Here is a 72089-nt window from a genome sequence, read left to right on the forward strand (position 1 = left end):
ATTGATGATGACGACCCTGTGACCTATAATGAGGCTATGAGTAGTGTTGACTCAGAGAAATGGCATAGTGCCATGAAATCCGAAATGGAATCTATGTATACCAACCAAGTATGGACTCTGGTTGAGGCGCCTGAAGGTGTTAAGCCTATTGGGTGTAAGTGGGTATACAAAAGAAAGATTGGAGCAGATGGCCAGGGGGAGACCTATAAGGCCAGGCTCGTGGAAAAAGGATTCAAACAAAGGCAAGGGATTGACTTTGATGAAACTTTTTCGCCTGTAGCCCTGTTAAAATCAATTCGGATTTTGCTTGCGATTACTGCTTACTACGACCATGAGATCAGGCAAATGGACGTGAAAATGGCCTTCCTCAATGGGGAACTTGAGGAGGAAGTGTATATGACACAGCCAGAGGGTTTTCTTTCCAAGGGAAATGAACACCTAGTGTGTAAGCTGCTGCGAACCATATATGGTTTAAGGCAAACTTCTCGTAGATGGAACATCCGTTTTGATGAGACAATCAAAGAGTTTGGTTTTATCAAAAACATAGATGAACCATGTGTCTACAAGAAGGTTAGTGGGAGCGTGATAACATTTCTTGTATTGTATGTGGATGACATACTTCTTATAGGAAATGATATACCGATGCTGCAATCAGTCAAAGTATGGCTATTGAAGAACTTCACCATGAAGGACTTGGGAGAAGCATCCTACATACTCGGTATGAAGATCTATAGAGATAGATCTAGAAGAATGATAGGTCTTACCCAGGGTACATACATCCAGAAAGTGCTTAAAAGGTTTAGCATGGAAAACTCCAAGAGGTCTCATACCGATGAGCCATGGAGCGTCCCTTTCCGGAAAGATGTCTCCTAAGACACCTGAGGAAAGAGAGCGTATGAGTAAGATTCCTTATGCTTCAGCAATAGGATCTATCATGTATGCGATGTTATGTACTAGGCCTGATGTTGCTTATTCAATTAGTGTGACGAGCAGATATTAGTCCAATCCAGGTGAAGACCACTGGAAAGCAGTGAAGAACATCCTTAAGTACTTGCGAAGGACTAAAGACATTTTTTCTTGTTTTTGGTGGTGAATCTGAGTTGAAAATAGAGGGTTATATTGACTCTAGTTTTCAATCAAAAAGTGATGATAGCAAATCCATGTCAGGGTACGTGTTTACTCTGAATGGTGGTGCGATTAGTTGGAAGAGTTCCAAACAGTCTACAACGGCTGACTCCACAGCGGAAGCAGAATATATAGCTGCAAGTGAGGCTGCAAAAGAAGCCGTTTGGATGAGGAAATTTATTTCTGAGTTGGGAGTTGTTCCTAGCGTTGAAGAGCCTATTGTGTTGCATTGTGATAACAACGCAGCAATAGCACAAGCCAAGGAACCTAGGTCTCATAAAAATTCCAAACATGTCCTGCGGCGCTTTCATCTGATTAGGGAGATTGTTGAAAGAGGAGATGTCAACGTCGAGAGAGTTGACACACATAACAACATAGCAGACCCTTTAACAAAGCCACATCCTCAAAGTCACTTTGATCTTTATAAAGACAAGATGGGTATTAGATACCAGAATGATTGGCTTTAGTACAAGTGAGAGATTAAAAGAGATGTGTCCTAAGTCCAATCATGTATGAGGATTTAGGAATAACTTTTATGTAATCTGTTTTGATTTCATTGATATTAATAAAAGACTTATTTTGTTTTTATTACGGGCTCTATCTATTTTAAGTGTTTAAATAAGATATACCACAGTTTAGAGTAAAACTTTTTATGGATTGTGATGAGATTATAATAATGAGACCTAAAAGATGATAACTCCAAACTTAAATAGTTCCTGGTCGTAGGATTACTAACTGGTAATTAATAATCCACAAAGATCGGTACATATTATGCTTGCTTCATTATGAAGGATGTCTGTTCTCATAGACATATGTGTGGTGACACTAAAGCTAGTATGTAGGTGCTTATTATAGAATAAGTTCATTGAACATGACTCACACAGCTGAACAACTAATGGAGTTCACTCACGTGTCAGTAGTTGTTCACATAGTGATAGTTATACAAGTATCCTTAGACTTGAGGTCATCGTAGTCATCTTGTGTACACTGAACTATGCTTTGGTTTAGTTCTTAGTCTCTAGGGACAATTATAAGGGCTCTACTGGGTATAGGAATTTGTACACGAAGATAGTGTATGATCAATAAAGGATCTACCCCTTCCAGTGAAGGAAGAGAATGTTCAATGTTGATCCACTTATGCTAGTTCGGGAATCTCTGGCCAGAGTGAATGAAATTAGAAAGGAGATTCTAATTTACAATAAATAGAACTAAGCATAGTGAGTGGGAAAGCAAATGATTAAATAAGATAGGCTTGACATGAGTTCCATGCCTTATATTTAATCATGACATTGCAGGGTAGAAGGAATTAATTATACGGTAACTATTCACTGAATGGGTTCTTGGTATTCTAAGCAGTGAATTCATATTATCCGGATAGTCGCGATATACTGAAAAGTATCCCTCACAATGTAGAATAAATATGATTAATTAATTAATCATATTTAATGAATTAGAGAATTTATATAAATAATGATAAAATAGTTTTATTATTATTTATTTCTACTACCGGCTTAATATTGAACCTATAGGGTCACGCCATAAAAGAGAATGATTTAATGGTGGAGCAATTAATTAATAATGGCTGATAATTATTTATTTATGAAATAAATAATTAATTGGCAAATTTAATAATTGATTAAATGAGATTTAATTGATTATAAATTAATTAAAAAAAGTTCTTAATATTATTAATTAAGAATTTAATTTTTGGAAATTAAATCAAGTGAGAGAATTATTTCTAAAGTGTTTAGGAAAAGGATTAATAATTAAAAGGTGTTTTAATTATTAATGAGAATAATAAAGGGTTAATAATAATAATATTTTATGGGAAAATTTTCAGCTGAAAATTTTACCTATAAATATACTATTATAAACCCTATTTTTGCCTCAACCTAAAATTTACAAAAACCCTAATTCTCTCCACCTCCTCCTCCTTCATTACATCGATTTCTTGGTGGATACCGGTGGAGTGCTTCACACTTGAGGAGCAGCTGCTAGGGATCTCCGCTCGTTGTTCTTGGATCGCTTTTAAAGGTTAGAAATCGATCTCATATATTTTAATCACGATTTGTATGCTTTTATTTGGATTTTATATGTGTAAAATTATTTTACCATGCTTCCGTGATGATTAAAATCCTACATCTACAACATGTCTCCATATCCTACAAACCTTCAAATCCAATCTCTTCAACAACAAGTCTCAACCTTGCAGTCTTCAAATGACCAGCTCACAGCTCAAGTGCATGCTCTCACTACAATGGTGCAGAGTTAACATGATAATATTCAAGCATTGGTGGACTCTCACAAGCATTTACAGATGCAAAGCTCTGTTGCTTTGGGAGCCATCATGGTAAACTCAATGTACCATTGCCTGCACTTTCTTAAGCAGTGAGGCCTGAAATTCCTACTCCCCTTTTCATGCCTGCCAATAAGACTAAGGGAGAGATAGAGGCTAGGTTGTTAAGATCATCATCTACTCAAACTGTCCAAGCTGCTGAAAAGAGCAAAATTCAAGAAGTTGATATTGGAATGGGGAGGCTTATTAAAGCAGCTGAGAGACCTAGTCTGAGCAGGGAATTTGATGAATTGCTTAAGGCTTTCAGGGCTTCTCTCAATAAAAAAATATTCACCTACAAAAAGGCCTTGGACAGGACAATAAACTCCATAAGGGTGGTCTTAGTGACTCAGGACAATTTTCAGGAGAAAAGAATTGTGATAAACATAAATGACTCAGGGGTAGACAGGTGTATGCCGGTGTCCCTTAATTATCTTAACTCTAAAAGGGCATCTGAGTTGCACATCCTGATAAACAAAGTCAAGAGGGTGATTCTTGAAGACACTCAATTGCTAACTGAATTGAAAAATGCTCAAGTGGTTGCTTTTCCTGAAGCTTATCTGCAACCAAGCAAAGGAGTGGCATACATCTGTCCTACCACCAAACACTGCAAATACTTTCAAATTCCTAAGCAGTGTGCCATGGAAAATAAAAAGCTAATCATGATTCTGGAGACTGAGTTGAAAGCCAAGAAAAACAAGATTGTTGAAGATGAAGAAATGATTAAGTTGTTGAAGAGATATCTAAGAAATCCAGAAGCCAACTTGCCTAAAACTCATATCAATAAGGATAACTTGGATGATGATGAGCAGGAGAAAGATGATCAAAAACATTCTGGCTCAAATCCAAATCAATCCTCTAGAGCAACTGGTAGCAAGGATGAGAAGAAGGATGAGAAGAAGGGTGGTGATAAGAAAAGAGGAGAGGAAAGAAGAAGCAAGAAAGGAAAAAATGGGTCAGAACCTCACAACAAACCCTAAAAATCCAAATTACACAAGCTCAACCTTTTGTGCCAACAACCTCAAACATCAATCCACCTCAAACCTCTAAGCCTAAATTCCTATACAAACAACTTGCCAATATCTTTCTAAAATTACCAATCACCTCAAGCCACAGTTCTCAAGAAAATTACAAACCTAACTCTGTAAAGCCATCACTCAAAACACACTACAAGTCAGTTGGGAGGAAACCTAAGAAAGCTAAGCATACTGAAAAAAGTACAAGTTACCGAGAGGGTCATTTGGAATTGCTTCAACCAAAGTGATTTTCTACCTTTAAATTGGTGCATCTCAGATGAAGATTATTTTCAACAACTAGCTGAGGAAATAGTTAGAGTCTGGGTTGTAACTCTAAAGGAAGTAAGAATCTACTATAAAGATGGGTCCTTCACATTTCTTGGCTGCAGCTTAATGGATAATCTTTCACCCACATAAATCAAGAGAGTGATAAGTTTACTGAAGGATAAGGATACTGCTACAAGAGCATGGAGATTTGTTTTAGCTGAATATTGATAGTAAGGGAGGAAAGGAGAGCAAGGAATAAGGCTGAATATGAGGAGAAGATAAGAAAGTATGAAGAGGAGGTTCAAATATACATTAAAAGATCAAAAGAACTCAAGGCCAAAGAAATGAGCAGAATTTTTAAAAATGGAAAATTTATGAATATCAAAGCTGGTAAATTCACAAGATTTATGATTGATTTGTTAAATGGTTATCCAAAGCAAGACAGACTCAAACTTGTGGAAGCTCTAACAGGGACATCAGTCATAGAGGAACTTGAAATTCTTGTATATCTAAAGGACCTCATTAGAGAAAAGCAGAAACAAAAACAGAATTTGTCTAATACATGTAACTAATTAAACTCTATAAATCACCTAATGTATAAATGTTGTAATTGTGTCAAATTTTGTGTATTAGTATTTTTTTCCATTGTAGCTTGAGGTTAGTCTTGTTAACAGGCATGAATTTGTGATAAAAAATATTCTCACAAATTGGGGGTGATTGTTGTGCAAGACATGCATGTACAATAACAATACTAAGTCAAATTGACAACCCTAAGTAAGTCATTCGAGAACTCCAGAATGACTTATCGAGAAGTCAGGAAAGCTAATAGAGAACTCAGAGATATCGACAAGCCAATTTAAAGACATGAAGAAGGGAGATATCGACAAGTCATTTCTTCACTAGAGAACTCTGAGATATCGAAAAGTCAAAGTATCACTAGAGAACTCTGAGATATCGACAAGTCAAAATATCACTAGAGAACTTGGAGTTATCGATAAGTCAAAGTGAAGACATGAAGATGAAAGATCTCAAAAAGCCAAATTCTCTTATAGAGAACTCAGAGACTTCGATAAGTCAAAACAATTGTAGAGTGATTAGAGATCTCGATAAGCCAATATACTTATCGAGATGTCAAGTTCACTATATACCAGACTGGAGATCTCAAGGTAAAATTCAAAGTACAAAATGCAGACCAGTTCAATATCCAAGATTATCAATCAATAAACAATCTAATCAAGTTGGATTGACAAGTCTACAAAAGCATCTTGAAGAGTACAAGATCAAAGGCCAAGATTAACTGGAAAAGTAAAAGTTACAGGCGTGTAAGATTAGCAAAGATACACTAAGCCAGAAATAGAAAGATTTGATTATCTAAAAATAGGGTTCAGTACATGTTGTTGCATGCTGTGTAATAACCAGTGTTTACTGTTCTATAAAGTAAACACTGGATGCTTTGTTAATAGTAACATTTTAGATCAGAAAAATCTTGTATTCTCTTAAGGAAGAAGCTAAGCTCTTTATCAATAAAGAGCCTAGAAATTTTTGTAGCAAAAAATTCTTAATTTTAATATAAAATTAATTGAGTTTTGAAAAATTTGTATTCACTGTTTTATCTGCATAAATTCAGTACCAATACAACTATCTATAAGATTTTAATTTACTTTGTTCACCATCAAAAATACCTCAAGAAAAGCAGAAAAACACAAACACACATTCACCCCCTCTGTGTGTGATTCATTATCTAACATACACCTGGAGTGTCGAAGATTCTCTCCTCATTATTGTCGATTTTACAACCTTAACACAAGAGCGTGTATCGCAACAAGTAGTATAATATTTCATTCCCACGAGGACTATTAATAAACTATTAAATACCAATTACTATTTTTCTTTTAATTCGAGTCTAATAAAAATTAAGCAAGTGTTTACTAAATTACTAAAGAATTTAACTAACATAAATATTGAACAATAAATTCCGAGAGAATGAAAACTAGGCCTTTAACTTCATCTAATGTTCTTCAATAAACTTCTCTTTTAACCTCTATTCTTGTGATCTAATTGTTAGTCTAAGACAAATATGTATTCAGAAGGACCTTCCGAATCTCAAGTGACTCTAATTTATGAAATAACACCCATATTCTTATGTAAGATTTAAAAGTATAAACAATATTAAGTTTCATCTTAATTGGACTTCTTAGGGTGTTTAGGTATATTCCTATCCTAACCACAAATTAATATGAATATTAATCCTAAGATATATTGATTCGGTCTTAACTTAAGGTTTCTCTTCCAAGTCCACTTAAATTACGAAATCAATCTCAAGGGTGATCAGTCTTTGAGAAGCATTAAACATAAATCAACATAAACAATTAATACGACCATAAAAACAGAGAGAAAAGAATAGAACTTATATATTAACAAGAGAATCCATTAAAAGCTTAGAGAGAAAATTAGTTCATCATCTCAAGAGAAAACAATACACAAGAGTAGGGATGGTAATCGGGTCGGATCGGATCGGGTATTGCAGAATCCATATCCAAATCCGAATATTTTATCCATACCCGAACCCGACCCGAACCCGAAAAATACCTAAAAAATGAATACCAAAACCCGATCCATTAGATTTCGGACCGGATTCGGGTATACCCGAAACCCAAAATTTTTGAATTGGATATTCATACCCGAACCCGAATCTGAAATATGAAAATATATATAATTATTGATATTGCAAGTGCTTGGGATCGAACACGCGACTTGTAGAGAAAGAGTTTTAACGTGTGATCTTCAACCACTATACCATATCATGAATTGTGTTATTATATGTATAACTAATATTTAAAATATCAACTCAATTGATACCCAATTTTTTAGATTTATTACTAAAAGATGTTTTGTTAAGAGCATCTCCAATAGTGTTAGCTATAATTGGTTGGCTAAATTGGACATGTAGGACAATATGTAAAATTTGTTGAACCTGTAAGGTATTGTAATTCGATGGTATTGGCCATATTTGTTAGCTATATTTTAAAAATAGTATGTTATTAAAAGTTTATGTTGTTATAAATAAAATATATTACTTCAATATGGTAATAAATAATTTTTTTTTACCGATTTCTTACAGGTCTGTAGTGGTTCAACAAATATAGCCAACATCAAGATGTTGGTTATATTTATAAACAAGGGGAATGTACCATTGGAGATGAATTTTTTTTACATAATCTCTATAGTTTTTATTTATAGTATGTATTAATGATTTTTAGCTAAGGGTTCTATGTGGTTGGAGATGCTCTTAACCTTATAAACCTTATTACCTATTTAAATGATTGAATAATTATATTTAATTAAACTTTATAATTAGTTATTTTTTAACATAAATATAAAAATATATGTTCTAAAAATTATATAATAATATGTATAATGTATATTATTAATATATATGTATTATAATATTATTATGTGTAATATATAAAATTCTAATAATATATATATAATTAATATATATATATATAATAATTCCTGTTTTTTTCGGATTTCGGGTTCGGATCGGGTTCAGATAGAGTTTCGGATTTCGGATCGGGTTTCGGATCGGTATACCTAATATCCAAATCCAAATCCAAAAATTTTAGGGTTTAAAAATTAAATCCATATCCAAATCCAAAATTTCGGGTTCGGTAAATCCAAAATTTCGGGTTCGGTAAATCCAAAATTTCGGGTTTCGGATCGGGTATCCGTCAGATCGGATTATTTTGCAATCCCTACACAAGGGTATGTAAACATGATGACAAAGTAAAGAGAAAATATGAAATCTGTATATGCAGTAATCTCCTCTTCTTCAAGCTTTTTCCCTCTTGAGCGTAGCCTCCTTTTTCTCCTTTAGGAACTTAATATCTAATAATAATATCTGATGTATTTATATGTATCTAACTAATCTATTGTAAAATTTTAAGGAAAATACAAATAAGTTTCCCAAACTGATTTTGTTTTCTAGGTAAAATTCGTAGTTGACTTTCCTTCGGGAAGTGTGGGCTGTTGAATCGCCTAATTTGGACTTCTGGAACTCAGGAAATGGCCCAAACAATGTAGCATGCGCGTGTAGCACAACAAATCCGAATTTTCTTCTAATAAATCTCCAAAATCAGCTTTTTATTCCCCAATCTTTCCAAGTTTAGGATTCCTTACTTCCTACAATAAAATATTACAATTAATTTAATAAAAATCCAATTAAATGAAAAATATAATAAATATGAGGAATAAAATCTTATAAAAAATATATAAATATGTACTCTATCAAATATCCCCACACTTTACCATTTGCACTTCCTCGGGAAAAGAAAGAAATAAAAATATTCTAGACTAACTAATTCCACTTTCGTAGATGACACGATTGCATTGAGCGAATGCAACAAGCCGTTAAATCCCTAGGCAGCCCTAGTAGGATGAGTTTTGTCTCGTGAGGGTTATAGAAGATATGCCCACAAAATCAAATATTTTCAATCATCACGTCTCTCAAGCATGCAACATATCATAGTACTCCGCACATTGTAAATCTCAATTACATAACAATCTGATAGTGTCTGAAAGTACAAGTACTCTAACTTAAGTATCAATTAACACAAAACAATCCAAGTATGCACAAAATGTCTTGATAGACAAAAAGATCATGAGATATACATCAAAGTCGCAATAAGTAAGGAAGCATGCTATGGATATAAATCACTCATGAATCTCAATTCACACAAGTGTAGAGGTGCAAGTGTTTCACTCAAATCCAATTAATGTACATGTGCTACCATATGCTTAGTTGTCCACCAAATCTCCACTACTTCGTATCATGCACACATGAATCAAAAGGTATTTGTTAAGGTTGTAACGAGGCTTAGGTATATGTAGGATACCAAGAAAATAGAATAACAAGTGGCTAAACTTGATAAACCCATAGATCATAGTGTTCACTTTTAATTAAGACACCAAACATGAAAACTAGATCATGTTAGAGACAAAAAATCTCTCACAAACATTAAACCAAAAAGCACAAATGACCCATGCACTTCCCCATTTTCATATTATAACAAGCAATGAACACAAACTTGATCTTGTTTTTTCTCATTTTTTTTCTTTTTCTTTCTAAGTAATTCTTCAGTAACCAAGGGCAGTGAAAAGTCACCAAGAACTGTGCATAATTTCAGCACATTAATGGATCGTCCCTTTCATATGACATTGAAATTGCCACCCAATGATCTCAAATCTTTCTTTTCTCTTTTTTTCAAGATCAAGTAGCTATTTTATGTTGATTCCCATTGAAATGTATCACCTCAACAAAAGAAATCCCCACACTTTAGATTCACCAATCATCAGCGTCGTATAGCCAAAAAAACCCCCGAGGGATGTTGTAGATATCGTACAGTACTTCGACCCTCGACTTGGGCATCTCTGAGGGGTTATTGGCCGTTGGATACGAAGCTATGGATCCAAAGAGCCTTCGCCTTATTCACTCAAGCTGAGATGTAGAGGTCCCCGCCAAGGTATTTAGCCATCCCCATCAGGGTAGTCATTCGTTCGGTCCATGTCCCTGTATTTGAAAATAAAGAGATTATTAGCCATGTACTCGGACTTCGCAAAGAAAAAGTAAGACAAAGAAGAGTCGAGTACATCTGGCCTGGATCGAACGACTGATTCTTAAGTAGAAGGGAGGAAAAAGGCCAAGGATCAGTTCCGGAAGGATGTTCTAAGGTAAGAATATCCGAAGGAAGTTTTTACCGAAGAACACCTCGCATACCATCTTTAAACCCGAAAGGCCCCCCAGAAAAATAAAAGACAACAACTACAAAACCCACGCAAAGAAAAACCTAGGAAAAGCACAAAATAACCCTCCTATCCCTCCCTATTTGTACACAACAAACGCGAGAATTGACTCTCAAAAGCACATTCTACCAAAGTTCAGAAACGGATAAAAAGAAGAGCATGCAAAAGTTACAAGTTGAAAGAAAGAAAACTTACTGATTTCGAGATGGCGTGCAAGAGAAATGGAATAGTCTGGGAATGTGGAATTAACACTGTTATGCATGATGTGTTGCCGGAAATCAGAGGAGTTTAAGAGTAGTTCTTGCTGGTGTTTTTGTGGTAAAATGAAAGTAAAAAAAACTAGCAATGCTTATATAGGCGCCCAAAAAACGTTTGGGTGCCAAAAATCCGTCCCTGGGCGTTTTAAAAATCAACGGCCCAGATGGAGACAATTGGGATTCAAGGGCCACGATGAGATCATGGATTTCGATACTGGGACAGCTGTTAGTATTGATGGGTCCCCACTTCCCCATGACGCGTCCGCGTGTCCAGCTACATCTGAATCACCGACTGAAGGATGCCCTAGGGTTCACACCCAAAAATGGGCCGCAACATCATGTCTTCCGTCCAGCCGATGGGCCATTCGAAAGACAGGAACATGTTAGGTATAGGCTCATCACATGCCAAGAATCGAAGACCCAACATGTAGAGGCCCGTCTGAACGAAGGCCTATTAGCCATAAGCTCAAGGCAAACATGCTGACGGTTGAAGAATTTGTCCAAAAGGGAAACTCCTCCCCCTTTCTCTTCTAACGTTTGTCCGTAAACGGATGAACAATAAATGTTAAGATTTGAGTGTAAATATCCCAGGAATATAAGAAATTGACAACTCTCTCTGCACACTCAAATGCTCTACCACTTTCTTGTATTCTCAAACCTATTTTACAATCAGATTACTGATTCTCGCGTTGGAGGTGAATCGGGTGGACAATCCTTCGCATTCTCTTTCTTTTCAGGTTCAAACCGAAGAGTGTTCTCGAACGAAGGGTGTTCTTGCATTAACAAACATCTGGGCGTAACAACCTCTTTTGTTAATTGTACTCTTCTTTCATTGTTCGAGTTTGATCTTATTTACTAGGACACAATTTCACTATAATCAATAAAAATTCAACACAAATTTGAACTCTTTGATGAGCTTAGACCTAATTCACTTTCAAGATAACTTAACTCAATTCTTTTAATTAAAAAGTCAAGTTCGATGGATGTAATTTATAAATGATTAAATTATAGAATTTTGGCCATATTTAACACTGATATTTAGAACAATGGCCAAATTTTAAAATTTTCAAAATTGTGATCAATCTTTATTTCTGCAATTTAAAAGACTGATGCCAATTTCAATAAGTATTAACAATTCACTAATATATTTAAATAATAAATTACAAAGTGGTGATTACACTTCATACTTATTTAAAAATTAATGACCAAACTTTCAAATTTGCTAACATACTTTTTCGCCTTTCGAAAAAATGAATTATCAAATCACTATCTATACTCACACCTTTATTACCCCTAAAACCAGACGATATAGTTGATCAAACAGATATGCACATAACTTTAATAATCATCAAAATTTTACTTTCTTCTAATTCAATTAAGTGCTCGACTTTCATTTTTTCTCAACATCTTCCCACAAGAGCACAAATAAAAAATTTAGAATAAATATAGAGAAGAGTATCCATCCACCAAAAAAAATAACCTGAGTGATCATAGAGTGATTTAATCGAAGCCTAGGATTAACATTAATCTTGAAAACTCTCTACATATGTCAATATTTTAAAAATTCAAAAATGTAGACGCTTTATTTTAAAAATTCAAAAAATAAGTCACCATTTTGAAAATAGGTGTGAAGAATAATCATCATTATATAATTTACGCTTTATAAATATTAATTAACAGTGAAGATTTAATGGGAACGACAACTATTTTTCCGAAAAATGAGAAAAAAAGTTGGCCACTATATTAAGAATTTGAAAATTTGACCACTATTTTGAAAATTGGTATAAAATACGATCACCCCTCTATAATTTTTCCTCTAAAAATACACAAACTTCTACTCATTTATTCACTCCGCGCCCTCGAATTGTATCCCTGTTAAGATTACCTTGTACTCGTTTATTTGCTCATCGATACGCGGGTGTAACCCTATTAACATTATTAATCATATTTTGATGTTTGGATTTCATTTTTATTCTCTCTATCAATTTAATTTATTGGTGATATATAAGAATGAAAGATTGAAAGGCTAAGATCCACCCGTGATAACAATATGGAAATTTAGGAAATTATCATCCGATGGTCTTAAATTCGATTTTAAATCGTCATTTGAATTTAAGTAGGTGCATGTAAACAGACCCGTACATCCCATGACAACAAGCCCGTACATCCCATGCCGTGAAAAAATTATGTGCAATAAATTATAAATCCGATATCTCTCTTTCATTCATTTATAATTTGTGGCACCATCGTGAATCATTAAAAAAAGTGTGCTAAGTTTTAGTTGATTGAACAAATTTTGTAAAAAGAAGAATATAATTGTATCCGAGAGAAAAATTACAAACCAAGTTACAAGGCAGCAAGGTGAACAAACCACCGAGGTCCGTGCCCATAAAAAGTGAGAGATGTGAACAAATTTACTTCCCAAATATCCAACCACAACCGACACATCTCAGTGCTAGCTAGGTTTCTTGCTATAACTAACCCTGTCCTCCTGTCAATCCTATAAATCCTTCCCAAATCCCCAAGCCACTCCCAGTAAACTCAATGAAGTCCAACAACAATACTACTACAAATCACACAAACCCTTTCAACAAATACCACTCTAAATTCTCCAAACTCATCATCTTTTTCACCACAACCCTACTCCTCCTCACTCTCATCCCTCTCTACTACCCTCTCCACACCTTCTCCTCAACTAAACCAACTCTCCCGGAAAGCCCTTCACCCGAATCTCCGTTTCCGAAAACTTCACCAGACCATTCCAACATCACCTCCATTGTGATCACTGAGCATGAAGATTGTGATATTTTTACAGGAGAGTGGGTCAGGAGTCATGATGAGCCTTATTACACAAATGAGTCATGTTGGGCTATACATGAACATCAAAATTGTGTCAAGTATGGGAAACCTGATTTGGACTATATCAAGTGGAAATGGAAACCTGATGAGTGTGAGCTTCCCAGATTTAACCCCTATCAGTTTCTTGAACTTGTTAGAGATAAGTCTTTAACTTTTGTCGGTGATTCACTTGGACGGAACCAGTTGCAATCTTTAATCTGCATGTTATCCCCGGTACGATTCACCATCCCTTGCTACATTTTTACGATTTCTCTGTTAGGCAAAAGTTCGATTTAGTAGCCAACAAAAGGTTGTTGTAGTGATTGGGATCTTGTCCACCTCACGGGAGGTCAAGAGTTCAGGTCCTGACGTGTGTTTGTATAATTAATTAGAAAAAAAAATGTTCGAGTTAGTACACTTTAATCTTGTCACGTTCGATATAATCTTAGCCACACACACATTTATATATAGTCCGATGGCCAGAAATTAATTCTCGTGTTTTCGGTTTCAATGGGTAATCCAAGGAACTTTACTCTTTACTTTGTGATCTTTAAAAATGTTTGGTCAAATTAATGTATGAACATAATGTCGGGAGTAGGCCTATCAATAATAATGATTGGTACTAATTAGCGGCGCTAATTATGCCTGAAAACATTAAAGCATGACTTTGGTGAAAAGGATATTAGATGTAGAAGTCATGTAATTATATATTTTGGGTTTAGAGACTAGATTTGATGTTTAAATCAAGAAGAGTTTATAAGGCATTTGATTAAGCGCAAGTGCTGGTAAAGTCATCAAGGAGTAGTTGAGGGAGGGACTTGAGGGAAATTTAGGCGAGATTTAGGTGGAAATATGATAGTGACATTGTTACAATTTTCTGAATGTTACTGTGTGCAAAAGTGCCAGAAGTGTACATGGCACATCACATTTTTTAGTGCCAAACGAACATTTGCACATGAATCTTTGGGACGCGTAAAGAGTTGGCCAAGTCTGAAAACTTGAAAATGAGGCTACTATCATATTCTACTTTATTTTCCTCTATCTATCTCTGTTTTTCCTAGAAAGTGTTCTCTGTATCAATCATATTTTTGAACCCGGTCCGGTCTAATTTATAGGTTCGGCCGGGGAAGTTGTGCACGTCGGTTCGGTACACATTTAAGTAGGGCTGTCAAACGGATAATTCGGATATCGGTCCGTATCCGCATCCACAATCATCGGATTTGAATACGGATAATATCCGCTTTATTTCGGATACGGATAATATCCGTTTTTTTCCGGATACGAATGCGGATATTTCGGACGAATATCGGATTTTTTGAATTTTTTTGTTGCCCCTACCATTTTGACGATGATTATAGAACATTTTCTACGATTAAATACAAATAATATATTTATATATGTATAAAGTATGTTTACAATTATATAAAATTTGTATAAACGTATTATTTAATACATTTACACACACTATAAACTAAAAAAATAAATTTTAAATTATATATAATTATATATTTATATAATTTAAATATCATTTATGTATTTAGTTTCGGATTCGAGTATCCCGAATTCGGATACGGATAATATCCGTTTTTTTCTCGGATACGGATAATATCCGCTTTTTCTCGGATATGAATGCGGATTTTTCGAACGAATATCGGATTTTTCGAATTTTTTTGACGGCCCTACATTTAAGTACACATTTGAGCAGTTGAGACTGAGGATGACATTATTGAAATAATAATAATTGAGGATGATGATATATGAATAAGTCTTCACAACTGAATTGTTTTTCTCGGGCTCTTGTTAGTTTCTTATATCATTTATTGTTTCTTTTTCACCTTCTCCCGGTGCCACTGTCATGAGCAATTGTGTATACTACTGCTATGTTTTTTTTATGTATAAACTATTAATAATATTATTATTTTAATCTTTCGTCATTGTCATGCCAAAAATTTGGTTGATAGAATAAGATTACTTCAACTGTTTATGGCTGTCCAAATGAATATACAAGTACATATACACAAAAAGCTTATCTTCATGGTATCTATTTTTTTGACAAATATGACATATAATCTTATAAATGAGTATATGTTCTAGTAAATTGTTCTCATAAATCCACGGGGTAAGGGGTAAGGGGTAAGGGGTAAGCGAGGATCAAACCCAGACCTGTTAGGTAGCTTATTAATATGGACTGGGTGAGGAGTTTTTTCATTTTTCCGGGACTGAATTCTAGAATTTTTGGTCTTTTAATGACAAATTCCACCCAAGAGAAATGCTGCAGCTGCAGATTGGATTATAATGACTTGATGAGCACTGAAAGAAAGAGATTTTCAATAATGGACACAATATTTTAATATTATACTGTATACATACTGGGTTTAGTAGGTGAAGTTCTTTATCTTCGATGATAGGACAGTAGCTACATGTTTTTGTGAAATACATCAACAATCTGATTTCCTTCACATTATGCAGGTGGAATTTCCTGTCGAGAATTCATACACATCAGATCAAAATTTTATAAGGTGGAAATATGTGAGTTACAATTTTACATTATCCACATTTTCGACACCCTTCTTAGTGAAGACAGAAGAAGCAAATTTTAATGATTCAACTCACGCTGGCCTCTTCAACCTCTACCTTGATGAATTCGATACAAAATGGACATCTCGGATTGAACATTTTGATCACGTGATCATCAATGCTGGTCACTGGTTCAGCCGTCCTGGTATTTACTACGAAAAGGGTCGGATAGTTGGCTGCAGATTTTGTCAGATAGAGAACATAACCGATTATCCAATGACATTCGGATACAAAAAAGCATTCAGAACTGCTTTTAAAGCGATTAATAGCTTAAAAAATTTTAAGGGCGTGACATATTTAAGGACTTACTCGCCAACGCATTTTGAAAACGGGAGCTGGAACGATGGTGGAGATTGTGTACGAACAAAACCGTTCAAGAGCAATGAGGTAAGCATGGACGGGCTAAATTTAGAAATATACATGACACAAATAGAGGAATTTAAGGTTGCAGAACAAGAAGCCAAGAAAACAGGAAAAAGATTCAGGTTATTGGATTTGACACCGGCCATGTTGTTAAGACCAGATGGTCATCCTGGTAGATATGGTCACAAGCCAAATGAAAATACGACATTGTTTAACGATTGTGTACATTGGTGTTTACCGGGACCAATTGATACTTGGAGTGATATATTGCTTCAGGTGATGAAGACAGAAGGCCGGAGAACATATGAAGAGAAGCTACAATCGAAGCAGGACAACATTGGACTAAGTAGATTCAAGTTCCACTGATGATTCTGTTTAAAGGTAGGATGTACAATAGGAGGAAAAGGAAAAAAGGTTTATTCCACTGTTTTGCTTTCAGTTTTGTCTTTCATACATTAACTTGTAGAGCTTTTGAGTGAGGTTATTTGTATTGATTGTTTTTTCCTAAAAGTTCTGAACTTGTTGTAAACATTACATCATAAAATTTTATAAAGAAGTACTAGACGTGATTAGGTAGTGTCTATTTGCAATTCCCACATACTAAAATTCTCAAAGAAACATTTTATAAATTATGACAGTGCAGATGCAGAAACATGAACAAAGAAAGTATTGTACCAGATCAGAAAATTGATGTAAAACCTTTTCCCATTAAATCTAGACTTCTATTGTTCTACAATGACACAATGAGTAAAGGTCTTCTTGGTCCCATTATTTAGTTTTTTGCACTTTTCCTTTGCTTACTTGAAAATGATAAAATAAGTTCCCCAAGAAAACATCCCAATTTTGGATAGTAAATGATGCAAATGGCCTTCAAGACCCTTATGGACAATAATAACTCCAGTGGACCAATATTTCATTAAACAAACTCGCTATCATATTTTCAGAACTGGGACTGGAATTTAAAGAGCCTAACTGTAGGAAAGCAAGACTACTTAACATGAAGCTGTGTGCCTGTATGATGTGTGTGTGTGTGATAAAAAATAGCAGTTCAAGTCAATGTTGGAGCACTAGAATATAAGCTTCCAATTATTCCAGTAATCTGAACACACCATGTTCAAACTTATTGCAGAGTTGAGGTTTAAGCCAATTCCACTTTAGGTAAAATCTATTTTCAGATCTACTTTCATATGATGCAAGATAACGTGAACTTGTGCATTAGTAGTAGGGTAATATTTACTTTGCTCCAAATTCTTAATCAGTTGCACTTACAACCCTAATTATAAAACCCAGATCAAACGACTTTCATTAATCTTTTCAACATATTATTGTTTTCCAGATACCCTTTTTAAAGTTCTCCAAAACCCAAAAATCAGTGTATATCAAATGCTTTTTACCTTGCACAAGAAAAAGGGATGCAAAGTGCATATCCAGTTCCCTCGATATACTTGAAATTTTCGCAAAACCTAACGCTATACAAGGTTGATACTGACGAAGTGGTGGATCAAGTCAACCTCAGATTTCAAGAGGAAATAAGTAAGGCTTCAGAATTGGGGGAAACCGGTATACTTTGATGAAATAGCCAAGTGTGCAGGTAAAGATATTTTGGACATTTTTGAAGGACTGTCGGGTAAGTTCACAGATAAAGAGAAGATGTAGTGCAGACAGCCAGAGATCTAAAGGTCTCAAGCTTGAGAAATTGAAGGCTGAGCTAAGAATAACTGAATGAACGAATAGTTAAGCTTTTTGGTTAAGTTTGAAAATTTACTGGTTTTATTTGGTGCTAATATATGTATAAATTCGAACTTTTTAAAGAAGCAATTTGAAGCTTTATTAAAACGTTGTGCAGACAAAGAAGGGTCTTGTTTTTTTTTACCTTAACGTGGCTAAAATACGTTATACACTCACACATCAAGTTGAACCAAGTTTTTAGACAAAAAATTGCTAAAGGGATATAAAGTGCAGTGATAGGAAATTGAGAACAAGCAAACAAGAGCTCAGACATTATGAATGCTAAAGTTGAAGATATAGTCAAATAATATATTATTAAGAATTGAAACGTGTACGTAGTATGTACATGCTGGAGATCATTGTTTGATAAAAAGCTGATCCAGTTCTGAGGACAACCAATATATTTGAATTACATCGTAAGTAGACCTTTAAAAAGATATTTTGATAAATACCAGGATGTGCAGCAATAAAATATACAGCACAAAAGCTGACCTCATCAGCATTTGCCTCTGCAGGCTCTCAACTCGGCCACTTGCATTATAAGGAGGCTTGTCATACGGATCAACAATGTAATCTGAATAGAGTGGTCCCTTTTGAGAGTTTACCCTGTTATTATACCTGTTTCTGGCAGCATTCATCTCTGCAGTATTTGTGTCGATTCGCCTGCACAAACCATTTAATCTTTCTAGTTCGATCTCCTTCACATGGATTTCATTGACCAATCCTTCTGCTTGGGCCTGACATGAATGACGGGAAGACCATAAGTATACTTCCTCAACTTGTAACCACAGAGTACACCTAATAAAAAAACTGATGAAGCTATAAAAATTACAAACCTGCTTTGATGCTAGTTGCTCGATAAGGCTGTGAAGCTGTTTATCCAATATTTTTTCTCTTTGAGCTGAAAATACATCATTACCCAATATGATATTATTACCACATTCATTGTCAACCAAGAACATCTTTTAAAAAATAATCATGCGTCGACTACCATAAGTCTTAAAAGTTTAAAACCAAGTAGGAAAGTTTCAGGTGTTCACATGCATATGTTACCAATGACCAGCAAAAAAACAATCAAATGCATATTCTGAGACTCAGATTTATGAAGCACTTATTCTCTAATTGCCAACATTAGAAGTAATTAAATAACTTGTGATATACGATGAGACAGGCAGTAAACATAGGGCAGACCTAGCATTAGCAGGAGCAGCAACACAATTTTATTTTATACATACATCAACAGAGGAAAGAGAGGTATACTTTGTCATCAATATTGTTTTTGGAGACATTGCTTATCAATGTTCTAATCTCACTGTTAATCATATGCCATTTTTAACCAGGTAAGTTGCTACGCATCATAAAGACTATCTACATGGGAAAAGGCAGAAAAAAAGGCCCTGGATGATTAGAAACCTTCTTGTTATCACAGAGAGACACACACACATATACACGTACGCGCGCACACACACACATATACACACACACTCAAACAACTCAAACAAACACAGTGATGATGCACGGTACCTGGCCTAGGCTGCTTAAGCGCGTTTTCCTGTACTTCTGTCCACTTAGTCTCCAATTTTTCAACAATCTGTTCCATTGAGCCCTAGGAAGATCCACAATTTTATAAGTGAACTTGGAAACAAGAGCAAATGATCGACACTGAAGACAAAAGTTCAACACACCAATTCGTTTTTCTTGTTATCCAACTTTTCAAGAAGAGCTTCTGTATCCTCTTTAGCTTCTACTATGACTTGAGGTTCAATTGCGGAATCACTCATGTCGCTGGATTGCCCAGCATCCAATGAAGCTTGAACATTTTCTAGCTCAGCCTTCAGATTATTTTCATCCACGTCCATCTCCTGTTTAGTATGCATTATGAAGATGTCGCATGAATACGCAGGTTTAAAACAAGAGATACAGATACATATACATGGAGGAAACATGTGCAAACAGCTTAGACACAAGGCGTAATATTTAAACTTGTAGTTCTGGAAGGAAAGAACCACAGGAATGATAACCATAAGTTTTCCGTAGATATAAGCACCAACCATTGTAGATAAACCCACATTTTACCTAAATGATCCTGACCACAGTCCGCAAACCTTAAACACGAAAATCAAATGTGTAAAATGCAGGAAACTACAGAAACTTCCGAATATAATGTTCTATAATTTGATCCTCATTATTTTCGTAAGCTAATAAATGACCAGGATCTAGATCCTACAAAACATTACATTTGAAATTGGTCCCACTTGAAAGCATAATCTCAGAACTCAAAATATATAATCCCTCACATAATACATTAAAAATGCATTTATATGAAATGCAAAAAAATTTGAGCACTTAGGAGTTGGACCAAACAAACAACCCAATTACACTGGTAATATGCTCTGTTTAATATAAAAATCCTGGTAGTAAAGCTCTAACCTTTAATTTATTTTGAAGAAAATCTGCTTCCTGCAATTTATCCTGTATCTTCTTCTCGCAGGTCGATATAGCCTGTAGATGGGCTTCATTTTCTTCTTGTAAAGCAAATTCTCTTAGTTGTGCCTACAAAAATATTGAAAATTTCCCCATCTTCTAATCAAAGCAAGAAAAAGACTCAAAATTCGAACAAAACACCTTCACATTTCTAGCTTGTTTCAAATCACAATGACAGAAATTCGAACAAAACACCTCCTTGTCTAAAAAGATCCAAAAAATGAAAAGGACAACAAACAAATTTTGTTTAATCAGTAGATACACATAAAGAATCGCAATCAAACACTAAATACCCAAATCCAAGAAAACCCTCGCACGTTCTTTGGTCACCCAACACTGCAATGTGTGTGTGACTTACTACAAGCTTGTATCAAATCAAGAACACCTCATTCCCCAAAATGATCCAAACCCCGGATAGAAAAACAAAAAAAAGTTGCGAACTTTGCAATCAGAAACAAATAATCACTATTAAAAAAAAAAATATCGAATTTCAGAAAACACTAACCTATAACCTGTTCTATAGTAATCAGAGCACCAAAAAACCAACATTGCAATATATGTGTGTGTAAACTAACATTTCTAGCTTATATCAAACACAAATCACCTCATTCTCCAAAAAGATCCAAAACCCACATAGAAAAACAAAAAAAGATCCAAACTTTGCAAACAAAAACAAAGAATCACAACAAACAAAAGAGTCCCAAAATCAAGAAAAGCCTGACCTGTTCTTTAGTAGCAGAATGAGCATTGAGTTGAAGAGCAAGAGCAGCATTAGATGCAATAGAATGAGCGTGTAAATGAGGAAGACGCTGAGAAATATCAGGAGGGGGAAGTCTAAGGCGCAAATCTTGAATAGAACGAGTAAGTGAATTGGCCTTTTGATCCAAATCTCTCACATATTTTTGTTGATCAGGAGTGAAAATTAAGGGGATTGAATCTAAAGCAACGTCGTCTTGTTCTTCGTCGCTTGCACCTGTTTTTCTAACCACATCTGCTGCCCACGCTAGCAAACCTGCCATTTTTTCACTTGGTTTTTACTCCTCTCTGTACCAGAATTTCTGTCATTGTGTTTGTGTCGAGTGTTAGATGTCAACCCGGGTTATTCGGGTCGGATCTCATCTTCAACTGGTCAAATAAAAAGTATATCTAGTTTTGGAATAGATTTTCTATTTTGATTATTGTTATTATAATTAATATTCGTATTCAAAAAATAATTGATAAATCGATGATGAATAAGTCAAATTGTTTTGACCTATCCGCTAAATTATCAATAAATAAGCCGATATTTTAAAAATCGTAAATTTGATCGATTTATTAAATCACCGATAAATCGATACATATTTCATAAAATATTTGATAAATCAGAAATCGGTATTGAAACTGATTAATTTTAATTTTCGAAATATATAATCATGTTTAATACTCCAAATTAATTTAGATACACATATTAAAAAGAAAAACTTATTGGAATGGTATAACTCTATATTCATATATCCAAATTTTAAAACATGTTATTGTTGTATTTATTTATTTTTTATAAAAGAAGAATGTAGTTTTGTATTCTGATGTCAGCTTCTAAATAAAGTGATATTTTTGTGTCAAGAAGGCACCTGCCTATGTGCCAACACATGAAAACAAGTTTCTTCCTTTCTTTCACACAAACCAACCCCCTTTGCCTTAGCCCCACTAAACTTCAATTTAAATCCATCTTTTCCTCCAATCTTACTTCACATTTTTCCTCTTTAAACCCCCCAACAACTCCTCCTGGTCAGCCTCCTCAAAATTATCCAGGACTATTGTATCCTATCTACATCCTAACCACTTTCTTTGTACTTCTCCGCAATATCTTCTTCAAATTGCATTATATCCTAACTAAATTATTACATTAATTAATTAATTAAATTTCATTACTTTACTCTTTTACCCATTATTAAAATGTTGAAAAAGATTAGAAGAAGAGTCAAGATTATAGCCACCAAGCCCTTTAAAAAACCTCAAAAGCCTAAGCAAACACAAACCCCATCAAACCCTCCTTCACCACCACCTGAAAACACCATGTCTCCGCCGTTGCACCACCACAAACAACCAAACCAACCATTCTTATTCCCAAAAGTACAATCCACAATCCTCCCTGACCCTTCTGCTTTCTTTGCACCTCATCTTCTCTCAACTCCTTTGCCTACAAACTCATTTTTTCAAAACTTTGTGCTCAAGAATGGTGATCAGCCTGAATATATTCACCCTTACATCATCAAATCTTCACTTTCATCACTTTCTGTTTGTTACCCTTCTCAGTTTTCTAACTCTGCTTTCTTTTACCAGGTTTTTATATTGGATCTTACTGTTTCTATGTTGAATAATCCTGACTCAAGTGCTAAACATGTTATATCTTCATTTAATGATTTAAGTGTTACTTTGGATCTTCCTTCAAGTAATCTCAGATTCTTTCTTGTCAGAGGTAGCCCTTTTGTTACTTTTGCTGTTACTAATGGTGTTGAGCTTTTGATTTCTACTATTCATGCAATTCTTGATTGTATTTTGAATAGTTCTGGAACTAAGTATACTGTTAAGCTTAATAATAATCAGACTTGGGTTTTGTATGCTTCTTCGCCGATTAAATTGAGTCATGATGTTAATAAGATCACTTCTAGTGCTTTTTCGGGTATTATTAGGATTGCTGTTGTGTCGAATGGTCAGTGTGAGGAAGTTCTTGATCGATTTAGTTCTTGTTATCCGGTGAGTGGTGATGCTTTGTTTACAAAGCCTTTTTCTTTGGAGTATAAGTGGGAGAAAAAGGGATGGGGAGATTTGTTGATGCTAGCTCATCCGTTACATGTTAAACTCTTGGAAATGAATGGTTGTGTTACGGTTTTAGAGAATTTTAAATACAAAAGTATTGATGGGGATCTTGTTGGAGTTGTTGGAAATTCTTGGGAGTTGAAGACTGATCCTGTTTCTGTTACTTGGCATTCGATCAAAGGTGTCAAAGAGGAATCATATGATGAAATTTATGCTGCACTCAGGAAAGATGTTGAAGGTCTGAATGCTACAGCGATAGAAACGACATCTTCCTATTTCTACGGGAAATTGGTGGCTAGGGCAGCGAGGTTTGCATTGATAGCTGAAGAGGTGTGTTATCCGGATGTCATTCCAGCAATAAAGAAGTTTTTGAAGGATGCAATTGAACCATGGTTAAATGGGACTTTTGGGGGCAATGGTTTCTTGTACGATGGGAAATGGGGTGGAATTGTGACTAAACAAGGATCTACGGATTCTGGAGCTGATTTTGGGTTTGGAATATACAATGATCACCATTTTCATCTTGGGTACTTTTTGTATGGAATTGCAGTGCTCGCAAAGATAGACCCTGCTTGGGGAAGGAAGTTTAAGCCACAAGCTTATACACTAATGGCAGACTTTATGAATCTAGGAAGGAGAGCAAATTCTAATTATCCTCGTCTGAGATGTTTTGACTTGTGGAAGTTGCATTCTTGGGCTGGAGGGCTGACTGAATTTGCAGATGGACGGAATCAGGAGAGCACAAGTGAGGCAGTGAATGGTTATTATTCAGCTGCTTTGATGGGTTTGGCCTATGGAGATACCCATCTTGTTACTATTGGATCAACACTTTCAGCATTGGAGATTCAGTCAGCACAAACTTGGTGGCATGTGAGGGAGGGAGATAATATGTATCCCGAAGAATTCACCAGGGAGAACAGGGTAGTCGGTGTTTTATGGGCCAACAAGAGGGACAGTGGGCTGTGGTTTGCACCACCTGATTGGAAAGAATGTAGGCTGGGAATTCAGCTCCTACCACTGCTACCAATTAGTGAGGTTTTATTTTCTGATGTGAAGTTTGCGAGGGAGCTTGTAGGATGGACAATACCAGCTCTAGCTAGAGAAGGGGTTGGAGAGGGGTGGAAGGGATTTGTGTATGCCTTGGAAGGGATTTATGATAAATATGCTGCTTTAGAAAAAATAAGACACTTGAATGGGTACGATGATGGGAATTCACTTACGAATCTCTTGTGGTGGGTTCACAGTAAAGATGAAGAAGAAGAGGGGTTTCATGGGAGATCTTGCTGGTATAATCACTACTGTCATTAACCAAATCATCATTCAGATCAAAGTTATTTAGTGGGCTTTATAAATGATCGATGTGTACTTGTACTATTGATGTACGCGATAGGTCGTTCTATTGGTGACTGAAATGGTATTGTCATTGCTTTAAATATTGTTTAATTTATGGTTTTTATCTAGTATGATCCATTATACATAATATAAATAAATAAATGGTTTGTCATGCATTCTTACTAGCATAATATCCTATCGTTATCTATATGCCAGGACTCTTGGTTAACTACTTCAGCACAGTACCGGAATATGTTAGGGGTACACCTTGCATATGGCTGTAGAATATTGAGTTCTGGCACATGTTGCTCAAATTTTGAATCTGGATCAACTATAATATGAGTTTGTTGATTATAATTTATCTTTTGGCCAAGTTTTTACGTTTGATATATATGTGCAGTCTATATGACAATATACTTCATAACATGTCAATATTATATGAGTGGACTGTGGACATAGTTTTCATTAAATCCCCCTGGGGATATTTTTTATGGGAATCACAATTAACGGTTATCAATAGAACCGGCTAAAGGAGTACACTTATAAAGTTGGCAATATACCTCCGTAGATGATGTTAGATTTTCGTAATTTGTGTATGTGACAATATTCACTGATCCGTTAACATGACTGTTGGTACTTCCTACTGGGGCTAAAACACATAACTTTTAAAGTGTCATATGTTGTTTATGTTAATACGATATATGAAATGCAGCAAGTAAAATGCTAACTAGCTGTCTCTTAATCGTAGTATTGCCCATATAGAACAGTGGATGCTGGTGAAAAACTGAAAATTTCACTTGCTTCTGTATGATGTCTTGTTATAATCCAATATTTCTAGCTTGCTTGTACAGGAGTAGGATAGTTTATAAAATATCTGTCATTGCTTATAAATTCTGATCAGTCCAGAGGAGTACGATAGTTTAACTTCATATGGCAGGGTGCAAATTTTGGTAAATGGAGATGCTGCAGATCAAGCTTCACTATGCCATTTAGCCAAAGCTCCAAGGAAACGAATACAATTATTGTACAACCTGTGCTATTCTGTGCGCACACTTGAATGTCAGAAACTACTAGTCCTAGGTGCATTTACAAACCAAGGAAAAATGAAACTACCAATAATAATACCAAATGTTACTAATCAGTTTATTCAAATTGCTATTAGCTTTTTCGCAAAAAAAATCTATTAGCTTATATGTTAAAAAATCACATTTTGTTTATTTATAATGAACCATCCAACCCAAACAAAGTACGCTTTAAAGAAACAATTTTGATTTCAAACTTTTTCAGTTTATTTGTACAAAATATATCCAGACAAAACAGTTTAGTCTGGTGTGTATTTATATAAAATTAAGAATAAAAATAACAATAATATTCATTTTTGCATTGCAAGAGGATAGTTGTAAAAATTGGTTGATTTTTCGAAAATTCTCGATAAATCAGTTAAATAAATTCAAAAACCTCATATAAATAATAAAGCAGGACCTCGTTCGAATAATTTCGATTTTCAAAATTTTTAAATATGTGCAAAAGTAATAAAAGTAGTATTTGTGGGAAATACTTGTCAAAATGAAAGGAGATGATACAAGGCAGGAAGTGAGAAAAAAAACCAAAAAGTTGAAATTGAGCCGAAAAATCAAACTTATAAAAATCGAAACCGACAAAAACCGTATCTTTATCAACCTGATATAACGATTCGGTAGTGGAAATGAGCCACATATTATATTTTCGAGTCAGATATAAATAGAGATAGTGGATCGTCCGTATTAATTTACAACTCTATTCTTAATTCAGGTATTTTAAGTGTTTGCATTTTTGTGATTATAGAAATTGTTTTCTTGTAAATTAAAAATTTATAACATTTTCAAGATTATTATAATTGAAATTGTATAATCATTTTCAATTAAAAAAACTCGGAAAATTGAAACATTATACAAATGGTGAACCAACCCGAAAAAACCGTCTACAATAATTTGGCGACTTTTGTAAGATAAAAATCGGCCAAATCGAAGCATACGGTTTGATAATCAGTTAATCTAGAAATCGAACAAATCCGACCGTGCAAACACATAATATTATGAATGTGGTAATATTAATAGTTAGGTAAATTATTTTTTTTAACCCGCGTCGTGCCAGGTAGTGGTGAGCAACGACTCAGAACCGGACCGAACCGAATCGGAACCGAAATAGAAATATTTCAAGAACCGAAACAGACCCGTTTATATGTAAGAACCGGAACGGAACCGTAAATTTCGGTTCGGTTCTGAACCGAAAGAACAGAATTTATATTTTTATTTCATATTTATTTATCTTGCATTTTATTTTATATTAAAACTTTTTAAATTTTAATTAGTTTTGATTATTTATTAAGGGTAATTTAGTAAAATAAGATTTTTATTAGTGATAAATTATTTTAAGTTCGATTACTTTCTAATATTTAAGAAGAAAAATATTTATAAAAATATTCAAAACTCCATATATTTAAAGAAATGAGTAATACAATAAAAATCACATATTTTTAAAAAATTTATTATAATATTATAAATAGGAAAACATAATATGTAATATATATACATATATTTATATATATATTTGTATTTATTCATTTATATACGGTTCGGTTTGGTTCTTACAGTTTTAGTATGTTTAGAACCGAACCGAACCGAGAACCGAAATTTCTAGAAAAATAAGAACCGAACCGGATCCGAATTAGTTAAGAACCGAACTGGAATCGCAATTTTTGATCGATTCGATTCTCGGTTCTGAACCGGAAAATGCTCACTCCTACTGACAGACTGGTTCACAAAAAATTCCAATACTGTACTAATAAAATCAGCCGCTGTTCAAACAACTTCCTGGAGTCTACTGTTATGAATCTAAACTTGATGTACCGACGGTTAATTTTTTTGCATTAGACATAAAATATATTCTAATTATAATTTTTTGCAACATCAAAAAAGACACATTCTCTGAATTTAAATTTCATGATGAAAATAATCAAATATGAAAAATACATATTTTTGTTGAGTAATCAGCTCATCTAAAATTTTAAGGTGTTAGAGAAAGACCCCAATAGGATCATATATTTAACACTCCCCTCACTCGAAAGCCCATTTATGGGTTCTGATACCATGTTGAGTAACTAGTATATCTAAAACCTTAAGGTGTTAGAGGAAAGACCAATAGGATCATATATTTAACACTTTTACAGCTTTAAAATTTATATATTTTTAAAAAAAATAATTTTATTTTTTTAAGAAATAGTGAGAGAGATATTTAATATTATTCTTAACGGTAATTTTCCAAAAAAGAACGAGTTATTCATATTGTATACGAAACCAAACCAAGTACAACTTTGATAACCGCAACGACACCGTTCTGATCCCGAGAAAAGAGAGAGAAAAGAGACGACTTAAACAGAATCACAAAAGCACCTTCTAGTTACTTGTAGATATCTAGAAAAAGTATGGGCGGCGAAGAAGAAGAGAGACAGAAGCTTAAGAAGATCGCGGCTTCTTCCTACGACTATGAAAACGATCCTAAGTGGTCTGATTATTGGTCCAACATCCTCATCCCTCCCCACTTGTCTTCTCGCTCCGATGTTGTCGATCATTACAAACGCAAGTTCTACAAGCGTTACATCGTTAGTTCTCCCTTCACTCTTATCTATTAACAGTTGTTTGATTGATATTATTAGTGTATTAATTTAATTACAAATTATCATGTTTTGTTTTTTATGTTTTTTCAAGATCTGTAAATTTTGGGGGTTTTTATAATTTTAGGTTTAAGAGTCTTCTGTAGATATGCAATTGATTAGTATTGAATAATTGATTTAGGGTGTTTTTGTAAACTGTCATTGTAGGATCCTGACTTGATTGTTGAACCTATGCCTACAAGCAGCTCTTCTCACTCAACTAGGCCGCCATCTGCACCCACATCTTCCACTCCTAATGGTCAGACACGACACCGTACCTCAGGTTTCTTTACGTTTTCTGTTACAAAAGAACCCTGATTGATTCATTTCCTCCATTAGTGATGTTTTTGGTTAAAAGTTTAAGTTCTTTTTTTCTTATAGGCTCGAGTACTAGAGCACCAGGGCCAACGCCAGCAGCGCCTTCCCCTCCTACTTCTTTGCGGTTGGATCAGCAAACCATCAATTTCTCCGTCCATGCTTGGGTATTTAACTGTTTTAGTACATAATGCTTTACATAATGCTTTAAACATACATAAATAAAGTTGGATGATGCACCTTTTTGTAGCAACTTTTAAGTTTAAATTGTAAATCAGATATGTTCTCTTGGTGTCATCTGACTTTTAGAAATCTTTTTCTTGTTTTTATATTAAAGTTTAATAGAAAAGGTCTTCATTTATATAGTGAAAATCCTTTTTGGAATGAAGGGAGAATATTAGGTTATTTCTTAGATGTCAAAGAAAGTAATGAGTACTATAGTTGATATCCTGAAATGCAACTTTACCATCAAGCGACCTCCATTGCACTGATTAGGAATTCTTAAAATCCCAAATTAGATAGTGAAAGAACCTTATATTGGAGTATGGTCAGGTCCTTCGGGAACTTGTAATAGTTGAATTGTAGAAACAGATTTTAAAATTACAAAAATAATTTTCCTGCAGGTGTTTGTTGTGGCTGTGCTAGCAGTGTTTCCACTTGTGCCAAGAAGTCTTTCTGACAGAGCATATAAACTAGCCTTGATGGGCACTGCATGTTCTTCTCTATATTCTTTGTACTCTTCATATGGGGTAATTTCTTATGCTGCCATTTTAGATTTGTATGATTCGATTCTGTTACACTTGTTGATGTCGATTCTAATTACAACTTTCTTCGCAGAAACCAAGGGCATGGAATTTGCAAGCTTTGCAAGTCTGGTTCCAATCAGTAATTGCTACTAAAGATTTTATATACTTTGTATACTGCCTCCCTTTTGTTACTTCTCAGCTTACCCTCAAATGTCAGGATTGATCTCTTAAACTTTTCTTTTTCTATGACTTACTTAATTATGTATAACTTGTTTATTTTTATTTTATACTCGGTGTTCTGATACTCACAGTATTGCAGTTGCTCTGCTTCCTGTCATGTGCCGGTCGGTTGAACAAATTGCAAAATTCCTTCGATCAAAATTCAGCCACTCCTCACTCTATAGGTATCCATCTCTTGGCATGCTGGAGTCCTATTGATAATACATTTATGTCTAATTTATGCCCCGTCAAAATAAATACAGGCTGGTAGATTACTAAGCTTTGTGCGTGTGTCTGTTTCCGCGCGCACATGTATAACACAATCCGTACCTTGAATGAATATACAAATTTATTAAATGCTGCACAACAAGAGCTCACTTTAGACCTAGAATGAAAATAAAAATTCATTACTCCGCAAGAATGTTTGTTTAGGATTCATAATGTCTACCTTTAAATTTGGTGGTACCTGAACAGAAGCTTCCTAATTATAATTTCATTTACATATTTTGTCTGACCTATAGTTTAGACTTTCAGACTTTAGTTTAGTTTTCCTGAATTATTTAATAATCAATTTGCATACAAATATGTGTTACCCCCCATCAGAATTTATCACTAATATCAACTTTTTTCTTAATCTTTTTTACAATTAGAAATTTGAATTCTAAACACACCAAAGATGGGACAAGTTGAACAGTCAATCCCCATATACTTCACATAAAAGTGTTGAATGACCCAGAATAATAACCTTAGGCTATGTCTGAAAGGATTATAAATCAGGGACAGTTTTCTGTAACTCTACCATACTTTTCCCGGTAAAATGGTCTCATGGTATAAATCTGAAGTAACTTTTTTAGTTCATCTCTTGGGAGATCAATAATACAATGAAAAGAATGTGATCAAATAATGCCCTTAAAAAACTGAAAGGTGATAAACGGTAGTCCTAGAGAATTTTCAGTGGATAGAGTGTAATATGATGTGCCAAAATAATAGTCCCCGGATTATAATTCTTGTAGATGCACATAGAGCTGGCAATTCGTTCGTTCCGTGTACTTTCGTGTCGTGTACTTTCGTATTTCGTGTCATGAATGCCCAACCCAAACCCGAACCGTTAAGGATTCGTTTCGTGTTCGTGTACCTTCATTTCGTGTACGTTTCGTGTCGTGTTTCGTGTAATTTAAAATTAATAATAAAAATAAAGATAAATAAAATATATATTTAAATATTAAATTTTTATTAGTCGAGTCTTAAGTTTATAAGTCATAAAGACTCGGGAGTCGGGTGTATTCAATTCTTATGAAATTTAAATTTGAATCTAGTTTATATACATATTATATGTAAAATATTAATGTAAAATATATGTATTCAAATAATTTTGATAAATTTATTTAAATATTTATTTATTTCGTGTACTTTCGTTTCGTGTCGTGTACCCAAGTGTAAACCCAAAACCGACACTAAATTCATCCGTGTACTTTCGTGTTCGTGTACCAAAAATGTCAAGCCAAACCCGTTATTTCGTGTCGTTTTCGTGTCGTGTTATCGTGTCGTGTACGAAATGAAATTGCCGGCTCTAGATGCACATAGTTAGGATGCCTGTCTTGATCTGTTTTGTTGAGTTAATGCTCTTTATTTTTGGTTTTAATATTTTTTCTGTAAACATTACTCCATAGTCTGTATGTCTGAAAATCTGCATTCCCGGTACAGCTATCTTTTAATTGATTTTTAGTATGTTTCGAACCCTAAACCCTAGGAATATAATGGACCTATCATTTAGGCTATGTACTGATCTGTTATCACTGGTCATTGGCGACTTGTTAAACTTTGCATTAGTTACTTTATATTAATATAACTTTCTTGGTAATTGCAGGAAGTACTTGGAAGAGCCCTGCGTGTGGGTAGAGTCAAACACAGCTACCCTCGGCATACTCTCTTCTCAAGCTGAGATTGGAATTGGATTCCTCCTAATCATCTCCCTTGTCTCGTAAGTAACTATTAACTAATATCTCCTTGATATTCTATTTTAAACTTTTTTGATATTCAATTGCCCTCCCTATTTTTCTTTTTATTTTCAAACTAGTTGGACTTATAGTTTTCCCATGCAGATGGCAGCGGAATATCATACAAACATTTGTTTACTGGCAGGTTTGTTCCATAATCATGATTGTGTTTTACATTGTTCCTTTAATTTTCCCTTTAAATATTTGAGTAAGCTTTCTCTTTGTTATTTTTATTCTACTTAGCTAGGAATTAGGATGTAGTGGGCCTAGTGGCTGTATTTGGCTGCATGATAATGTATATGGTAAAAGGGTATGGAGTTGTGCTCAGGTCATTTCTTAGTTGAGAGCTGTGATCTTGTGAAGTTCAATTCCAGCCACCTAATTCACCATATAGCTCTGATGTTGATAGGTGCAACATCATTTACTTCAAACTGAATTTACTTGGTTGTTTTAGTTGATCTACAACAAGAATTGTTGTTTTGTTATCTTAGTTGCTTCTGTCTACACCATCTTCCACATCATTGAATAAGTTATAGTTGTAGTCATGCATCACTTTAATCTCAAAACAGGAGTTACAGTTTACAAATGTAGTCCACAGGCAGTCATCAGTTAAAAATTTAAATGAAAAGGAGATAAACTGGTGCAGGGAGTTGATTGAGTCATAGGTATTAGGTCATGAGCTCTTTATGTCATTTGAGCTGATTGTCAAAAACCTTGTCTTGTTGACTCGGTGGCGGAGCGTGAGCCAAATTGCACTTATTTTTACAATTGTTGAGGACTTGAGTGTGAGCTGAATTGCACTTGTAATATTTTTAGGAGGCCAAATTATACTTATTAACGGGTCAAAAAACTAAGTGTAATTACTAATTAGTCATCTCTATTTGAGACCACGTACTTTAGGCATTTAATGCCTCCCCTGCTTTAAGTTAAGCTAGGAAGCAGGGGTGCGTCACCCTCCTGGCGAACTGCGCACGAAGTGCGTATGGGGTGCGGCTGGATTCATACGGGGTGCGCCACGCGGCGTATCCCCGTATTTGGCAGAAGGGATTCGCTGGAGTGTGGGAAAGGGGGTGCGGGAAGGGCATAATCAGTAATTTTTTTGTTTGATTTTCAATTAAACAAACCATCACTGACTCACCAGTTTCATAACAAGCCCCAAGTAGAATTCTTAGAGTAGAGGAAAGGCGACCAGTTTCGTTTCATCGTGACTGCCGTTCACCGTCACAACTCCGGCGATGTCACAACATCTATTTTGGATATTCATATGTGTATATAAGTGTGCTGTGTATGTATATGTGTGTTGAGGAGAAAGTTAATAAAGGTCACATGGGGTGCACCTGCGCGCATTCCTATTGATTATAATATTGTTTTGACATATTGAACTGCACGCATTCCAATAATATTATATTCATATATATTGAGTGTAGATGAGTTCAGTTTGTATGGAATTAAAATGATTAAACAAGGGACCCAAATATTTTATAAAGAAAATAATCTGAATTTGGAATTATAAAATAATTTAAACTTATTAATTTAACTAGAATGTGAATCAAATTTAATGAAAATAATATTTATTAATAATTTTTTTAATATACCTATAATATATATTTAAAATAATATTTTATTATGACGTATCCCGCCACACCTGAATCCCCATATTTTTAAATTTGCCGAATTTATGTATCCCCGTATTACGCACCCGCACTGCCGCGCACCCGCACGCACTCGTGCTTCCTAGAAGTTAAGGGTTAGAAAAGAGATTGTATGGTACCCAATATGCACGCCTCTAAGAATAGCATTGCCATTCGTGAAAAAAGAATAAAAAGTTATCTATATATATGTTGCATTTTACATAGTGGCCTTGTACTTTATGATCTTTTTGTAGAATGTAGACTGAAATTTGAGTTGCAACTATCTTTTCAAGGTTCAATTTAATTTACCGTCTTCACTGAAGGACAAGGTGATCATGCAACTATTTCTGATGTTTGAATACTTTCTTGCAGCTACTAAAACTCATGTATCATGTCCCTGTCACTGGTGGTTACCATCAGGGTGTGTGGGCTAAGATTGGAAAGACAGTTATTCCATTAGTGCATCGCTATGCTCCATTCTTGGACAGTCCAATTTCTGCAGTGCAGAGATGGTGGTTGAGGTAAAAGTTTTGAAAGAAGATAGAAAGCATGGCTTTCTTGTATAACAGAGTGGCAGACCCCTAAAAACAGATGTAACAATACCATAATTGTCACTGTTGGATATTCTATATTTATTTTAGATAAAGAGGGATAATTCTTCTAGATATCAAAGCATAGTCTAGAATCTTTATGTTTAGTAATATACAATGAAATGGGACATGTTTAAATTCAGCAGATATCTTAAATCATCAAATTTCAAATCTTCTACTTGATAAAATGTTCTCCCATTTTTCATTTATAATAATTGGTTGAAAAGTGTGGAAAAGTTTAGTGTTGGTTTTATTTGTTATTTTAAGCTAGACGCCCATCCATTTTTACTAAAGTCATTTTGATATGTGTTCCAAATCTTACATTATAAGATTTTATAATGGAAGTTTGTTGCAAAAGCAAAAAAGAAAAAATGTAACCCTAGTCCTGGATTAAGAAATTTTATATATGGTAAACGGTGAATTAATTCCTTTACAGATTGTACAAAATAAACGAAAGGAAGTAGACATTATTGATTTATTCATTTCTTCTTCTTTTCATTTTCAAAATCTAATATTACAAATTTATTGTAAAGATTTTTAATATATATATATATATATGGACCAAACACAAATCTTATAAGTTAACTTATTGACTTATAAGCTCGCAACAGCTTATTGACGAGTGTTTATCGACCCAACTTATAAGTTCAATCAACTTATTTAACTTATAAGTCGATAAGTTAAATATTGGTAACGACGTACTTTTTCTCAACTTATTTTTTATTTTTTATTTTTTTTTATCAATTTTAGTTTTAAAAGTTATTTTTTTAAATGTTAATCTAACTTAAAGTATAAGAATTAAGATAGTTATATTTAAAAATTATTTATTTAGTTCATTTAAATAAAAAAAAACTGACTTATAAGTTAAATTATCCAAACACGTGTATAACTTATAAGCAGTTATCAATTTATCATTATCAGTCACTTACTCGGTTTAAGTTGTAAGTTAATTATTTTAAAATTTCTTAAACGGACTATATATATAGAGAGAAAAATTCTATGGAGACCAAATATTACTGGAGACATCGGAGACCGCCTATGTTCTGCAATCAAAACACTATCAAATATACTATTTTGTAAATATGTTTTACGAATATCACTAATTCATTAAAATTGTTGAATATCATTTAAGTTTAATAAGTATAATGTGTATGTTCTGCAATTTGAACGAATGTTCTGCAAACTAAACATGTTTTGTAGAATAAAATATTTTGTAATGTTTTACATGCAATACATGTATGAAGTTGAAGATTTTGAATGAAATAATGATCTTTGTAGAATATAATTCGCAAAATAATAAATTTTGCAATATTTTTATGTAAAATTTTGGTTTAACTAAATATGAGCCGTTAGATTACTTGTACATTAACGGTTTGGATTATTTTAAAATCACAACTACTAGCCCAAATCCAATTAGACGTACGTTTAACAAAACTACTTCACTCAACACACACTTTACTATGCTAGGTTATACAAAACACATACATTTTCTGATTAATAATATTTATTTGTTTACTTTTCTGTATATTTTATAATTTTTTTTGTTCATCTTTTATGATGAAAAAAATAAAAAATAAAATAATATATATAATGTTAATGTATTTTATAATTTTGTTATATTTTTATGAATTTATTTTTCATATATTTTCTATCACTAGCATATGGATTTAAAAAAAAGAAAAAGTAGAAAAAAAATAAGATAGATAAATATAACTCTAGAATGAAAATTACAGGATATGAAAAATAAATTCTTTATAGAACACAAATTTATTCAAGGAACACAACACTAAAAATACACATAGCACTAACGAAAAATTTACGGTACATATAAAAAATTACAAAACAAAAATTTAATAGAAAATACAGAATATTAAAGAAAAATTTATAGTGCACACATAAAAATTACCGAACACTAAAAAAATTTACAGTACACAAAATAGTTAGATAAAAAACATGTAAAACTAAAAAAATTACAGTACAATATAATAAAATACTAAACACTGAAAAAAATTTACAGAACACAAAATAGTTAAAGAACATGTAAAATTTTTACCGGATATGCAATAAAAGATACTGAATATATTGTAGAATAATAGATAATACAAAAAATAATTGACCATTATACAAAAATTATGTGTCATAATCTAGTGTGTAAAAATAATTATGCAGAAAACTAGTAAATAATTTTTTATTTTTTGAAAAGTACTAATAAAGAATATATCACACATAAAAATAATTAAAGAACATAAAAATACTTACAGAACACGTACTAACACAAAATTTTTAAAGAACACTTCTTATGAAAATATAAATATTTAAAACAAAAAGAACACGTATAAAAATATATATAACGACTAGATGATAAAACTATACACGGACACTAAAAAATTTAGGTTTAAACGTATCTTTAAAGGTGATAAAGGTATGATATATATTATACCTATCATTACTTGGTTACCTAATAATACCCATATCTGACCATATGTATATATATCAAAAAAGTATAGTTGAAAATTACAAATTTACTTATTCGATTACATTTATCTAAAACAAGTATTGGGAAAATAAATTATTAAAATATAGATAGTTAATTAATCACTTCTATATATAATAGGAGAATAATGGGATATAATTAGTGATATTTTTTATTCTCGGAGAATTAAATCCAAGTCTTTACATCCATGTGTACGTCTCCTTACCACTGTACCACATTGTTATTTAGATTTGTTATCATACACACATAATATGTGAGTATTGGAAACAAAAAAGTCTCCGGAATATTAATGAGTAGCATAGAAGATTTTACAAGTATGTGGTAAATTCAAAACATTTAGTTTAGAGAGTGACACCCAAGAGAAATATTGATTTTGGAACATCAAAATGAGTGCAATATGATAAAAAGAAAAAAACTTACGACAATCACTATTGACCTCCAGATCTAGGAGGAAAGGGTTTAAGTGATCTAATGAGTGAAATTTTTTACGGTATAGTTAAGTCATGTGAAGAAAACCATGGGCTGAGGTTTATCATTGTCTCGCTTGCTTTTACTTACTTCTATGTATCATTATTTATCTAAGACACGTATATTTGTGTGCACACAAGCAGAGGGTCTTTTGAGTAAACAACCTCTTCATTCTTTGAAATGAGGGTAAGAATGCGTACACTATATCCTCCCCAGACACTGCCCTAGGCGGTATTTATTGGATATGATTGATTGATTGATTGACACATAATATGTGTGTGTCGTAAATAACAACAATTTATTTAAATTTAAACATGATTACTAAACTATTTGTAGAGTTAGTTTTAAACAATTGAAGTTGAGATATAAAGTTAAGCATATTACGTAAACGAATCATTACCTTGTTTAGTAAACAATTTTTAATTTGAAAAGTATGTCTCATATATTTTTAATAAAAAATTGAATTATATGTATAATTAATTTTTTTATATGTTGAAAATAGATACACTTATATATATATATATAAGTGTACTACATATTTCGATAAGTTAGGTCATAAATATTTAGTTTATTTCGGTTTCGAAATTAGATTTGACCCATTTTCCAAAAAAATACTCAAATTATGACTACATGACCTGGCCGAATATATCACGTCACTATCTAGATTTAATTTAAATTACGAGTTTGACGAGAAAATCTTACCAATAAGAGGAAGTTTTGTGATATCTTATGTTGATAAAAATTATTCTCTTTGAGATCTTTATAGGATCAAGTCAATTGATAATATGTATCAAAATTACTAACTTCGAAATAAGAACTTTACCCATTTTGAAAAAATACTCGAAATTTGACTACATGACGAGCGGAAAATACATTATCACTATCTAGGTTTAATAAATATAATTACAAGGTCGACAAGAATATTTTAGCAATAAGGATAAATATTTTAATATCTTATATTAATTAAAATTAATATTTTTGAAGTATTTATACGATCAAGTAAATTGATATTATGTATCAAAAATATTAATCGACTGGTTGTACATTATTATTTCTGGAATTTGACCCAATATTTAATATATTCGAAATTTAACCTGAGATGTCACAAGATCGTTAAAACTACGAAGATATACTAAATCGATTTATTTATTAATGTTTCACTTTTTCTAAAAAATAGGTTTATAATATTATTCAATGATGGTGAATTTGTAAATAGGTGATCCTCAAGTCCTTTTTTTATCATTCTCTTTAGAAAAAATTAAACTACAACTATAAAGTTAAATTTAAAATTTTCATTAATATGTTATTTGAAAAATGGTAAGACATTTGACGTTTTTTCATAAAAAATATAATTTATTTATTGCATTATTTAATTAAAAATACATTCATATTCAAATATTTGTGAAACAAATCTTTAATTTTAAATTATTCAATTTGATATGGCTATTATAAATAATCATGTACATAAAGTCTTTATTTTTTTTTGAAGTCTCGGAGTCCAAAATCCTAACTTTATATGACAATCTAATCTAATGGTTCGGGTTTTATGTTTCTAACAATTAAAAAAATTAAATATTGAACTACATGATATAAACATGTATTATGGTGTTATCTATACTATATTATAATAGACAAAATATTAAAAGTTTGGGAGTCGTCTGTCAGTACCAGGTGAATTTACATAATTACCCATGCTAAAAACTGAATTAGTATTGAGGTTAATTCTAATTATTCGATATAATAATGTGATATTTCAGGCCCTTGGATTTTCAATGGCACAATTTTACTTATGGGCCGTGGATTAACATAGATCAGGGTCCAAAATATTTACTGAAGAAAATAATTTCTGTAGAATAGCATTTTATTTTTTCATTTTGCTAATACCATTTTCTTGTGTCACATATTTTCTCTTTTTAATTATATTTTAATTAAATTGTGTAGTTTCAATAAAAAATTGATAAATTACTTAATTATTCTTACTAAATTGATAATAAAGTATACTCTAATTTATATCAAACTCTATTCTAATCGATATTATCAATAGTATTATAAAAAGATAAAATATTGAAATTTTTGATTTTCAGCTTTATCTAATTGACATAAAATTGTATTCTAATCGATAAATATAATTCGTCATACTCTGAATTTATAATTATATTTAACATAAATACGATAAATTAATATTTACAATATAATTAAATAAATATAAATCAAAATAAATTTATATGATAACCTTTGTCCAAAATATAAACTATTCATCCTAACCAAAAAAAAATAATATAGTTAATCCAAGGTAAAATAAAATTTAAATAAAAAATAATTAGAACAAATAAATCAAAATAATATATACTTAGATCCTGACTAAAATAAAATAATAAGCATTAACAAATTTCATATCTTAATTTGTTTCCAATGAACATATTATCAAATTTTTAATACAAAATAAATTAAAATAAAATTATATAAATAATAAACAATTGTACATCGCACAGGTTTTAAAAATTAATATTCAAGTTAATTTCAACTTTTTCTATTAACGTACCTACACAATGGATCGCCTTACTACATATTAAAGAGGTATAGTAGAATTTAATAATATAAGATTAGTCTATGAATAGGATTAGTAATAATTACACAATAATTATAGTTGCCTTCAGGCTAAAATAAATTAATAAATATACAAAATTAAAAATAAATTAAATATATTTAACTGAATTTGCTGATTTGGATTAAAATCAAATAATCTATACCATCATATAATAAATAATATATTGAAAGTTTGGTTGATACGATTATTTATTCATTTACTTTTTTTTTGACAAACAAGAAATTTTATTAACTTAAATCCCCTTGCAAAGCAACATCCACATCAAGAGGAACAAAACTCCTATCAAAATATCGATCTAGAAAAGAATATGAGACACGAGCTAGCGCATGTGCTACCATATTAGCAGACCGTTTGATAAATAACAATGATAGTGTGTTTTGTTCTTGCAATAACCCGTGACACTGCTGCACTATGTGACCAAATGGTGAACTCATAGGATCCCTGCCACGGATTGACTGCACCACAACCAAGCAATCCGATTCGACTGTAATCTTCTGCCATGTCTGATTTTTTGTCCAACTAAGAGCTTCCTTGATGGCCATAACTTCCGCCATATCGGTATCCAAGACTTCATTTATGCATACTGTTTTAGTCAGAATCATCACCCCATATGAATCACAAACTACTAAGCCTAGACCTGAAGCATTAAGCTCTCGAAAAATTGCTGCATCCACTGATACCTTGATTGCTAACTCCTGTGGCCTAACCCTAAGAAACTCCTACATCCCCTTCCACTGTTTGAGGAAATAGAGTACGAAACCTTACTTTGGGCATGTCTCCATTGTTCAAGGTATTATTTTGCTCTTGCAATTATGACGTAAAGCCTAGTAAACTTCTTGTTCCAGACCACTTCATTCCTTGCCTTCCACAACGACCAACACACAATAGCTACTTCTGCTCTTTATTATTATCACAGCTTGCCAAAATGCACTCGCACCACCGTGTTTGGTTTGTTCCTGAACATTGCACGTTAGGAATAAATATTTGCCAACATTGAACAACCATCAGACATTTCATAAAAACATGATCAGTCGTTTCAAAGTCCCTCTTGCAGACAAGACAAAGTGTCTCCACCTCTACTCCTTTTTGCTGCAGCATGACTACTGTAGGAAGACAATAGGATATCGATCGCCATACCAGATTTAAAACCTTAGCCGGAGCCTTAATCCGCCAAATTTTTCTCCAGTAGCTATCATTATCTGATATTCTCCAGTATGATTTCTGAACCTGCAGCAACCTGTATGCACTTCTTACCGAGTAATTGTCGTGCCTCTCCTGACTCCAGTAAAGTACATCCCTCTCCCCATGCTCAGCGATCTTAACTTTCTTTATACAATCCTCATCACGTAAAGTAAAAATATCGTCAAGAATTTCCTCATCCCAAATACTATGGTTTGCATTTATTAGAGATGAAACTTTATTATTTTCCAACGACGGGGAGATTGACTCAATGTACGGCCTCTCCATGTCAATTAACCACGGTTGTCAGAGTATACTAATGTCCTCTCCTGTTCCCACCATCCATCTAGCCCCACTTGCAACTAGATCTTTTGCTTCGAATATACTTCTCCATATGTAACTAGGATTATGACCAATCTTAGCTTCAAGAAAATTTATAGTAGGAAAATAGCGAGCTTTATACAACCTACTGACCAGACTTGAGGGTCTAGACAAAAATCGCCATCCCTGCTTCCCCAATAACGCTAAGTTAAAGTCTTTAAAGTCTCGAAACCCCATTCCTCCAGCTGATTTATGTTTACTTAACTGATTTCAACTCATCCAATGTATCCCTTTCTTATCACCTGTTTTCCAATTCTACCAAAACTTAGAAATTGATCTTTCTATGTCTCGATGAATTTCTTTCGGTAACAAGAAAACGCTCATGGCGTATGTAGGCAGAGCCTGTTTCACTAATATCTCCTTACCACCCTGAGAGAATAGTGATCATTCCTATGCTAATACTCATTTTTTCACTTTACCTCTCAAATACCCCAGAGTAGCCACCTTACTTCTCTGCATGAAATTTGGCAGCCTTAGATACTTACTGCATCATCTTCTTTTATATTTAGTCGTTGACATAGTTGTAGCCTATTGTTTTCAATAACATTCGAGCTAAAGAAGACCACTGACTTGTCTAGATTCACCTTTTAACCCGATGCCCGCTCGAACACCTGAAGCAATTCCAATATATGGGCAGCTTCTGTCACATTCGCCTTACAATACAAGTAACTATCATCCGCAAATAGCATGTGAGAAATGCTTGGAGCTAAATTGCACACTTTAATTCCTTGAATCCATCTTTTCTGCTCATACTTCTGAATTAAAGCTGAGAAGCCTTGTGCGTAAATAATGAACAAATATAGGGACAGGGGTCCCCTTGACGGATTCTACGGCTAGGGATGATAGGACCAATATCCGTATTTCCTTGAGTTATATTATACGAAACCGTGCTCACACAAACTAAAATTAAATGTACACACAAGTCGTTATAACCCATTTTATTCAACATTTCCCTCAAGAAGCTCCATTCACTTATGTCATAGGCTTTGCTCATATCGAGCTTTATAGCCATATGACCAGCCTTATCCATCCTCTTACGCTTTAAGTAGTGCATGACTTCATAAGAAACCATCACATTATCTGAAATCAATCTTCCTGTCATAAACACACTTTGATTTTCAGAAATGACTGATTCCAATATTTCTTTCAACCGATTTGCAACAACCTTTGTTATGATTTTCACCATAACATTGCAAAGAGAGATCGACCGTAAATCATTTATTAAAACATGACATTTTTTCTTAGGAATCAACACAATATTTATAGCATTCAGATCAATGTTTAACGTACAATTAGTGAAAAAATCTTGCACCAGTTTCACCACATCTTTTCCTACTATCTGCCAATGCTTTTGATAAAATACCGGGGTCATGCCATCCGACCCCGGTGCTTTGTCCGGATTCATCTGAAACAATGCTGATTTTACTTATTCCTCTACTACTGGTGTTCAGTGGCATTTATGACACTTTATTAAGCTCCATAAAGTTTTGAATTTGTATATTTGTACTCCAGTTGTTGGTATTTTATTGTATTTTCTAGTATTTTTGTATTTTCAGGCATTATCCAGGTAATCATGTGAATTAGCATTATTTTGGTGCTAATTTGGTGTTAGGGAGGTGTTGGAATAAAAGCTCTTGGAAAACCGGCTCGAATCAGCAAGGAAAATGAAGAAGTCAGATTTTTATTCAGGAGGTTAGCGCGCCCGCGCTGTGATAGAGCGCGGCCGCGCCCAAAGTCCAGAAGTTCAGCGCTCCCGCGCTGGTCAAGCGCGCAGCCGCACCAGGTCGAGAAAAGAAATCCTGATTCTATTGGGCTTTTGATCTAGAAGACTTCTACTCTGCATGGGGCTGCTATATATACATAATTAAGCTCGTTTTTTATAAGGAGACGTACCAGAGCACAAGGAGAAGGCGTAAGAAGACCGTTTTAGCACAATTCAACCAAGGCGAAGAAGATCTAGTTTTAACTTGTGATTCTTTGTTTAAATTGTAATGTTGGATGCTAATTTTCTTATTCTTGAACCTATACTCTTGTTTTGTACCTTGTTTATTATTCGTTATAAAGACTACGTTTATTATACCATGCTTTCATCGAAACCCACGTTGATGATGAGTCTGATTATGGGCTAATCGTTATCGTGGGGTTCTAACGGATTTATTTATGGATTTCTTTAGTTGATTTATTTCGATGGCTTAGTGTGTGGTGATTGTATGATAACCTAGTATTGGCTGTGCTTACTCGTCTTATGAGCGTCGCAAACTTATAAGATAGTGTGTTAATTCTTAATGAAGCGAAAGTGAATTTAAGGGTTTAGAACTTGCCATGCTAGCATATGTTCATGTGTTACTGTTATGCATGATTCGTAGGTAATTTTAACCATCTTACTTTCCCTATGTAATCACGATAGGTAACTTGTTCATTTAACCGTTATGTTGTCAAATTCTATAGACATATAGGGTCTCAATATAATTGGTATCTGTTCAGCTTTTATCTCTTTTGTGGATGTCTGGAAGTATATTATTCGTGCAACGAAAATTGGCGTTTAACAGTTTCGTGTTGTCTGATTAGTGGCATCACCATTACATGCTAAGGTTAAGAATGAAAAGTCTATTGAATGAAGTATCTAATGAAGTTAGAATCCCATGTTTGTCATATATATTAATTTAATAATTCTTATTATCTTAGTTATAATTGTTAGTTTAATTCTTAGTTTAATCAACACCCAATTTGTTATTTGTCTTAGCATTGAGCGATAACCATACATTGTTGCATATGTGCATAAATTGAACTTAACCTAAACCAGTCTCTGTGTGAGTGAATCTGATTTATATCTTATACTACTTGTGAACGCGTATACTTGCGTGAATATTAGCGCGTATTTAGTGACTAGACTAACAAGTTTTTGGCGCCGCTGCCGGGGACTTGGTGTTAATTTTTAGTTTATGTGTTTGTCATCAGTGGTCGTTAAAGTTCATTGACTCGGACATTGTTACTTATCTCTTTCCTTGTCTTATTTCAGGTACTCTAGTGAGCGTGTATGCATACGCGATCGCGGGCTCGTAAAAGAACTCTGGAGCAAGCCGAGGAAGAAGTTGTAGTGATTCGAAGGGAAGTTGTTGAGGATGAAAAGAAGGTAAAAGTATACATACGCAATCGCGGGCTCGTAAGAGAAATCTGGAGGAAGTCGAGGAAGAAGTTGTAGTGATTCGAAGGGAAGTTGTTGAGGACGAAGAGAAGGTAGAAGAAGAAAAAAAAGTCGAGGAACCAGTTTTAGTAGTGATGGGAGATCAAGCAGAAATTTCTAAGGTTTTGATGGACTATTCTCAGCATAAGATCAATGATATTCAGTCAAGCATCATCAGGCCAGCCATCTCGGCTAACACTTTTGAGATCAAGTCAAGACGATTCAGATGATACCGAACTCAGTTTAGTTTGGGGGTTCTCCTACAGAAGACCCCAACATGCACATCAGGGATTTTATCGAGATCTGTGACACTTTCAAGTTTAATGGTGTGACTGAAGATGCTATTAAACTGCGACTCTTCCCATTCTCTCTGAGGGATAAAGCTAAGTGATGATTACATTCTCTACCACTAGGATCCATCACTACTTGGGAAGATCTTGCTCAAAATATTCTCACTAAATTCTTCCCTATGGAGAAGACTGCTGCAATAAAGAATGCTCTTACTCAGTTTGCTCAGCAAACTTGAGAATCTCTGTGTGAGGCTTGAGATCGATATCAGGAGATGCTAAGGAAGTGCCCACACCATGACATTCCTGATTGGATGATTATAAACTATTTCTACAATGGATTGGGTGCTACTTCTAGACCCATGCTCGATGCAGCATCAGGAGGAGCCTTGTGGGCTAACAGCTACAATGAAGCTTATGAATTAATTGAACTGGTGGCTGCTAATGAATACCAGAATCCTTCCCAGAGACTGACTCAGGGGAAAGTAGCAGGAATTCTGGAGTTGGATGTAGCAACTGCTATAGCTGCCCAACTTAAGGCTTTGACGATGAAGGTGGACACTTTGGCTAATTATGGAGTTAATAAAATCACTAGTGTTTGTGAGCATTGTGCTGGTGCCCATGAGACTGATCATTGTGCTATTTATAGTGAATCAACTCAGTTTATGAGCAACTTTCAGCGATCGCAACAACCTGTGCCAGCCACCTATCATCCAAACAACCGCAATCATCCTAATTTCAGCTAGAGCAACACTCGGAATGCGGTTCAACAGCCTTATCAGCAGTACCCGGCATAGCATACAACCCCCTGGTTTTCAGCAACCACAATATGCACCAAGACAACAACTTCACCTGCAACAAGCTAATGAAAAATTTGAATTAAACGAGTTGAAGCTTATGTGCAAAATCCAAGCTGTTTCTATCAAGACCTTGAAAAATAAAATTGGACAAATTGCCAATACTTTGCTAAATCGTCAACCGGGTACACTACCTAGTGACACTGAAGTACCAGAAAAGAGGGTAGCTAAGGAGCAGGTGAAGAAAATTACTTTGAGGTCTGGGAAGGTTGCAAATCCAGAACAAACTCAAGTTTTGAATGAAGAAGCTTGGGCTGAAAAAGAAGTAGAGCAGCAGGAGGTAGAAGTGGAACCAAGGAAGACTACTGTTGAGCCCACTCCTCCAGAGGGTAATACAGGGGAGAAAGAGATCTATCTCCACCGTCTTTTCCTAAGCGGCTGCAGAAGAAAAAGCTGGATAAGCAATTTGAGAAGTTTCTAAAGGTGTTCAAGAAAATTCATATCAACATACCTTTCGCTGAGGCTCTTGAGCAGATGCCTAGTTACACAAAGTTTATGAAAGGTATTCTCTCTCGGAAAGTGAAGCTAGATGATTTATAGACTGTTGCTCTCACGGAGGAATGTAGTGTTGTGCTGTAACAGAAGTTGCCTCTAAAGCTAAAAGATCCAGAAAGCTTCACTATTCCGTGTAATTAGAAAAGTGTCTTTCGACAGATGCTTATATGACTTGGGAGCTAGCATCAATCCAATGCCTTTGTCAATCTTCAAGAAGTTGAACTTGCCTGATCCAAAACCGACTTATATGACTTTGCAGTTGGCCGATCGTTCTATTACATACCCTCGGGGTATTGTGGAGGATGTCTTGGTCAAGGTTGATAAACTCATCTTCCCTGCTAATTTCATAATTCTTGATTTCGAGGAGGATAAGAAGATTCCCATAATCTTAGGAAGACCCTTCTTGGCGACTGACTGTACCTTGATAGATGTGCAGAAGGGTGAGCTTACAATGCGAGTGCTGGATCAGGATGTAACTTTTAATGTGTTCAATACTATGAAATTTCCTACGGAAAATAAGGAGGGCTTAAAGGTGGAGTTGGTCGATTCCGTGATGACTTCAGAACTTGATCAATTGCTAAGGTGTGATGCCTTAGATAAGGCCTTATTGGGGAATTCAGATAGTGAAAATGATGAAGGTGAAGAGCAATTGCACTATCTGAATGCTTCTCCCTGGAAGAGGAAGATTGATATGCCTTTTGAATCTCTTGGAATGGAGGAATTGAACAAAGCTCCTAAACGCCTCAAGCCATCTATTGAGGAAGCTCCAACTCTTGAGCTTAAACCTTTACCTGAACATTTGAGGTATGTTTTTTTAGGTGATGCATCTACTCTGCCTGTGATTATTGCATCTGACCTTTCAGGTAGTGATGAGGAAAAACTCTTAAGGATTCTAAGAGAGTTCAAATCGGCAATCGGGTGGACCATAGCAAATATTAAGGGAATCAACCCTTCTTATTGCATGCATAAAATTCTGCTAGAGGAAGGTAGCAAGCCTACGGTTGAGCAGAAAAGAAGACTTAATCCGATCATGAAGGAAGTAGTGAAGAAGGAAATTCTTAAGTGGCTGGATGCAGGGATTATCTATCCCATTTTTGACAGTTCTTGGGTGAGTCCAGTTCAGTGTGTACTGAAGAAAGGAGGTATCACAGTTGTTGCTAATGAGAAGAATGAGCTCATTCCTACTCGAACATTCACAGGATGGAAAGTTTGTATGGACTACAGGAAGCTGAACAAGGCCACTAGGAAGGATCACTTCCCTCTGACTTTCATTGACCAGATGCTCGACAGATTGGCTGTTCACGAGTACTATTGTCTTCTGGATGGCTATTCGGGTTATAATCAGATTTGTTTCGCTCCAGAAGATCAGGAGAAGACTACCTTTACTTGTCCATTTGGTACTTTCGCCTTCAGACGAGTTTCTTTTGGTCTGTGTGGTGCATCAGCCACATTTCAGAGATGTATGATGGCCATCTTTTCTGATATGATTGGCTAGAATGTGGAGGTGTTCATGGATGACTTCTCTGTATTTGCCGATTCTTTTGATGAATGCTTGCAGAATCTTGGACATGTTTTCAAGTGGAGTGTTGCGACCAATCTGGTTCTCAATTGGGAAAAATGTCACTTTATGGTGCGACAGGGCATTATTCTTGGCACAAGGTTTTGAGTAAAGGTCTTGAGGTGGACAAAGCCAAGGTGGGGGTTATTGAAAATCTTCCTTCGCCTATTTCTGTTAAGGGAATTCGTAGTTTTCTTGGTCATGCGGGATTCCATAGGCGTTTCATCAAGGACTTCTCTAAGATTTCGAAGCCATTGTGCAGTTTGCTAGAGAAAGATGTCCCTTTCAAGTTTGATGACGAGTGCCTTGCCTCTTTTGAGATATTGAAGAAGAGTTTAATCACGACATCTGTCATAACTGCACCTGACTCGAATGAACCTTTTGAGATGATGTGCGATGCAAGTGACTATGCCGTTGAAGCAGTTCTTGGACATAGAAAGAACAACATATTTCATGTGGTCTACTACGCTAGTAAGACCTTGAACGTTGCTCAAATGAACTATACTACTATGGAGAAAGAACTTTTGGTTATTGTCTATGGTTTTGAGAAATTTCGATCTTATCTACTTGGGACTAAAGTGACAGTCTTCACTGATCACGCTGCGATTCGTTATCTCGTCTCGAAGAAGGACTCGAAGCCTAGATTGATTAGATGGGTTCTTTTGCTTCAAGAATTTAAATTAGAGATCAAGGACATAAAAGGGACTGAAAATCAAGTCACTGATCATCTCTCGCGTTTAGAGAACCCTAATGCCACCTTACTAGACAAGACATTAATAAATGAGTCTTTTCCCGATGAGCAGCTATTTGGAGTTCAAGAAAAAGAACCGTGGTTTGCACACATTGTGAACTACCTTGTAAGTAATATCATGCCTCCCGACTTATCACATGCTCAAAGGAAGAAGTTTCTACATGAAGTGAAATGGTATATGTGGGATGAGCCGTTTCTTTTTCGACAAGGAGCTGACCAAATCATCAGGAGTTGTATTCCTTACAGCGAAACGGGGGGGGGGGGATCTTGCGAGATTGCCACTCAATGGCTTATGGAGGACACTATGGTGGAGAAAAGACAGCAGCTTGTATTCTTCAAGTAGGTTTCTTTTGGCCAACCTTGTTTTAAGATGCTCATCAGTTTGTTTTAAAATATGATCGATGTTAACGTGTGGGTAATATGTCCAAGAGGGATGAGATGCCTCTTAATGTGCTTCTCGAGGTTGAAGTCTTCGATGTTTGGGGAATTGACTTCATGGGGACATTTGTCTTATCTTGTAACAATCAGTACATCTTGTTGGCGGTTGATTATGTGTCGAAATGGGTTGAAGTTAAGGCGCTGCTAACGGACGATGCAAAGATGGTGCTTAATTTTCTTCACAAGCAGATATTCACAAGGTTTGGAACTCCAAGAGTCATAATCAGTGATGAGGGGTCGCATTTTTGCAATCGCAAATTCAATGCTATGATACAAAGGTATAATGTAAATCATCACATTGCTACGGCTTATCATCCTCAGACAAATGGTCAAGCTGAGGTATCTAACAGAGAGATCAAGCGCATTTTAGAGAAAGTTGTGTGTCCATCAAGGAAAGATTGGTCTTTGAAGCTTGATGAAGCTGTTTGGGCGTATAGAACAGTCTACAAGACACCATTGGGAATGTCACTGTTTCAGTTGGTTTATGGTAAGGGGTGTCATTTGCCTATGGAGCTCGAGCATAAAGTGTATTGGGCTTTGAAGAAGTTGAATCTTGACTTGGATGCAGCTGGAAAAAAGAGGATGCTTCAATTGAATGAACTCGACGAGTTTCGACTTCAAGCTTATTAGAACAACAAAATGTATAAGGAGAAAGTCAAGAGGTGGCAAGATAGGGGTCTAGTGCTCAAATCATTTGTGCCGGGGCAACAGGTTCTATTTTTTTAACTCTCGTCTCTGTCTTTTTCCTGGAAAGTTGAAGTCAAGGTGGTCAGGGCCCTTCATAATCAAAAATGTGTTTCCACATGGAGCGGTGAAAATTTTTGAGATTGATCCGGGCCAAGCATTCAAGGTAAATGGTCAGAGGTTGAAGCATTACTATGGTGACACGGCAAACCGTGAGGTGGTTAGTGTCGTTTTATTGTCCGTTTGATCTCAAGTTTCTACGTCGAGCTAACAACGTAAAACAAGCGCTTCTTGGGAGGCAACCCAAGTTTGTTGTACATTAGTAGGTAGAGGAAGCAAGAAGAAAGGAGAAAAACACAAAAAAAATCAGAAAAAGAAAAAAATTCAGGGCCAACTTCAGAAGCTGAGCGCGCCCACACTGATATAGCGCGTGGCCGCGCTATTTTTCCAGAAACCAAGTGCGCCCGCGCTGATCTAGCGCGCGGCCGCGCCGATTCGGCAGAAGGTGAGCGCGCCCACGCTGGTCTAGCGCGCGGCCGCGCCGGGGTTCCGACTCAGAAAAAAATAACAGCAGTTTGTGAAGAGAAAATCGAGACTTTTACTAGAAAATCAATTTCTACCCGAATTTTACTCTTCCACATCCCAAATTTCCCTCTCCAAATCAAACCCATTATTCCCACGATTCCCATAATCAATTCCCACTTATATTCCATATCTAATTCTCTTCTCACCTCCTATATATACATACACTTATACACAAACTCCTCCACCACATCATAAATTCTCAAACGTAAATCTCTCTCAAACACTTAGCTTTTATTCTCTCTTATTCAATCCCAATGGTACCTAAGAGACAAAGAACTCAAGTAAGCAGCACCATCGATTCTTCATCTGCGATTGGTGTGAGGCTGAGGTTTTCGACTCCATAGGATGAAGAGGAGTACATGAGGCTGCTCTCGAAGCCTATAGCAAAGGAGCGAGGTTTTCTGCCATCGGGGACGGATGGTAAGTTGTTAGAGATAATTCTGGAGATGGGATGGGTTCCTTTTTGCGAGGCTGCCGCTGTTGTGCCCATGAGTGTTGTGCGAGAGTTCTATGCTAATGAGAAGGTGGAGAAGAATGGTTTTACTGTGGTGAGGGGGATGACGGTGGAGTATATTGCTGATGCAATACGGAGGGTGATTGAACAGCCCGCGAGGAAGCCCGGTCAGGATACTTGGAATGATAAGACTCCGGAGGGCTTCAACTTGGATCTCATTGTTGCTACTTTGTGTGTTCCTGAGACTCACTAGAAGTTCAAGAGGGGCACAATTGATTACTCCACGTTCCCTGCATCGTGCATGAACAAGTTTGCACGGGCTTGGAATTCTTTTATCCGTGCTAACATCATGCCATCTTTACCTGTGCATGAGATTACCATAGAGCGGGCTCATCTGTTGTGGGGTATTCTTTAGGGCGATTATATTGATTTGGGGATGGTTATATATCAGGGGATTTTGAGATTTTTGCGAGGAGGTACTACTGGTACCATACCCTATGCATCCGTTGTGACGAAGCTGTGCATGACAATTGGTGTTCATTGTCCCGCACATGAGCAGCTACAGCTTCCCAGTGCTCCTATCGACAGTTCTATGTTGTTCAATATGACTGAGTGGTATAGTGGCAAGCCCGATCCTAAGGGGCTTGGTTATTCTTATGATCATCTGCCAGGTGGTAGACCAGCGGATCAGACTTTTGCTGGTGGGACGCAGCAAGCAAGGAAGGCAGCTTGGAGAGCTCAGTTGGGAGATGAGGCTGGTCCGTCGCAGCAGGAGCAGGAGGAAGCAGGAGTAGAGTTTGGAGCTGGTTTGAGTACGACGCAGTATAGGCGTCTAGCGAGGAGGATGGATGCTATGCACGACATTCATAGCAGGTTTGCACGTGATCTCACCCAAGCACTTGAGACTGCATTCAGAGCCACCGGTGTTGACATCCAGTGGCCAGTATTTGGTGAGGATTCCGTGTATCCACCTCCAGCAACGCGTGACACTCCACCCGTTGAAGGTGATGATCCTGATTCCTAGGTATGCCTGATTCCTTGCTATTACCTTCACCGAGGACAGTGAATATTTTAAGTTTGGGGGTAGTAGTTGAAGGAATATGTTTTGTGTAAGTCGCATATAGTTTGCATATTCATGTTAGTGTAGTGCATATAATTTCACATTTTGCCATGTAGTAGTTTTTTTTATTTTTGGTAGTTTTTATGATAGTTTATTCATGTAGTTTCATGTATCTGCATAATAACATGTTCCCTTAGATGATATTTCCGATTGATTAGTAATGTTGATGCTAGTGTAGTGATGTCATATTTAGTGATGTTAAGTATTATCGAATTGATTTGCATGCTAGAGACAATTGTATTTCACTAAGTCTTATAGGTTGCTAAAGTGCTAGATCATGGTCATGGTTTGTTTGTTTGTCGAGGTTTAATCGTTTGTTTATATTTAGAATTTAGGATATTCTCTTAATAAAAAATGAACATGGATATTTAAAAATTGGAGAAAATTGGATTTCATTGCTAGTTGTTGTGGCTAGGTGTCAAATGGCTAGTAGCCGGCTCATTTTATATGAGTAGTCTAGGGTTGAGCGAGAGGGAGCGAAACACACTCGTTCAGAAATTTGTGAAAAAAAGAGAAAAAAAAGAAAAAAAAGTATTTAAGTGTATGTATAATTGATCACGAGTGGGCTCTTTAGTACTCGAGTTATTAAGTTATTAGGGGACTTTGTGCCTAGTGACCTAAGGCTTTTATAGTCTGGGATCCGCTAACCTAACGGTCGCTACATGGGTACTATTGTATAAGTCTTTTGTGGACCTCACTCATTGCACGGTCAAATAAGCATATTTGTGTTGTTTTGTGTGAATAAAAGCGTGAATTCAAGTTTTGGGGTATGTTGAGTGGCATTTATGACACTTTATTACGCTCCGTAAAACTTTGAATTGGTGTATTTGTACTCAAGTTATTGGTATTTTAATGTGTTTTCTAGTTTTCTTGCATTTTCGGGCATTATCCAGGTAATCAGGTGAATTAGCATTGTTTTAGTGCTAATTTGGTGTTAGGGAGGTGTTGGAATAAAAGCTCTTGGAAAATCGGCTCGAATCATCAAGGAAAATGAAGAAGTCAGATTTTTATTTAGAAGGTCAGCGCGCCTGCCCTGTGATAGCGCGCGCTCGCGCCCAAAGTCCAGAAGATCAGCACGCCCGCGCTGGTCAAGCTCGCGGCCACGCCAGGTCGAAAAAAGAAATCCTGATTCTATTGGGCTTTTGATCTAGAAGACTTCTACTCTGCATGGGGCTGCTATATATACATAATTAAGCTCGGTTTTTATAAGGAAACATACCAGAGCACAAGAAGAAGGTGTAAGAAGACCGTTTTAGCATAATTCAACCAAGGCGAAGAAGATCTAGTTTTAACTTGTGATTCTTTGTTTAAGTTGTAACATTGGATGCTAGTTTTCTTATTCTTGAACCTATACTCTTGTTTTGTACCTTGTTTTTTATTCATTATAAAGACTATGTTTATTATACCATGCTTTCATCGGAACCCACGTTGATGATGAGTCCGATTATGTGCTAATCGTTATCGTGGGGTTCTAACAAATTTATTTATGGATTTTTTTAGTTGATTTATTTCGATGCCTTAGTGTGTGGTGATTGTATGATAACCTAGTATTGGTTGTGCTTATTCGTCTTATGAGCGTCGCGAACTTATAAGATATTGTGTTAATTCTTAATGAAGCGAAAGTGAATTTAAGGGTTTAGAACTTGCCATGCTAGCATAGGGTCATGTTTTACTGTTATGCATGATTTGTAGGTAATTTTAAGCATCTTACTTGCCCTATGTAATCACGATAGATAACTTGTTCATTAAACCGTTATGTTGTCAAATTCTATAGACATATAGGGTCTCAATATAATTGGTGTATGTTCAGCTTCTATCTCTTTTGTGGATGTCTGGCATTATGTTATGCGTGCAACGAAAGTTGGAGTTTAGCAGTTTCGTGTTGTCTGATTAGTGTCATCACCATTACATGCTAAGGTTAAGAACGAAAAAGCTATTGAATGAAGTATTTAATGAAGTTAGAATCCCATATTTGTCATATATAGTAATTCAATAATTCTTATTCTCTTAGTTATAATTGTTAGTTTAATTCTTAGTTTAATCAAAACCCAATTTGTTTTTTGTCTTAGCATTGAGCGATAACCATACATTGTTGCATAGGTGCATAAATTGAACTTAACCTAAACCAGTCTCTGTGGGAACAAATCTGATTTATATCTTATACTACTTGCGAACGCGTATACTTGCGTGAATTTTAGCGCGTGTTTAGCGACTAACAACTGGCCTAAGCAATTCATCATTATGAACTTTTGTAATTGTGCCAGGGACACATTCAATAACTTTTTGCTACTCGGACTCAGTTGCAGCAAATAGTTTATTAAAATAGTTTGAAATCAAGCCAGGAAATCCATGATCTTAGTCCAGCCAATTCCCGTTAGCATCTTAAAGCTTTTGAATATGATTATTCCTTCTACGTCCACTAGAAGCCTTATGAATATATTTCGAGTTTTTGTCTCTGGCTTGAAGCCATGACTGCTTTGATCTCTGTCTCCAGAACATCTCCCTTTGATTGAATATACCCTCCAACTTTTCCTTTGCTGCATGATACTTCCTTTTAGACTCCGCGTCCCTCCCATTCTTAAAATGCTTCAATATCGCCTTACATTCCTTGATACGACCGGAAAAATTACCAGTGATTTCTTTCCCCCAAATTGCCAACTTATCACCGCATACTTTGATTTTCTCCTGAATGTTATGGCCTTGATCATCTGACCATCCCTCGCGCACTAGCCTCTCACACATAGAATAATAAAATAATTAAGTAAGAGTATTTGTTCATTTACTTGATTACTCTTACTTAATTATTTTATTATTCTACTTAATTATTCTTACTTAATTAATATATAAATTAATTAATTTTTTTAAATAAAATATGTTACCTTTTTTTAACCGGACTACTCTTCCATTGTTGCTCTTGCCAAGTGGCGCACTTACGTAACCAAACTCAACGACACTAAAAATAATGTATACAACCCAATTTGGGTTAAAAAAATAATATCTACAACCCGGACTAGTATAAAATTAAATATAAACTAACTATATTTATTTGAATTCGGTTAATGTAATAGGTTTATATAATCACGAGTGTTCTTCTATATACAATATCTATATTATTTAAAATGAAAATAATAAAATAATATTTAATTAAAACAACCGTGCATCACACGGGTTATTGTCTAGTATCATTAATGTTCAACTGAACATTTACGTGTTCTACAATGTGAACATGTATGTGTTATAACGACTCGTATATTTTTTATTATTTTTTTATTATTTTTTTAAAATATGTAATAATTGAGTAAATAATTAAATAAAATATGTGTATTGGTTTTGGCAGTAATGTGGATGTTATTTATGTGTCTGTGATTTATTGGTATATAGGTTAAAATTTTTATGATTTATTGTAGAGTTATGTTGTTTTATTACGCTTTTAAAAGTGATTTTATTACAGTTTTAATTCCATAAATATCTGGATTACCTCTAAAAATTGGTTTATGATTTTATAATTTCAATAATTATTTTTGGGATTTTATAAAATTGAGAAATCAATATTTCACTAATTATTTATCTTTAGATGATTTTCTGATTGTGTTTATTTGTAAAATCCATATTTAATTCCATAATTCTTCAAAAATCACGAAACTCATATTTTATTAAGTTTATAATATTCTGAGAATTTTAAAATTATTTTGGAAATTTTCGGGATTAATTTCACCTGCGCGTTATTTCGTTTAATGGTTAAAAGCGGGTATAAACTGTATTTCAGAAATTATTTTAAAATTTTGAAAATTATGTTTTTATGTACTCCAGGATATTTCTGACATTTTAAGATTAATTTGGAATTATTTCGATGTGTTTTTAACTGCACCTTGTTTCGTCCGATCGCTAAACCCGGGTATTTATTGTGCTCCAAAATTTGTTTTAAAATTATGAAATTATGTTTTTATTGACTTCGGGACATTGAAAACATTTTAAAACTATAAGTGTGATTTATCGAATTATTTTAAAGGTGACTTGGTTCATTAATTTCAGTATGCGGGATATATAGTCGGTATTCGGGTATTCAGGGATACGTGTTAACTTCTAATAAAAAGAAATTAACACGTATTCTTATTTGCTGGACACGTGCGCCTTTTGCCTGTGCTGTAGGCTGTGTGATTTTGGGGGGGGGGTAAACATCAGTTTATTGTCTCTCTCTTTCTCGATTTCTCTCGAGCCTCTCTCCTCTCTCTCCCTCGCGATCTCTCTGTTCCTTTCTCTTCTACCTTGATACTTTCTCTCTTCCTGTGTCTTGGCCGGTGCTGCGTTTTCCGGTGGCGCCGCCTTGATTCTGATGGGTTCTTCTTTGCTTGCTATATATATGTGTGTGTGTATACAAGTGTATACGTGTGTATTTGTGTGTGTGAGTAGAGTGATTTGTGTGTGTGTTGCGGCCGGTGTTTTGCCGCCGGTTGTTGCCCAGTTTTCTAATTGTTGTTCAGTTGTTCTGTTTTCTTGTTCCTGTTTCTGCGCGTGTGGCGCATGTGGTTTGGCTTGATTTTTTTTAATATTTTTATTAATCTCTACAGGAGTTTATTCGAGTAATATTCGTGAGATAAAATGTAATATTCGTGCGGGAAAAATAATTTTAATAATCGGCAAAATTTTTGGTTGGAATCCGAATTACCTGGTACCCCGGGAATTTTGCTGCCGTACCGCGATGACTCTTTACGAGCGGACGGTGGGCAGTGATGAATTTATTCTGAGTCCTAAATTTTATAAATAAATAAAATAAGTCATATAATAAATTCCGTGTGTGAATAATTTTGGAATTTTGTTGTGGAATTATGGATTGTGGATTTTGTTGTTGTGAATATTGACGTCGATTGTAATCAACGGGTAGGCTTATAAACAAAAGAGTTGCTGCCAAAATTTTTCCAAAATTTATTTTAAATACGAGAAAACGTACTATATTATATTAAACGTTTTACCCTATTTGTATACGGACTACGTGATTACGTGATTGCGTGTGTAATTACTATATGAGTCGGGTTATCAAATTGGGTTATTAGGGTTCGAGAATATCAAGCATGTCGATATAACTGATTAGGGTACTCTGTTATTGTAGATCCCAATCAAGTCTAGCAAGGACCGAAGTCAGTGTAAAAGCTACTTAGGGTTTCCGAAAGCGTTGCAAGGAAAGTACCCTGACAATTGTTTTATAGTTCAGTACGTATGAATAAACTGTCATTTTATTCTCGTAAAGGAACATAAATGTTTTAAGTTACGTATCCCCCGTAGTTATAAATCATTGTTTTAAATCTTTTTTGGAAAGAAGTAACTTTGAAAGGTACCTATCTTGAATGAAAATGATTGTGAACTGGTTTTTATGTGTGCTGTTAAAACAAATGATTTTGAAATGTGATAGGTACAAGTGTTTTGAAAACTGGATAAAACGATCAGATATGGGATACATAGGGGCCAAAGTAGGCCTATTGAGGTGGCGTAAGAGGCTAATTTGGTTGCGGGCACTATATAACCGATTAGTCCAGCAGGTCAGAGACCTAGCTAGTCTCTGAGTTCCGGAACAGGTAAATGGGATGGCAGTTAGAGCCGTCTGGTGTTGATAGCCTGATCAGTTGTCTTCACATATCTGTTACGTATCTGATTTAGCTTTGTGATTCCCGTAAGGAAATGAATAATTGATACAATAGTTTTATAACTGTGAATAACATGCTAAAATTGGACTCTGGTACTTACACAACACACTACTACGTTTGTTTTGTTAAAAGCATGTTAGTCAGTGATATCCAGTTATCCCGGTTTTCTTTATATAATGTTGTTCGAATGATTTACGGATTCAGATTTCATGTTGATTATAGTTATGTTCCTATAACTGTTTGCATTACTGTTTTATTTTGATATTCATATGTTGGTATTGCTGAGCGATTATGCTCACCCTTGCAACCTGTTATATATATATCGCAGATGCCTAAAAGACCAATCAGACCTTGGCAGAACCGTGTCTCAGCCTCTTCAGGACCCGGCTCCTCAGAGGTAGTTAGTATCATTATCAGGCCATGTGCGGTCTGATGAGTTGCTAAATAAGTTAGTGTGTGTCAGACTTTTGAATAAATGGTTTGTAATAATGTGTAGCTTGGATCATACTTGAACCTGGATCGGATCTTGGTTCGGGGTCGTAATAGTTTAATATTAATAATAATCTTGTTGTTCATATTTCTGGTAATTGTGTTTGGTGACGTCAACTCCTGACCCAGGGTTGAGGCCGTCACATGTTCTGCAAAGTAATCATATTCTATAAAATCATATGTTCTACAATATTCAATGTATCAAATGTATGAAATTTGCAACTTCTTATTTATTAAAATAGTGATATTTGTAGAATATGATTCACATTATAATACATTTTACAAAAAAAATTGATATTAATTTACTTGTAGAACATATATGGACTCCCGTACTCAACCAAAAACAAGGACTCAATGGGACTTATCTCTCTCTATCTCTCTCTCTCTCTCTCACACACACACACACTCACACACACACACACTCACACACACACACAAGAAACTTGAAAAATTATAGAATTCATTATTTTGAAAAAAAACATATTTAAAATGAGTAATAATAAAGTAATAAAAATAATATTTAGTGCTGGAAAACATCGTACATATATTTTGAATTATTTGAAAAAAGGTTAAAATTATAATGTATTTTACCATTTGATTTAATCCATGCTATGCTATCTAAATAAAAATAATAATACTAATCAGTAATTTGAAAGGTTTAACAAGTTCAACTAATATTTTAAAAAATTCATCAAATTGAAAAATATTTAATTTTAGAAAAATAATATACAATGTTATCAAGTCAGTATAAAAACATATTAGAATCATAAATTAAAGAAACCTAAAAATGATTTGAATGATGATTATAGTACAAATTTATTTTCAGATTCTTGGAAAAAAACCTCTGAATATCAGTTGTTAGTCTTTATGATATATATGTATATATATGAATTATTTTTATGTCGCATCCATGATTGATGCTGTGTTGAGTAAAAATAGATATTGATTGATTGTCAGTGCTACTACGACTACAATATATATATATATATATAATCGTAATTTATTTATTAGATAATTATAAATATATGTTATTTGAGTAATTTATTAGATAACGATTAGACATATACATAACCAAGATATCTTGCATATAAATAAACGAGACCAACATAATTTGCTCGAAATATAACAAATAATAATTTACATACATATACACGCAAATGTGACTTTATCTTTATTAATTTTAAAAGATTAATGTTAATGGTGTATTCAGATTTATTGATATATATTAGAAAAGAATCACAAAAGTATTTTATATTATGAAAACAAAAAATATCAATAAAATTTAAGTTTTTTTAATGTGTCAATTTTAATTTATGAATTATGACATTGACAATTATCTGACATCTTATAAAATTAACTTTATATAATAGAGTAGATTATAAATTAAAGACATGGCCAGGGTCAACCTTAGTTAATAACTTAAGATATTAGTAATGATTTTAAATCAACATAAATGTTGAATTAAAAAAATAATATTTTTCATAAAAAATAAATTTATATTAACGGTATTGTAAATTCTACTTTATTGAATATTACGATTACAGGTCTCGACGACTTTAATTATGCATTACTAATTCTATTAAATTAATTAAGATAGTTGTAAATTAGTAATGACTTTAGTAATAAAATAGCTCATTACTCAGAGTTTATTTAACCAAAACTCAAATATTTTACTCGACTATGCATTAAACATATGTGCTAATTTTTAGTTTCTTTTTTATAAACATATTGACAACATCTGATGAATTAACTTCAGTCTTTTTCTTTTAAACGTACAATGACTACCCTCCTTGTATTTCTTTAGTAAATATAATTACACGACACAAACAATAAAATATGTATTTTGATTAATGAGATATATTAGAAACGTCATGTACGTTGTTAATTTCTTGCATGAAAATCATACACATTGATAGATACTCAACTTTTATTTGATATACGTTAGATATTATACAATATTTATCAATATGAAAATGATCATTAATTTTACTAATATAATTGTATGGTGTACACTAAAATTCTAGAAAATGATACGTGTCTCGCACGGGTTATGATACTAGTTTTAATAAAAGTATTGCAATAATATTGATTTCATCAAAGCATCGATTTTTTCAGATTCTTTTGTAAAAAATATGTCGACCCTCTCTTGATTTTGTTGATTAATCTCGTATAAAAATGAGTGGAAATTAAGTTGCTCTCATATATAGACTAGTCAGGATTATCATTATTCTCGCATCCTATTTCTGATATTGTTCTAACGGACAATTCACTATTTTTATATAAAATTAAAAAAAATGAATATTTTGTTTGATTTATATAAATGAAAATGTAAGAAATAAAATAAAATAAAATAAAATAAAATAAAACATGTATTTAATTGAGATGAATAATAATGTAATGAATGGCTTGAAATTATAACTATAAAACATGATCATTCGAAAATTTGTTCCTCCTTTCAATTTTTAATATTTTAAATTACAAATGGAACATCCCGTTTAAAATACTCTATTTCTTCGTGTTTTTATGTTTTTATTGTATACATAAATCATGTCATAAAAAATTTGTAAAATATTGAGTGTAGACAAACTTAAATAAAGAGTAGGTTAAACATATTCTTGATTTTTTTGTGTTTTTCTGGAATCTGATCCGAATAAATGTTAAAATAACTTGATACTTGTGTGTGTTAATAATGCATAATGAATAATAAATAATGAAAACATAAAAACAAATAATTATAACTTAAAAGTGTTATTAAGTTTAAATGTTGTTGTTATTCCCAAACAATCTAACAATAGAATTACAGAAGGGGGTTGAATGCAATTCTAGGTTTCTTTTCGAAATTTAGGAAACTACTTTATCAAAATATATCAATGTTTGAATATGCAAGAATGCGGAATGAAATATGAATGTATTCATAACACAAAGTTACTAAACACAAAGATTTAAAACTTTCTAGTCGATTGAAATTTCCACCAGAGATATATATTGATTGAGAACTCTGTGATGCAAGAATGCACACAGCTGCTTACAAGTAAATTTACAAAGAGAGAATTAAGAAATTCTTATTCTTAACAGATTAGGCCTTATCTATTTCTCAGTTCTTTTGATCGATAATTTTCAACTTGCTACTCTTGGTTTATATACCACCAAGTTACATGTAAAAAAGATAAATTAATAAAACAAAACTGTCTAAGTCTAATCACATGTTTCCTCATTTCTCCATCCAGCATCTTTGTATTTTTTCAAGTTAGCATGGAAATGGAAATGCTTCTTTGTTCTCAAAATCCTGCTAATAGGCTGCCATGTTCCTTTTGTATACAAATCAACCCATGTGACTGTCAAGTCACTATCAATTCCTATTTGAATTTGTTATACGTTGAAACCCTGTTGATTATACGTTAAGACTCTACTTGATTATCCGTAGAGACTCTTTTGGATCATCCGTTAGTTGGAACTTGAGTTATCCATCGAAGCCTTGTAGAAACATCATTTGAAAGTATTTTCATAGCAGTTGACTCAATTTCACTTATGCAAAATTACAAGGCATATAATATTTACAATTAGCCAACCTATTTTGCATATCATACTATAAGTCAACATGACTTAGAATATCCTACAACTTCTAATCATTCAAGATATTACAATATACAGGAATGTGCTACAAAAACTTGTTTAATCATAAGCTACTCTTTTAACGGATGACAAGTAAGATTATCCGTTGAAAGCTACAATTACACTTAATAAAATCTACTAAGGTGTTTTGGTTAAATATCATCAAGTCTACAATTCCGGTGAGGTGACCCGACCATGTTCTTCGTTGACCCATTTTACTGATTTGCCTGATCTGGTTTCGATCCACAGAACCCTCAACCCAATACCTGAATCTTGTTTCTGGATTTCCCTATTAAAATTAATTCCAAAAATTATTTATAAATTCTAAAAATTGTTTTTAAATTCAAAATGAATTTAGTTAATTATTTTAAATAATTAACTAAATTATTTTAAATCCATAAAATTATTTTCCTTATTATTTAAAAAAATCAAAATTTGATTTAATTATTTATAATTTATTTTAATTAATTATTTATAGATTAAATTAATTAATTAATTCATTTAATTAAATAATTAATTCTATAAATATTTAAATAAAATATAATTATTTATAATTAAGCCAAATAATAATTTAAAAATATTTTAAGCTTTTAATGATTATATAAAGGTATTTAAAAATTCAATTAATATTATTATTAATTGAATTACTCTTATTTAATTCATAATAAATAGACCGTTCGTCCGTTTAATACGAAACGAGTGCCTTTAGACTCAGAAAAATATTTCGCTTCCAATAAAAATACTTTCGAAACCTAAATTCTTTTGTATCAAAAAAGGCATTTGTTTTGTGAATCGTTCTGAGTTAACTATTGATCGATAAATACCCTTTTTGACCCGATTTCAATTCTAAAAATATCAAGTCCTACCTTTTAACGATTGGACTTATGTGTTATATGAATTATATATGACTACGTGCTATATGAATAACCTGATTATATGCCTTACGTGTACGTATCATGTAAATTATGAGCGAATATGTCTTTTAAACATTATCTGATTAGAATATGATCCTTATCTGTTATCACCAAGTGGGTAGGCAATAAGAATAAACGTATGATAGACAATTCCACAATGTCAGTTAATTAAAATAGCAACCCTTATGATAGATGCATATGGTTCGAGGCATTCAAAGCCAGACAGTGATAATAACAGTAAAGCTTGATTATACGTGGAAATGAGACGAGTGAATACCGAGTAGTTGTGAGCCTAAAACGGTGATTGAAGGCTAGAAAGCGAATCAATTGAAGCAAGTATTCCTAAACTTTCTTGTAATATACTGCAATTACTTCATTCCTATTCTAAGTTTAGAATAATTAACTGTTTTATATTTCACTGCAATTACTCTTAATCATGCTAGTCCCTTTCATTATTGCTCCTAGATTATCGATTGATCTCTTGAGAAAATACCTATTCTTCCGGGTTATTTGCGAACCCTGAATTGAGATGTTTTGAAATCAAAATGATTTGACATCAAAATACTCTACGGGCTGGATGGTTACTATGAGGGCCAATGATGAGCTGGACCCTCTGGGCCGGGGATGGACCGGACCCTTGGGCCATAGTGCCTGGGTACCCGAATGGATCTATACAAGTAGGTTTTAGATCTACACTATATCCTGACTGATCAGCAGGGTATGAGTGTGAACGTTACGCTAGTGTCCGGTCTAATTCATTGTCAATCGCCATTAATGACATTCTCTCTCAAAAAGTTTTATGCTAACAAAACCGGACAAAACCCTGATTTAGGAGATGAATCCGGGAATTGCTCGTCACTTCTATTTTATAATTAAGGGCTGGTAACGGCCAGTGTTTATTCGCTCAACTACTTCAAAGAAAATAAAAATATTATAAATTATTTAAAGATTTTTTCCGAAAAAGTTCTTTTGATATTGATACTTGGAAATCAATTATATACTTGCTGAGCATTTTTGGCTCACTCTTGCTTTGTAAATTCTTATTTCTTTCGGAAACAAATGAGGATAAAAGTGAATAGTTTTTAATAGACAGTAGAAGTTAGAAAGATCTCCGCTGCAAGAGGATGAAAATGTTAGAAAAGTAAGACAGGGAATTAGTATAAAGGTATTTAAACTTGTATTTTAGTTATTATGAATTATAGAAGATTAGATTATTGTTTCATACCATAACCTGTAAACGATTCGAAACTAAGGGGTCATTTGTATATTATTTTATGTTATATAAATATTGTTAGTGACACCAAATCTTGACCCCAGATTTGGGTTGTTACAATTTTGATGAATGATTCTTGGGCTTCAAAATCACAGTGGTCTTTTGATGTCTTCTAGCTGAGGTTTGACCTCTTTCCATATTCCTCAAGCTCATTTCACTTAATGGAATCTGTCTCAATTGTATGAAGTGCTTCACAGATTTGTATTGATTTTCAATTAGTCCAAATACATTTTCAATTTTCTCATCAATTTTCTTTATTTGTTCTTTCTGCTTGAGTTCAGCTGCTGCAATATTGATCAAGTCAATACTATTCAACACTGGTGGCTTTGAGAAAGTAATGGTTGGAACAATTACTTTATTAACTTGATTATGCACATCCTTCTCCCCCTTACTAACTTGGACAATTGCATCATTCTCCCCCTTTTTATTATTATCAAGTAATACAGGGGTTGGAGTTTGAGCAACCACCAATTTTTTAAGAAGGAATGTCTGATGGACTTGGTTGACAAGCACCTTGGGTAATGGAATTCTCCACTATTGTCAGCCTAGAGTCCAAAGAATCAATTTTTTTACTCAAGTCATATTCCTTCCCGATTTTCTGTTGAATGTCTTTCATTGTTGATTCAGGAAGTTTATACTCCATTCTGTCATTGATATCCTTCTTGACTTGCTCAATATTGGTCTGATGTCATCCACATCTTGACTCTATTTGAGAGATTGAATCTTGTGCAGTTATAGAAATTCAAGATGGGCTTGGAGAAGGCATTTGGTATTGGCATCTGTGGTGGCTTGAAGAGCTGATTAAGTTTGATGGGTAAACTTGAATGAAGTAGATTCAAAATGATGATCAGTGCAGTCCTTGTAAAACATCCAGGCTAGAGTGCTTGTGATTGAGCTAGGTCCTGCATCTCCCCCTATGTTCGTGCCATCATCTTCCTTATTGGAAGCATCTCCAAGAGAGCCACTAGAATCTAAATCAAGATCATCACCAGCTGTAGGTGGAAGAGAGTTGATTGCATTCTTGGCTCTTAGCATAGAAGCTGTTGTGTGCACCAAGTTTAATGTCTTCTCAGCATCCTCATTGCCCTGTTCAGCTAGAATTTGATATGCTGGAACATGATGAGTAAATGCCTCAGCATCAAAGGAGATAGAATTTAAAACAACTTGATATTCTTGCTGAAATAGTTGCTCCTTTTCTGCATCATTAACATCCCTTAACTCACTAACAATGGGATCTTCCCATTCTGTTGTACCTTTTTTTATCTCATTATCTCTCTTTTCTTGCATCAAGGGCTCCCCTTGGCTTCCCACCCTTACATCATCACCTTCACCATCTAAGGTGGGACTCCTCTCACTCACTTTTGCCATGTTGGAAGAAATAGCATGCATTTATTTACTCTTTTCCTCTCCTTTTGCCTGAGAGAAACTCAGCCTCTCACTCAATTCACTCATTTCCCTCAATCCTAAGAGTGATTAAATAACCATTAAGTCATCTACACCAGTAACATGTTTGGAAATTTCAAGTTATGTAGAGACTTCCAATGGATGAGAAACATCCATCGAAATAGTTGTTGTGAATGTCGACGGATAATTGATTTGAAGCTTATCCGTCGAGAGACAATCACTGGTCGACGGATGAGGAATATCCGTCGAGAGAGTAGAAATGATAGAGTTAAGAGTTGAAACTACTGTATAATATGCGGGGATTGATTTGAGATGATACACAGATTTATCATTAGTATCAGAAAGAAATGGCAAGTGAGCCGACAAATCATCTATAAGATGATGCTCACTTGCTTTGAATTTTGGCTCCTCCATGAGTTTCAAAGATAGAGAATCAGGAATTGATGTGTTTATCATGTCCACATCCAATGAGTTTGTGGGAGAATTGTGTGTGTGAGGTGTTTCAATTGTGAGAAATTTTGGCTGTGACTCCACATTTATTGGAGCCACATCAACCTGACTTTGTGATGGTGCAATAACTGAGTCTTGGACTGCCGTTGGCACTGTGTGTGTGCCCTGTGACTCCCTCATAGGTTTAGATTTCTTCTTTCTGATATAAGTTTGAGGTTGGTCAGTGTCCCTTCCTCTTTTGGCCTGTGTTCTTGGTTGAGAGCTTGTTTCAATAGATACATCCTTTTGGGAGGATGCAAGTGCAAGTAACAGTGGGCTTATTTTCTTATTAAGCACTACAATCTGTTGGGAGACTACAATATGGCTGGTTTGGGTCACACTTACCTCACTCTCCTTATCCTTACGGTTTCTTTGATGTTTACCCTGTCCCTCACCTGTCTCACCACTTTTCACACTCCCCTCTCATGTATTGGTAGTTTTTAAAACTAGTTTCTTTTGAGATGAACTGGAGTGGGGTTTCTTTGACTTGGTTTTGAAATTTTGGATTTTGTGGCTTGGGTAGGCATCTGTTTGGTCACTGTCACAGATGCCATAGCCACAGTAATTTGCAAAGAAACTTGAGGTTGGGAAATAGTAGAGACAGAAACAGTTACCTTACTTACTTGAGGTGCCTCCATGATTGGAAAATAGTTGAGAGGCACTTCACTGTGGAGATTATTCCTGTTAAGATCAACAAGAACCCTCTTTTCTTGGACCCAACAATCAAGCTTATTTGTTGGGTTCTCAATCAAGAGGTGTTTAGACACATGATTTGCTATCATCATAATGAACCTAGAAAAGTATATGTTCTTTAACCTCTTTTTAATGTCTCCTAACTTATACCCTAGTTCATACATGACAAAACTACTGAATTGAAGAACTTATCACTTAAAAACATGTAAAGCATGTTAATCATAGAGTACGTAATGGCATCAAAATTGCTAATCTTTCCTGAAAATGCTTTCATATAAGAGTCACAGAGAAAGCTCCACTATTTTCCAAGGCCCATTCTCCTAACCTCACATAATTTTGCAGGATTAAGAGAATAACCCATATAAATAAGCATGGTGCTAACATCTGTGTCTGTGTGTGGAACAAGTGTGTTGTTTTCCGGTAAATAAAAGCATGCTTGAATTTCATCACAATTAATGCAATAGTCATTACCTTTTAGAAAGAAGGAAATGGTCTTATCTTTAGAGTTGTACACTGCAGTAGTCCAAATCTCATCCACAACTTCACAGTAGAAAACAGGAGATTCAAGAATCGCATAGCTCAGTTTGCAACTTCGAATGAAGTCCATAATCGTGTGATAGTCCTCATAAGAAGCAATATCTTTGTTCACCAGTGCTACAAAGTTGTCCTTTTCATACACAAATCCAGACTGAGATATGATTTTGACTACAGGTGCTATTGCTGTAATTGGTAGTAGTTACAGAGAAAAGGGTTTTTGCTTTGGAGACGAAGAGAGTAAAATTGCTTTGAGAAAGATAAAAGTAAAATGAAAAATGAAAGGGGGCTTTTATACTTTCTCAGAAATAAACGAGTAAAAATCGAAAAGTACAATAAAGTGCCCAATGAAAATTGCCTAAAATAGCCGTTTAAAAATGATATAAACTGTAGAAATTTTAGAGATTATCCATTGACATATACTTACATACTGTAAGTAAATTCGACGGATAAGGAATAGAATTAACGAATATGATTAAAGCAATTCAACGAATATAGATTAAACAGATATCCGTCGAGATAAAAAGTACCTAGAAAAATATTTGATTTTCAATAGATAATGAAATTCAACGGATATTCATTTTCAAAGGATAATGAACATTCGTCGAGATGTAAATTTTGACTTAGCCAAAATTTCATCTTTATAAGAAAAATCAAATTTGACTCTGGATGAATTACAAATTGCTTAGACATCAAAACAATTTAGGAATAATTAAGCATACCTAACTCACTTACCAACCTAGAAAATGGGGACTCATCAAGTGGCTTGGTAAAGATGTCTGCAAGTTGCTTCTCACTTGGAACAAAATGAAGTTCCACTGTACCATTCATGGAATGTTCTCGAATGAAGTGGTACTTGATGTCAATGTGCCTGGTCCTTGAATGTTGTATAGGATTTTCAGTAGTAGCAATAGCACTAGTGTTGTCACAAGAAAATTGGGATCTTGTCCATATGTAGACCATAGTCCAATAGTTGATTCTTCATCCATAAGATCTGTGCACAACAACTATGAGCAACAATGTATTCAACCTCAGTTGTAGAAGTAGAAATTGAATTTTGTTTCTTACTGAACTAGGACACTAGCTTGTTTCCTAGAAATTGACAGGTTCTTGTTGTTCTTTTTTCTATCAATTTTACAACCTGCATAATCTGCATCTCTTCTGAAATGATTTTCTAAAAGAAACTTTGACAAGGTGTCATACCAGGCTCTAGGTGCCTGCTTCAAACCATACAATATTTTTAAAAGATAGTAGACATAATTAGGAAAGTTGGGGTCTTCAAAAATAGGAGGCTGACTGAAATAGACTTCCTCCTCCAAATCACCATTCAGAAATGCACTTTTAACATCCAGTTGATAGACCTTAAAATTGGCATGGGTTGCATAGGCTAGAAAGATTTTGATGGCTTCAAGTCTTGCAATAGGAGCAAAGGTCTCATCAAAATCTATTCCTTCTTGTTGACAATAGCCCTTAACAACCAATCTAGCTTTTTTCCTGACTATTATGCCATTTTCATCAATCTTGTTTCTGAATACCTATTTTTTATCAATAGGATTCTTGCCTTTAGATTTGGGTACCAACTTCCATACTTTATTCCTTTCAAATTGGTTTAGCTCTTCATACATAGCTAAAACCCAATCAGGATCCAACAAAGCTTCTTCTACCTTCTTTGGCTTCTATATAAACACTCTTCTTGAGTTGCTTTTCTAGTTTGAACTCTTGAAGATGTATCACCAATAATTAGTTCAAATAGGTGATCTCTAGTCCATTTCCTTTGTTGTGGTAGATTAGCTCTAGATGAAGAGGCCTCAAAGTTATCTTGATGTGTGACTGAGTTTCGATTAGAAAAAACTCCCCCTAAGTTTGTGGATCTTTGACTTGAAGTTGGGGTCCTTTCTGTGTGTGATCTATATTGACTTTCAAATCCTATTGATGGCTCAACGGATTCGACGGATGATGTTGTTTGTCTCTCAATGGGTGATGCACCTTGTCTTTCGATGGATGTAAAATTATGTGCTCCATTTATTGCTGACTTTTCTGCATTATCCTTAGAGATTATTTCTTGATCACTCTCATCATCACTATCATCACAGTTCATCTCACCATTGTCAAATTTGAGGCTTTCATGGAAACCTTCATCTTGCAATCCTTCAATCTTCTTATCATCAAACACAACTTGTACAGATTCCATAACAATATTGGTTCTTAGATTATAGACTCTATATGCTTTTCCAACTGCATACCCAACAAAAATACCTTCATCTGCTTTGACATCAAACTTTCCATGATGTTCAGTTTGATTACTTAGAATATAGCATTTACAGCCAAATACATGAACAAATTTTAGTGTTGGCTTCCCGTTCTTGAATAATTGATAGGGAGTCATGAACTTTTCTTGATTGACCAAAGAAATATTCTGAGTGTAGCATGCAGTATATACAGTTTCTTCCCAAAAGTAAGTTGGTAACTTTGATTCTTCTAGCATTGTCCTTGCAGCTTCGATAAGAGATCTGTTCTTTCTTTCCATCACTCCATTTTGTGGTGGAGTTCTTGCTGCTGAAAACTCATGCATGATCCCATTTTCTTCACAAAATAATTTTATTACAGAATTCTTGAACTAAGTTCCATTGTCACTCTTGATTATTCTAACTTCAAGATCAGGATGACTGTTGACTTGCCTTATATGATTAATAATGATTTCACTAGCTTCATCTTTAAATTTTAGGAAATATGTCCAAGTGAAATTTGAGAAATCATCCACAATCACTAGGCAAAATCTTTTCTTTGAGATTGACAACACATTGACTGGTCCAAACAAGTCCATGTGCAATAGTTGTAGTGGTTCTTCAATTGTAGATTCAAGCTTCTTTTTGAATGATGCCTTAGTTTTTTTCCTTTCTGAAAGGCATCACACAATCTATCCTTTCAGAATTCAACTTGAGGAATTGCTCTTACAAGATCTTTCTTGACTAATTTATTCATAGTCTTGAAGTTCAGATGGGACAGTTTCTTGTGCCACAACCAACTTTCATCTTGACTTGCTTTGCTGAAAAGACAAGTAATAGAATTTTCACTTGATGAGTTAAATTCAGCTAGATACATATTTCCTTTTCTCACTCCAGTGAGAACACACTTTGTTGTTCTTTTTATCTATAAAAACACAGGCTTCTGAATTGAATGTTACTGAGTTGCCCTTATCACAAAGCTGGCTGAGACTCAAAGATTATGTTTGAGTCCATCCACTAGAGCAACTTCTTCAATGATGACATTATCTTTGGGAATTAAGCCATATCCCACAGTATACCCTTTGCTGTCATCTCCAATAGTGATACTTGGGCTAGCTCTCTCCTTGAATTCTGTGAGCAGGGTAGAATCTTCAGTCATGTTCCTTGAGCAACCACTATCCAAATACCAAAAATTCTTTCTATTTCCCTGCACACATCAAAATCAAATCAAGTTTATTTTGGTACCCAAGTTTTCTTGGGTCCTGCCTTGTTAGCCTTCTTTTTGGGTTTCTTAGGATTGTCCTCATTTGACTTAGGTGATTGAGATTCAACCTTGGTCAATAGAGTAAGGCTTTGAAAACCATTCATAATTGCAGAATTATCATGCACAGGTTGGTTAACATGAAATGACATATTATTTGCAAACATGTTATTCCAGTATGGCATGCTAAATAGCATTTGAGGCATATTGAATGCAACATAGTAAGGATTTTGTGCAAATGGCATGTTAGCAAATTGTACATTCAAATTTTGTGCAGGCATACCATTCATAGGCATTATGGGCATGTTGGGAAATGAGGAAGATGCAGGCATGGGTGCTGGCATAGCAGATTTACAGTTAACAGATAAATGATTAACACTACCACACTTAACACAGATTTTTCTAGGCGCATATTTATCAGGTGTGTAGTTGTTATATTTGTTAGTTCCTACTTTCCCATTCCTGTTATTTTTTCTTTTGGAATATGCCTTGACCTCAATTTTCTCCAATCTGTCACTCAGTTGCTTTAGCCCCACATTAACTCTTTTGTTTTCCTTAACTTGAATTGATTTACCTGTAACAGAGTTCTTGGAAACTGATCCATATTTCTCATTGAGTTTGGATAGCTTAGCTTTGCTAATCGGTTTTTTTCATTCGACGGATGTGGTTCTTTGTCTTTCGACGGATAATTCCTTTTATATTTCGACTAGATAATCTTCATTATCCATTGAATCCACATCCGTTGAAAGTCCTTCTATCAAACCAGGATCCAGTTTCTCCTTGCTCTTTTTCCAGGCTTCTTCACATAATGATTCTATACCTTAAACTATAACAATTTGGGTATGAATATCTCTTGATGACTTCCAGTCCTTGATTACCTCTTGCTCTCGTTCAAGCTGCTTTCTTAAAATCTCCTCTTTATTTAAAGATTCAGTCAGTTCCTCCTTAGCAATTTTACACTCTATTTTCAGTTTCTCAAACTCAACAAATTGAGTTTCTAACATAGTATTTCTTTCACTTAAAAAAAATTATTTTTCTTAATGTTTATGTTTTCTTTTGTGACAGATTTAAGTGTAACACCCACATGATATAATTCTGTTGATATGTCATTTATAGTATCATTACACTCATCTTTAGAAAGGTGTGCTAGATTAGTAGTGATTACCTGATTTCTTGAAGAACTGACCTCTGCTTCATTTGATTTGGCCATTAGAGCTAGATTGATATAGCTTATTTCTTCATCTTCATCTTCATCTTCATCTACCCCATCAGCTGCCCAGTCATTTTATTGAGTCAAGAAAGCCCTTTCCTTTTGTTTGAGCAATTCAAAGTACTTCTTTTTATAATCCACAGGCTCAAACTTCTTTCTTTCAGAGTCAGGCTTTCTACATTCATTTGCAAAATGACCACTAAAGCCACATTTGAAACATTTGAATTTGGATTTATCCACCATGTTTCTATTTGGCTTGGTTGCTCCAAAATTCTTTTTGAATTTGAGCGTGACAAACCTTCTTGATAGAGAAGCTAGATGTTAATCTATGTCCTCCATTTCATCCTGACTCAGATGATCTTCAATCTTCATGCTCAGCCACTAGCTCTTTTCCTTTGCCTTCACAAACCCTAGAGTTTGGTGCAGATTCCACAACTTTAACATTCATCTCTTTCACTCTCTCTTGTTCAGCTACCAAGGCTAGATCCCCCCTTCTTCCTTCCTTTCTCTATCTACTCCTCTTATTCCAGCTCAAGTTCATAAGTTTTTAAAATGCCATATAGTCTCTCAAAAGTAAATTCCTTATAATCTTGAGAATTTCTGAGAGAGACAATCATAGGCTTCCATTCTTTTGGTAGAGATCTAAGGAATTTCAGGTTTGAACCTTTTTTCAGATAGACTCTTCCATGCA

The 72089-nt window shown here is 34.4% G+C and overlaps 4 protein-coding genes and 1 non-coding gene across 6 annotated transcripts; 3 read left to right on the top strand and 2 right to left on the bottom strand.

Moving 5' to 3' along the window:
* Nucleotides 1–13191: 13191 nt before the first annotated feature.
* LOC141664364 (protein trichome birefringence-like 19) lies at nucleotides 13192–17161 on the top strand. The gene is made up of 2 exons (XM_074470300.1): nucleotides 13192–13874; nucleotides 16110–17161. The coding sequence occupies exons 1-2, from the start codon at nucleotides 13347–13349 to the stop codon at nucleotides 16944–16946; spliced, it is 1365 nt and encodes a 454-aa protein (XP_074326401.1). The 5' UTR covers nucleotides 13192–13346; the 3' UTR covers nucleotides 16947–17161.
* A 1444-nt stretch (nucleotides 17162–18605) lies between these two features.
* On the bottom strand, nucleotides 18606–21895 carry LOC141664365 (uncharacterized). The gene is made up of 6 exons (XM_074470301.1): nucleotides 21515–21895; nucleotides 20739–20861; nucleotides 19994–20170; nucleotides 19833–19914; nucleotides 19145–19209; nucleotides 18606–19045 (listed from the first exon to the last, which is right to left on the bottom strand). Exons 1-6 carry the CDS (start codon nucleotides 21809–21811, stop codon nucleotides 18737–18739), a joined length of 1053 nt encoding a protein of 350 aa, XP_074326402.1. The 5' UTR covers nucleotides 21812–21895; the 3' UTR covers nucleotides 18606–18736.
* Nucleotides 21896–22550: 655 nt separating this feature from the next.
* LOC141666660 (glucan endo-1,3-beta-D-glucosidase) lies at nucleotides 22551–25099 on the top strand. The gene has a single exon (XM_074472782.1). The coding sequence runs from the start codon at nucleotides 22728–22730 to the stop codon at nucleotides 24897–24899; it is 2172 nt and encodes a 723-aa protein (XP_074328883.1). The 5' UTR covers nucleotides 22551–22727; the 3' UTR covers nucleotides 24900–25099.
* Nucleotides 25100–28282: 3183 nt separating this feature from the next.
* Nucleotides 28283–34187, top strand: LOC141667380 (uncharacterized). 2 transcript variants are annotated; one of them, XM_074473841.1, is made up of 9 exons: nucleotides 28283–28563; nucleotides 28783–28873; nucleotides 28996–29096; nucleotides 29553–29678; nucleotides 29767–29887; nucleotides 29995–30079; nucleotides 31762–31875; nucleotides 31997–32036; nucleotides 33895–34187. In XM_074473841.1, exons 1-9 carry the CDS (start codon nucleotides 28387–28389, stop codon nucleotides 34045–34047), a joined length of 1008 nt encoding a protein of 335 aa, XP_074329942.1. In that variant the 5' UTR covers nucleotides 28283–28386; the 3' UTR covers nucleotides 34048–34187. The 2 variants fall into 2 exon arrangements, with proteins under 2 accessions (XP_074329942.1, XP_074329941.1); XM_074473840.1 differs by having other exon boundaries at nucleotides 28286–28563; nucleotides 28783–28897.
* Nucleotides 34188–44910: 10723 nt separating this feature from the next.
* Nucleotides 44911–45017, bottom strand: LOC141669684 (small nucleolar RNA R71). Its single transcript, XR_012553952.1, has one exon. It is a non-coding gene; the product is annotated as a small nucleolar RNA R71 (small nucleolar RNA).
* Between the last annotated feature and the right edge of the window lie 27072 nt (nucleotides 45018–72089).

Source organism: Apium graveolens, chromosome 6, assembly GCF_009905375.1.
Source record: "Apium graveolens cultivar Ventura chromosome 6, ASM990537v1, whole genome shotgun sequence".
In the NCBI taxonomy this organism is placed as follows: Eukaryota; Viridiplantae; Streptophyta; class Magnoliopsida; order Apiales; family Apiaceae; genus Apium; species Apium graveolens.

Excerpts from the sequence above, each read along its gene's own strand:
- LOC141667380 (XM_074473840.1), top strand. The coding sequence starts at position 28,387 with ATGGGCGGCGAAGAAGAAGAGAGACAGAAGCTTAAGAAGATCGCGGCT. Across the intron at positions 29,097-29,552 it reads ATTTCTCCGTCCATGCTTGG|GTGTTTGTTGTGGCTGTGCT; the intron begins GTATTTAACTGT and ends ATTTTCCTGCAG. Across the intron at positions 31,876-31,996 it reads CTAATCATCTCCCTTGTCTC|ATGGCAGCGGAATATCATAC; the intron begins GTAAGTAACTAT and ends TTTCCCATGCAG.
- LOC141664365 (XM_074470301.1), bottom strand. The coding sequence starts at position 21,811 with ATGGCAGGTTTGCTAGCGTGGGCAGCAGATGTGGTTAGAAAAACAGGT. Across the intron at positions 20,862-21,514 it reads ATTCTGCTACTAAAGAACAG|GCACAACTAAGAGAATTTGC; the intron begins GTCAGGCTTTTC and ends ATATTTTTGTAG. Across the intron at positions 20,171-20,738 it reads TTCTTCAAAATAAATTAAAG|GAGATGGACGTGGATGAAAA; the intron begins GTTAGAGCTTTA and ends CATACTAAACAG.
- LOC141666660 (XM_074472782.1), top strand. The coding sequence starts at position 22,728 with ATGTTGAAAAAGATTAGAAGAAGAGTCAAGATTATAGCCACCAAGCCC.
- LOC141664364 (XM_074470300.1), top strand. The coding sequence starts at position 13,347 with ATGAAGTCCAACAACAATACTACTACAAATCACACAAACCCTTTCAAC. Across the intron at positions 13,875-16,109 it reads TAATCTGCATGTTATCCCCG|GTGGAATTTCCTGTCGAGAA; the intron begins GTACGATTCACC and ends CACATTATGCAG.